This window comes from Triticum urartu, chromosome 7A (assembly GCF_056163025.1).
Source record: "Triticum urartu cultivar PI428250 chromosome 7A, HENAU_Tu73, whole genome shotgun sequence".
NCBI lineage: Eukaryota > Viridiplantae > Streptophyta > Magnoliopsida > Poales > Poaceae > Triticum > Triticum urartu.
In genome coordinates this window covers 76,417,225-76,478,172 of record NC_141879.1, presented here as the reverse complement: position 1 = coordinate 76,478,172, position 60,948 = coordinate 76,417,225, and the positions used below count along the sequence as shown (strand labels likewise).

General features: G+C 44.3%; 1 protein-coding gene across 1 annotated transcript; it reads right to left on the bottom strand.

The window, feature by feature from the left end:
- Positions 1-22,222: 22,222 nt before the first annotated feature.
- Positions 22,223-22,987, bottom strand: LOC147957949 (uncharacterized). Its single transcript, XM_087531897.1, has one exon. The coding sequence runs from the start codon at positions 22,985-22,987 to the stop codon at positions 22,223-22,225; it is 765 nt and encodes a 254-aa protein (XP_087388023.1).
- Positions 22,988-60,948: the final 37,961 nt, after the last annotated feature.

Genomic DNA, 60,948 nt, shown 5'->3' with positions numbered 1-60,948 from the left:
AACACCTTCAAGATCATGTCAAGGTATGTGCTCATTTGAAAGTACCATTAAGCGTTTTGATCTATCCTTACAGATCTTGATGCTCAATGTTCAAGTAGCTTAATCTAGGCTTTCCATTGAAAAATACTTTCCAAATAACCCTATATGCTTTCCAGAAATTCTACATCATTTCTGATCCATAATATGTCAACAACATATACTCATCAGAAATTCTATAGTGCTCCCACTCACCTCTTTGGAAATACAAGTTTCTCATAAACTTTGTGTACACCCAAAATCTTTGATCATCATCAAAGCATACATTCCAACTCCGAGATGCTTACTCCAGTCCTTAGAAGGATGGCTGGAGCTTTGCATACTTATTAGCATCTTTCAGGATTGACAAAACCTTCTGGTTGTATCACATACAACCTTTCCTCAAGAATCGTCGAGGAAACAATGTTTTGATATCCTATCTGCAAGATTTCATAAATAATGCAGTAATCGCTAATATAATTCCAACAGACTCTTAGCATCGCTACGAGTGAGAAAGTCTCATCATAGTCAACTCCTTGAACTTGTCGGAAAACATCTTAACGACAAGTCGAGCTTTCTTAATGGTGACATTTACCATCATTGTCCGTCTTCCTTTTAAAATCCATCTACACTTAATAGCCTTACGACCATCAAGTAGTTCTTCCAAAGTCTATACTTTGTTTTCATACATGGATCCTCTCTCGGATTATATGGCCTCAAGCCATTTATCGGAATCCAGGCCCACCATCGCTTCTCCATAGCTCGTAGGTTCATTGTTGTCTTAGCAACATAACTTCCAAGACAGGATTACGTACCACTCTGAAGTAGTACGCATCCTTGTCATCCCACGAGGTTTGGGAGTGACTTGATCCGAAGTCTCATGATCAATATCATAAGCTTCCACTTCAATTGGTGTAGGTGCCACAGGAACAACTCTTTGTGCCCTGCTATACACTAGTTGAAGTGACGGTTCAATAACCTCATCAAGTCTCCACCATCCTCCCACTCAATTCTTTCAAGAGAAACTTTTCCTCGAGAAAGGACCTGATTCTAGAAACAATCCCTTATTGCTTTCGGATCTGAGACAGGAGGTATACCCAACTGTTTTGGGTGTCCTATGAAGATGCATTTATCCGCTTTGGGTTCGAGCTTATCAGCCTGAAACTTTTTCACATAAGCGTCGCAGCCCCAAACTTTTAAGAAATGACAGCTTAGGTTTCTCTAAACCATAGTTCATACGGTGTCATCTCATCGGAATTACGTGGTGCCCTATTTAAAGTGAATGTAGTTGTCTTTAATGCCTAACCCATAAACTATCGTGGTAATTCGATAAGAGACATCATGGTATGCATCATATCCAATAGGGTGGAGTTATGATGTTCGGACACACCATCACACTATGGTGTTCCAGGCTGTATTAGTTTTGAAACAATTTCCACAATGTCTTAATTCTGTGCCAAACTCGTAATTCAGATATTCATCTCTATGATCATATCATAGATATTTTATCCTCTTGTCACGACGATCTTTCAACTTCACCCTGAAATTACTTGAACCTTTCAATAATTCAGACTCGTGATTCATCAAGTAAATATACTCAACATCTACTCAAATCATCTGTGAAGTAAGAACATAACGATATCCACTACATGCCTCAGCACTCATTGGACTACACACATCAAAAATGTATTACTTCCAACAAGTTGCTTTCTTGTTCCATTTTACTGAAAACGAGGCTTTCAGTCATCTTGCCCATGTGGTATGATTTGCATGTCTCAAGTGATTCAAAATCAAGCGAGTACAAAACGGTCCATTTGCATGGAGTTTCTTCATGCATATATACCAATAGACATGGTTCGCATGTCTCAAACTTTTCAAAAATGAGTGAGCCCAAAGATCCATCAACATGGAGCTTCTTCATGCGTTTTATACCGATATGACTTACGTGGCAGTGCCACAAGTAGGTGGTACTATCATTACTATCTTTTGGCATGAACATGTGTATCACTACGATCGAGATTCAATAAACCATTCATTTTAGGTGTAAGACCATTGAAGGTATTATTCAAATAAACAGAGTAACCATTATTCTCCTTAAATGAATAATCGTATTGTGATAGACATAATCCAATCATGTCCATGCTCAACACAAACACCAATCTCGATGGTAGAAGGGAGCGTACGATATTTGATCATATCCACATTGGAAACATTTCCAACACATATCGTCAGCTCACCTTTAGCTAGTCTCCGTTTATTTCGTAGCTTTTATTTCGAGTTACTAACACTTAGCAACTGAATCGGTATCTAATACCCTGGTGCTACTAGGAGTACTAGTAAAGTACACATCAACACAATGTATATCCAATATACTTCTATCGACCTTGCCAGCCTTCTCATCTACCAAGTATCTAGGGTAATTCTGCTCTAGTGGCTGTTCCCCTTATTACAGAAGCACTCAGTCTCGGGTTTGGGTTCAACCTTGGGTTTCTTCACTAGAGCAGCAGCTGTATTGCCGTTTCATGAAGTATCCCTTTGTTCCCTTGCCCTTCTTGAAACTAGTGGTTTCACTAACCATCAACAATTGATGCTCCTTCTTGATTTCTACTTTTGTGGTGTCAAACATCACGAACATCTCAAGGATCATCATTCATGTCCCCGATATATTATAGTTCATCACGAAGCTCTAGCAGCTTGGTGGTAATGACTTCGGAGAAACATCACAATCTTATCTGGAAGATCAACTCCCACTTGATTCAAATGATTGTTGTACTCAGACAATCCGAGCACAAGCTCAACAATTGAGCTTTTCTCCTTAGTTTGCAGGTTAAGAAATTCGTCGGAGGTCTTATACCTCTTGACTGGGCACGAGCCTGAAATCCCAATTTCAGCCCTCGAAACATCTCATATGTTTCGCGACGTTTCAAAAACGTTTTCGGTGCCTCAATTCTAAACCGTTTAACTGAACTATCACGCAGTTATCAAAATGTGTATGTCAGATGTTCGCAACATCCACAGACGACGTTCGAGGTTCAGCACACTGAGCGGTGCATTAAGGACATAAGCCTTCTATGAAGCAATGAGGACAATCCTCAGTTTACGGACCTAGTCCGCATAATTGCTACTTTCAACTTTCAACTAATTTTTCTCTAGGAACATATCTAAACAGTAGAACTAAAGCGTGAGCTACGACATAATTTGCAAAATCCTTTTGACTATGTTCAGGATAATTAAGTTCATCTTATGAACTCCCACTCAGATAGACATCCCTCTAGTCATCTAAGTGATTACATGATCCGAGTCAACTAGGCCGTGTCCGATCATCACGTGAGACGGACTAGCCAACGTCGGTGAACATCTTCATGTTGATCGTATCTTCTATACGACTCATGCTCGACCTTTCGGTCTTCTGTGTTCCGAGGCCATGTCTATACACATGCTAGGCTCGTCAAGTTAACCCTAAGTGTTTTGCATGTGTAAAACTGTCTTACACCCGTTGTATGTGAACGTAAGGATCCATCACACCCGATCATCACGGCGTGCTTAGAAACGACGAACTGTAGCAACGGTGCACAGTTAGGGGAGAACACTTCTTGAAATTTTAATGAGGGATCATCTTATTTACTACCGTTGTTCTAAGCAAATAAGATGTATAAGCATGATAAACATCACATGCAATCAAATAGTGACATGATATGGCCAATATCACTTTGCTCCTTTTGATCTCCATCTTCGGGGCTCCATGATCATCATCGTCACCGGCATGACACCATGATCTCCATCATCATGATCTCCATCATCGTGTCTTCTTGAAGTTGTCACGTCATCTATTACTTCTACTACTACAGCTAACGGTTAGCAATATAGTAAAGTAATTACATGACGTTTAGGTTGACTCGCAGGTCATAAATAAATTAAGACAACTCCTATGGCTCCTGCCGGTTGTCATACTCATCGACATGCAAGTCGTGATTCCTATTACAAGAACATGATCAATCTCATACATCACATATATCATTCATCACATCCTTTGGGCCATATCACATCACATAGCATACCCTGCAAAAACAAGTTAGACGTCCTCTAATTGTTGTTTGCATGTTTTACGTGGCTGCTATGGGTTTCTAGCAAGAACGTTTCTTACCTACGCAAAGACCACAACGTGATATGCCAATTGCTATTTACCCTTCATAAGGACCCTTTTCATCGAATCCGATCCGACTAAAGTAGGAGAGGCAGACACCCGCTAGCCACCTTATGCAACTAGTGCATGTCAGTCGGTGGAACCTGTCTCATGTAAGAGTACGTGTAAGGTCGGTCCGGGCCGCTTCATCCCACGATGCCGCCGAATCAAGATAAGACTAGTAACGGCAAGCATATTGAACAAAATCAACGCCCACAACTACTTTGTGTTCTACTCGTGCATAGAATCTACGCAATAGACCTAGCTCTGATACCACTGTTGGAGAACGTAGCAGAAATTCAAAATTTTCCTACGTGTCACCAAGATCAATCTATGGAGAGACCAGCAACGAGGGGAAGGAGAGTGCATCTACATACCCTTGTAGATCGCTAAGCGGAAGCGTTCAAGTGAACGGGGTTGATGGAGTCGTACTCGTCGTGATTCAAATCACCGATGACCAAGTGCCGAACGTACGGCACCTCCGCGTTCAACACACGTACAGCCCGGTGACGTCTCCCACGCCTTGATCCAGCAAGGAGAGAGGGAGAGGTTGAGGAAGACTCCATCCAGCAGCAGCACAACGGCGTGGTGGTGATGGGGAAGCGTGGCAATCCTGCAGGGCTTCGCCAAGCACCACAGAAGAGGAGGGAGAGAGAGATGCAGGGCTGCACCAACGAGAGACTTCATCGCCTATTGTGGGCAGCCCAATGCCTCTATTTATATAGGGAAGGGGAGGGGCTGCGCCCCCTCTAGGGTTCCCACCCCTAGGGGGGGGGGCGGCAGCCCTAGATGGGGACAAGGGTGGCGGCCAAGAGGGGAGATGGGAGGGAGGCGCCACTAGATGGGCCCTAAGGCCCATCCCCTTTAGGGTTTGCCCCCTTCCCACTCTTCCATGCGCCTAGGGCCCTTGTGGGGGGCGCACCGGCCCACCTGGGGCTGGTCCCTTCCCACACTTGGCCCATGCAGCCCTCCGGGGCTGGTGGCCCCACTTGGTGGACCCCCGGGACCCTCCCGGTGGTCCCGGTACGTTACCGATAAACCCCGAAACTCTTCCGGTGACCAAAACAGGACTTCCCATATATAAATATTTACCTCCGGACCATTCCGGAACTCCTCGTGACGTCCGGGATCTCATCCGGGACTCCGAACAACATTCGGTAACCACATACAAGCTTCCTTTATAACCCTAGCGTCATCGGAACCTTAAGTGTGTAGACCCTATGGGTTCGGGAGTCATGCAGACACGACCGAGACGTTCTCCGGTCAATAACCAACAGCGGGATCTGGATACCCATGTTGGCTCCCACATGTTCCACGATGATCTCATCGGATGAACCACGATGTCAAGGACTTAATCAATCCCGTATACAATTCCCTTTGTCTAGCGGTATTGTACTTGCCCGAGATTCGATCGTCGGTATCCCGATACCTTGTTCAATCTCGTTACCGGCAAGTCTCTTTTACTCATTCCGTAACACATCATCCCGTGATCAACTCCTTGATCACATTGTGCACATTATGATGATGTCCTACCGAGTGGGCCCAGAGATACCTCTCCGTTTACACGGAGTGACAAATCCCAGTCTCGATTCGTGCCAACCCAACAGACACTTTCGGAGATACCTGTAGTGTACCTTTATAGTCACCCAGTTACGTTGTGACGTTTGGTACACCCAAAGCATTCCTACGGTATCCGGGAGTTGCACAATCTCATGGTCTAAGGAAATGATACTTGACATTAGAAAAGCTTTAGCATACGAACTACATGATCTTGTGCTAGGCTTAGGATTGGGTCTTGTCCATCACATCATTCTCCTAATGATGTGATCCCGTTATCAACGACATCCAATGTCCATGGTCAGGAAACCGTAACCATCTATTGATCAACGAGCTAGTCAACTAGAGGCTTACTAGGGACATGGTGTTGTCTATGTATCCACACATGTATCTGAGTTTCCTATCAATACAATTCTAGCATGGATAATAAACAATTATCATGAACAAGGAAATATAATAATAACCAATTTATTATTGCCTCTAGGGCATATTTCCAACACTGGAAGCACCGCTAAGTGCCAAGCCTGCTGCAGGAGCGACACCAGATGTTATGAACGTCTTGCAGAGCAAAGCTGATGACTACTCGATAGTTCAGTGTGCCATGCTTTACGGCTTAGAACCGGGTCTTCAACGACGTTTTGAACGTCATGGAGCATATGAGATGTTCCAGGAGTTGAAGTTAATATTTCAAGAAAATGCCCGGATTGAGAGATATGAAGTCTCCAATAAGTTCTATAGCTGCAATATGGAGGAGAATAGTTCTGTCAGTGAACATATACTCAAAATATCTGGGTATCATAATCACTTGACTCAACTGGGGGTTAATCTTCCTGTTGATAGTGTCATTGACAGAGTTCTTCAATCACTGCCACCAAGCTACAAAAGCTTCGTGATGAACTATAATATGCAAGGGATGAATAAAACTATTCCTGAGCTCTTCGCGATGCTAAAAGCTGCGGAGGTAGAAATCAAGAAGGAGCATCAAGTGTTGATGGTCAATAAGACCACCAGTTTCAAGAAAAAGGGCAAAGGAAAGAAGAAAGGGAACTTCAAGAAGAACAACAAACAAGTTGCTGCTCAGGAGAAGAAACCCAAGTCTGGACCTAAGCCTGAGACTGAGTGCTTCTACTGCAAGCAGACTGGTCACTAGAAGCGGAACTGCCCCAAGTATTTGGCGGATAAGAAGGATGGCAAAGCGAACAAAGGTATATGTGATATAAATGTTATTGATGTGTACCTTACTAATGCTCGCAGTAGCACCTGGGTATTTGATACTGGTTCTGTTGCTAACATTTGTAACTTGAAACAGGGGTTACGGATTAAGCGAGGATTGACTAAGGACGAGGTGACGATGCGCGTGGGAAATGGTTCCAAAGTCGATGTGATCGCGGTCAGTACGCTACCTCTACATCTACCTTCGGGATTAGTATTAGACCTAAATAATTGTTATTTGGTGCCAGCGTTGAGCATGAACATTATATCTGGATCTTGTTTGATGCGAGACGGTTATTCATTTAAATCAGAGAATAATGGTTGTTCTATTTATATGAGTAATATCTTTTATGGTCATGCACCCTTGAAGAGTGGTCTATTTTTAATGAATCTCGATAGTAGTGATACACATATTCATAATGTTGAAATCAAAAGATGCAGAGTTGATAATGATAGTGCAACTTATTTGTGGCACTGCCGTTTAGGTCATATCGGTGTAAAGAGCATGAAGAAACTCCACACTGATGGACTTTTGGAACTACTTGATTATGAATCACTTGGTACTTGCGAACCGTGCCTCGTGGGTAAGATGACTAAAACGCCGTTCTCCGGTACTATGGAGAGAGCAACGGATTTGTTGGAAATCATACATACAGATGTATGTGGTCCAATGAATGTTGAGGCTCGTGGCGGATATCATTATTTTCTCACCTTCACAGATGATTTAAGCAAATATGGGTATATCTACTTAATGAAACATAAGTCTGAAACATTTGAAAAGTTCCAAGAATTTCAGAGTGAAGTTGAAAATCATCGTAACAAGAAAATAAAGTTTCTATGATCTGATCGTGGAGGAGAATATTTGAGTTATGAGTTTGGTCTACATTTGAAACAATGCGGAATAGTTTCACAACTCACGCCACCCGGAACACCACAGCGTAATGGTGTGTCCGAACGTCGTAATCGTACTTTATTAGATATGGTGCGATCTATGATGCCTCTTACTGATTTACCGTTATCGTTTTGGGGTTATGCTTTAGAGACGGCTGCATTCACGTTAAACAAGACACCATCGAAATCCGTTGAGACGACGCCTTATGAACTGTGGTTTGGCAAGAAACCAAAGTTGTCATTTCTGAAAGTTTGGGGCTGCGATGCTTATGTGAAAAAGCTTCAACCTGATAAGCTCGAACCCAAATCGGAGAAATGTGTCTTCATAGGATACCCAAAGGAGACTGTTGGGTACACCTTCTATCACAGATCCGAAGGCAAAACTTTTGTTGCTAAATTCGGAGTTTTTCTAGAGAAGGAGTTTCTCTCGAAAGAAGTGAGTGGGAGAAAAGTAGAACTTGATGAGGTAACTGTAGCTGCTCACTTATTGGAAAGTAGTACATCAAAGAAACCGGTTTCTGTGACACCTACACCAATTAGTGATGAAGCTAATGATAATGATCATGAAACTTCAGATCAAGTTACTACCGAACCTCGTAGATCAACCAGAGTAAGATCCGCACCAGAGTGGTATGGTAATCCTATTCTGGAAGTCATGCTACTAGATCATGATGAACCTATGAACTATGAAGAAGCGATGGTGAGCCTAGATTCCGCAAAATGGCTAGAAGCCATGAAATCTGAGATGGGATCCATGTATGAGAACAAATTGTGGACTTTGGTTGACTTGCCCGTTGATCGGCAAGCAATTGAGAATAAATGGATCTTCAAGAAGAAGACTGACGCCGACGGTAATGTTACTGTCTACAAAGCTCGTCTTGTTGCAAAAGGTTTTCGACAAGTTCAAGGGATTGACTATGATGATACCTTCTCACCCGTAGCGATGCTTAAGTCTGTCCGAATCATGTTAGCAATTGCCGCATTTTATGATTATGAAATTTGGCAAATGGATGTCAAAATTGCATTCTTGAATGGATTTCTGGAAAAGAGTTGTATATGATGCAACTAGAAGGTTTTGTCGATCCAAAGGGAGCTAACAAAGTGTGCAAGCTCCAGCGATCCATTTATGGACTGGTGCAAGCCTCTCGGAGTTGGAATAAACGCTTTGATAGTGTGATCAAAGCATTTGGTTTTGTACAGACTTTTGGAGAAGCCTGTATTTACAAGAAAGTGAGTGGAAGCTCTGTAGCATTTCTGATATTATATGTGGATGACATATTATTGATTGGAAATGATATAGAATTTCTGGATAGCATAAAGGGATACTTGAATAAGAGTTTTTCAATGAAATACCTCGGTGAAGCTGCTTACATATTGGGCATTAAGATCTATAGAGATAGATCAAAACGCTTAATTGGACTTTCACAAAGCACATACCTTGACAAGGTTTTGAAGAAGTTCAAAATGGATCAAGCAAAGAAAGGGTTCTTGCCTGTGTTACAAGGTGCGAAGTTGAGTAAGACTCAATGTCCGACCACCGCAGAAGATAGAGAGAAAATGAAAGATGTTCCCTATGCTTCAGCCATAGGCTCTATCATGTATGCAATGCTGTGTACCAGACCTGATGTGTGCCTTGCTATAAGTCTAGCAGGGAGGTACCAAAGTAATCCAGGAGTGGATCACTAGACAGCGGTCAAGAACATCCTGAAATACCTAAAAAGGACTAAGGATATGTTTCTCATATATGGAGGTGACAAAGAGCTCATCATAAATGGTTACGTTGATGCAAGCTTTGACACTGATCCGGACGATTCTAAATCGCAAACCGGATACGTGTTTTTACTGAACGGTGGAGCTGTCAGTTGGTGCAGTTCTAAACAAAGCGTCGTGGCGGGATCTACATGTGAAGCGGAGTACATAGCTGCTTCGGAAGCAGCAAATGAAGGAGTCTGGATGAAGGAGTTCATATCCGATCTAGGTGTCATACCTAGTGCATCGGGTCTAATGAAAATCTTTTGTGACAATACTGGTGCAATTGCCTTGGCGAAGGAATCCAGATTTCACAAGAGAACTAAACACATCAAGAGACGCTTCAATTCCATTCGGGATTTAGTCCAAGTGGGAGACATAGAAATTTGTAAGATACATACGGATCTGAATGTTACAGACCCGCTGACTAAGCCTCTTCCACGAGCAAAACATGATCAGCACCAAGGCTCCATGGGTGTTAGAATCATTACTGTGTAATCTAGATTATTGACTCTAGTGCAAGTGGGAGACTGAAGGAAATATGCCCTAGAGGCAATAATAAAGTTATTATTCATTTCCTTATATCATGATAAATGTTTATTATTCATGCTAGAATTGTATTAACCGGAAACATAATACATGTGTGAATACATAGACAAAAACAGAGAGTCACTAGTATGCCTCTACTTGACTAGCTCGTTAATCAAAGATGGTTATGTTTCCTAACCATAGACATGAGTTGTCATTTGATTAACGGGATCACATTATTAGGAGAATAATGTGATTGACTTGACCCATTCCGTTGGCTTAGCACTTGATCGTTTAGTTTGTTGCTATTGCTTTCTTCATAACTTATACATGTTCCTATGACTATGAGATTATGCAACTCCCGTTTACCGGAGAAACACTTTGTGTGCTACCAAACGTCACAACGTAACTGGGTGATTATAAAGGTGCTCTACAGGTGTCTCCGAAGGTACTTGTTGGGTTGGCGTATTTCGAGATTAGGATTTGTCACTCCGATTGTTGGAGAGGTATCTCTGGGCCCTCTCGGTAATGCACATCACTCAAGCCTTGCAAGCATTGCAACTAATAAGTTAGTTGCAGGATGATGTATTACGGAACGAGTAAAGAGACTTGCCGGTAATGAGATTGAACTAGGTATTGAGATACCGACGATCGAATCTTGGGCAAGTAACATACAGATGACAAAGGGAACAACGTATGTTGTTATGCGGTCTGACCGATAAAGATCTTCGTAGAATATGTAGGAGACAATATGAGCATCTAGGTTCCGCTATCAGTTATTGACCGGAGAAGTGTCTCGGTCATGTCTACATAGTTCTCGAACCCGTAGGGTCCGCACGCTTAAAGTTCGGTGACGATCGTAATTAGGGTTTTTGTGTTTTGATGTATAGAAGGTTGTTCGGAGTCCCGGATGTGATCACGGACATGACGAGGTGTCTCGAAATGGTCGAGACATAAAGATTGATATATTGGAAGCCTATATTTGGATATCGGAAACGTTCCGGGTGAAATCGGGATTTTACCAGAGTACCGGGGGGTTACCGGACCCCCCCCAGGGGTTATTGGGCCTACATGGGCCATAAGGGCCAGAGAAGAGGAGGGCCGGCCAGGGCAGGCCACGCGCCCCTCCCCCTAGTACGAATAGGACAAGGAAGGGGGGGCGGCGCCCCCCTTTCCTCTTTCTCCCTTCTTCCTTCCTTTTCCAACAAGGCAAGAGGGGGGAGTCCTACCCCCGGTTGGAGTAGGACTCCTCCAGGCGCACCCATAGGGCCGGCCGCACCTCCCCCTCTCCCTCCTTTATATACTGAGGCAAGGGGGCACCCCATGACACACAAGTTGATCCTCGTGATCGTTCCTTAGCCGTGTGCGGTGCCCCCTTCCACCATATTCCACCTCGGTCATATCGTAGCGGTGCTTAGGCGAAGCCCTGCGTCGGTAGAACATCATCACCGTCATCACGCCGTCGTGCTGACGAAACTCTCCCTCAATGTTTTGCTGGATCCGAACTCGAGGGACGTCACCAAGTTGAACGTGTGCAGAACTCGGAGGTGCCGTACGTTCGGTACTTGGATCGGTCGGATCGGGAAGACGTACGACTACTTCCTCTACGTTGTGTCAACACTTCCGTTGCCGGTCTACGAGGGTACGTAGACAACACTATCCCCTCTCGTTGCGATGCATCACCATGATCTTGCGTGTGCGTAGGAATTTTTTTGAAATTACTACGTTCCCCAACAGCTATTGCTTTCTTCATGACTTATACATGTTCCTATGACTATGAGATTATGCAACTCCCGTTTACCGGAGGAACACTTTGTGTGCTACCAAACATCACAACATAACTGGGTGATTATAAAGGTGCTCTACAGGTGTCTTCGAAGGTACTTGTTGGGTTGGCGTATTTCGAGATTAGGATTTGTCACTCCGATTGTCGGAGAGGTATCTCTGGGCCCACTGGGTAATGCACATCACTATAAGCCTTGCAAGCATTGCAACTAATGAGTTAGTTGCGGGATGATGTATTACGGAATGAGTAGAGAGACTTGCCGGTAACGAGATTGAACTAGGTATTGAGATACCGACGATCGAATCTCGGGCAAGTAACATACCGATGACAAAGGGAATAACGTATGTTGTTATGCGGTCTGACCGATAAAGATCTTCGTAGAATATGTAGGAGCCAATATGGGCATCCAGGTCCCGCTATTCGTTATTGACCAGAGAGGTGTCTCGGTCATGTCTACATAGTTCTCGAACCCGTAGGGTCCACACGCTTAACGTTCATTGACGATATAGTACTATATGAGTTATGTATGTTGATGACCGAATGTTGTTCGGAGTCCGGGATGAGATCACGGACATGACGAGGAACTCCGGAATGGTCCGAAGATAAAGTTTGATATATGGGATAATAGTGTTTGGTCACCGGAAGGGTTTCGGAAATCACCGGAAGGGGTTCGGATGTCTCCCGTAATGTTTGGGTACGAGAACACTTTATTTGGGCCAAAGGGGAAAGCCCACAAGGTTTTTGGAAAGCGCAAAAGGAAGTTTTGCGGCGTCCAGGGGCCAGACGCCAGGGTCCCTGACGTCTGGGTCCAGATGCCAGGAACCCTGGCGTCTGGCCCTGGAGTCCGAGAAGGACTCTTGCCTTTCGGGTGAAACCGACTTTGTGGAGGCTTTTACTCCAAGTTTCGACCCCAAGGCTCAACATATAAATAGAGGGGTAGGGCTAGCACCCAAGACACATCAAGAAACACCAAGCCGTGTGCCGGCAACCCCGTCCCCTCTAGTTTATCCTCCGTCATAGTTTTCGTAGTGCTTAGGCGAAGCCCTATGGAGATTGTTCTTCACCAACACCGTCACCACGCCGTCGTTCTGTCGGAACTCATCTACTACTTCGCCCCTCTTGCTGGATCGAGAAGGCGAGGACGTCACTGAGCCGAACGTGTGCAGAACTCGAAGGTGCCGTGCTTTCGGTGCTTGGATCGGTCGGATCGTGAAGACGTACGACTACATCAACCGTGTTGATATAACACTTCCGCTTACGGTCTACGTGGGTACGTAGACAACACTCTCCCCTCTCGTTGCTATGCATCACCATGATCTTGCGTGTGTGTAGGAATTTTTTTGAAATTACTACGTTCCCCAACAGCGGTAGCGGGTAATAGTATTCTCCTTTGGGATCTATGACCTGGTCGAGCAAAAATCCGCTATTTCCTCTTGAATTGCTTCTATGCGGTCCTCTGGTAGGAGCTGCTCCCGCACCTCTTTGAACTATTAAGAAGGAGATCAATATGCATGTGTGTTAGTTGTGTGACTAGATATCGATAATGGTGTAAAAATTGTGAATAGTGTTCTGACAAACGTGCCCACTCCTGTCTTTGAGATCTGCTCCTTTCGGACGCCATCATGCGAATGTTCTCGCAAACGTAGTATGCACACAGATTATTCCCCGGCGCCTGCTTCAGGGCCTTTACGAGAATGGAATTTGATCAGATAATAATTAATCAAGCATGATAATTAAAGAGATGGCAGCTAGCTAGCTAGTACTACTTAATTACTTACCTTGGGTCGATACCATTTCAGCTTTTTTTCCCATTGGCCTGGAGTGACGCTGATGAACTTTGCCCAAGCCCTGCCCGTCGACAAAGAAAATGAATAAAGGGGTTATTAAATAGTTCATATCAGGAAATGACGAACTAAATAGGCTGAGATATAGTTAATAATGATTGAAATTACCTGTTGACTATCCCAAACAAGATGGTGTAGTCACTTGCTTTTTTAAGTAGTGAGTCCAGTATTTCAACTGTTCCTTCATCAACTTTAATGATTAACAAGATCAAGTGAAATCTGCATGCACACACGTTTGCATGTCTTAATTAAGCGGGCATATGTAAGCAAAAACATGTAGCTAGCTAGTAGGCAAAAACAAAATTTGTAGTACAAGACAGTGTGACTCACTCGAAGTTGTAAGGAAGTAGTATATCTTCATTGGTATTGAGGCGCTTGAAGAACTCTAGCATGCCTTCCTCTAAACTTTTTTCATAATATGGATCTAATTTCCATGTGTATTCATTAATGGTATTTGGGTCAACGAACCCAATGCCATAGCGTCCACCTTTTTTCATTTCATAAATCTTCATCCTGCATAATACCACAGAAAAGAATATAGTGAGGATAATTACAGGTAATGATTGATCAAAATGATCACTACAGCTAGCTTGAGACTTAAATTACAGAAAGAAATCACTTACAGACAATAGCAACTGACTATAGATTTGTCGAGTGCGTCTTGATTGTATAATTGAAATAGTTCTGAATACTCAATGGACACAACTTTCTCATGGTAGTAATGATCCTTCTTGACATTCACCATGAGGGACTCTCGATTGGAAATCTTGGTAATGTCCATGTACCATTGATGCAATTCATACATTCTCGTTGGGAGCTTCTTGACCTTGTCTGGCTCGACCAAAGGTTGGCCCCGGACATATTTCCTTTTTATTTCCTCCTCTCTAATCAGAGACATGGGCTCGATATCGAGGAGTTGTCCAACAGTGATCATGAGCCTTTTAGCCTGCTCAATATGCTCCTCGGTTATTACCACATTGCCTAGCCCGGGAACGTTAACAGTTTGCCACAATAATATTGGGCGCGCGTACTCTCATGTGTTGTTGGCACAACAAGCGGGGGGATTGATTGCGCCGCCTGTTCTCCCAGCTGGGGAACGGTTTTACCGCTCCTTTTGCCAGCTGATTTGCTCGAGCTCGAGCTTGCCTCTTTCTGTAGACGTGCTCGATTTAACTTCCTGAGGTGGCGCTCATAGTCTGTGTCAATAGGCTTGGGAGCTGGTGCTCTAGCCATACGAATGAAGTGGTCAATCTTTTCCTCAGGCACTTTCTCCCTTGGCGGCGGTGGCGGTTTCGGTGCAAAATGGGCTTCCACCTCGGCCTTCGATATGGCTGCGTTTTCCTCCTCGGACTTGTCGTAAGGCCTCTGCGGAAGAGGCGTGAGGCTGCTTGGACCATATTGAGATCGCTTGCCTCTGCCTGTACCTCCAATACTACCTCAACTTGTACCGCTATGCACCATAGCTGAGGCAGCTCTCTTCCGTGATTGCTGAGGCGGCGAAGACGGCTGACGTGGCTGAGTTGGAGGAGGAGGAGTGGCCTGAAGCTGTGCCGGACTTGGAGGAGGAGTGGCCTGAAGTTGTGCCAGACTTGGAGGAGGAGTGGACGTCTGACGCTGTCTCGGACTTGGAGGAGGAGTGGCCTGACACTTTGCCGGACTTGGAGGAGGAGGAGTGGCCTCACGCGTTGGTGGACTTGGAGGAGCGGGAGTCTGCTGACTCGGTGGCGGACTTCGACGAGGAGTCGGGTGACACAGTGTCGGTGGCCTTCGAAAGACGATGCAATCCTTTCTCCATAGGATGATACGATGTATGGCCTCTCCCAATGTGGGCTCGTCGTCACCTCTAGGAATGTCAAGCTGTAGCCCGGAATATGGGTCCACTACCTCATCAACCAAGACACGAGCATAGCCCGCTGGAATCGAGTTGCAATGGAAGGTTGCCTCGAGGGGATTTGTAAAAGCAACAACGTCCACCACCTTTATGGATATGTTCTTCATTTTGAAGTGTAGCTCGCAGTTAGTGTTCTCCATGATGTCATCCATGGGGTATCTATCCAGCATTGCGTCGCCCGGGGCGGAACCCACGCTGCTTCTCGGCATGGATGGGGCGGTGCTATCCAATGCTGGATCATCCGCTAGCTGCTGCAGCTGCTGAGACCCCCTTTGCTGGCTAAGTGAGTCGATCTGCGCCTGCTGCCACTGGAATTTGACTGCCAAGTCCGCGTGCGCTGATTCTAGGCCTTGAAGGCGTTCATAGTCCAGCTTCCTCTACTCCTCCTCCATCTCCCTCTTCTTCTCCTCCACAATCTTCTTTCTCGCATGGGTTCTGTAGTCGGCGTTCCAGTCGAAAACCCCTCATACCACGGAATAGCGCCCTTGCCTCGTGTTCTTCCCGGGTGTTCAGGATTTCCCAGGGCACGCGTAAGCTCGTCGTTCTCTCTGTTGGGCTGGAACACCCCCGATCGAGCCTCTTCTATTGCAACAAGTAGCTTATCTTCGGCTCCGTTCAGACATGCCTTCTTCGAAACTTTGCCTGTCTTCGGGTCCAACCCCCCCCATGCGCATAGAACCAAGTCCCGCACGTGGGGGGCCAGCTCCTAGTAACTGGAGTGACACCTGCATCCTCCATCTCTTTCTCAGACTTATCCCACTTAGGCATTGCCACCGCGTAGCCACCTGGCCCCAGCTTATGGAACCTATCCTTTTTTTGGCATTTTTCTTGTTTATTCTCGACCGTTCCTTAGCTAATTCCGAATCCTTGAATTTCATGAAATCATCCCAATGAGCACTTTGCTTCTCTAGTGTACCCTTGAATACTGGAGTCTTCCTTCCTCCCTTGATGTACTTGTCCCATACATGATTCTTGTGGTTGTTGAATGCAACCGCCATCTTCCTAAGAGTAGCGTCCTTGACTTTCTCCACATCTACATCTGTGAAATGATCTGGTAGGGTGAAATGTTCCATGAGAGTTTCCCAAAGCAGACCTTTTTGTCTGTCGTCGACAAAAGTAACATCTGGACGTGGCTTTGTTGGCTCTCTCCATGCTTGAAGGGAGATCGGGAGTTGGTCCTTCACAAGAACTCCGCACTGACGAATGAACTTATCCGCAATCTTCTTAGGCGCTAATGGCTCTCCATTAGGTTTGATGGCCTCGATATTGTACTTTACGCCCTCCTTCAACTTTTTGTTCGGGCCTCGTTTCCTGTTGCCTGAAGATTTGCTCGATCCGGATGGCTGAAAGAAGAAAGATCGATTCGTTAATATATCTTCAAGTCATTTAAAACATGTGATGATCATCAGATGCCTGCTTATATAAATATATATACCTCGCCGGTCTTTGTTGTTTCAAGATCAACATTTTCTTCGTCAACATCATAATCATAGTTCATGACTTCATCAATTCGGTCGTCGCGATCGAATATCATATCACCCTCCCCGGTGTTGTTTAGAAATTCGGAGCCGTCATAATCTTCTTCATTCTGATCATCATCTGGCCCGCAAGGATGGCGTATGATATCGAACAGGGTCTCTTCTCCCTCTCTGCCGGTATTGTCTGCCATAGCTTTTATTTAACTAATCCAAAAGAAATATAAAACAATTTAGTATTCAAATTACAATGCATGGATGCAATCAATTAATAAGGAAAAACTGAATCAATCATAGTACATAATAAGCATAATCGAATATAATCTCGAATAATAGATATAATCACGAATACATCATCTTGAATAATATATATAATCTCGAATAAATCATCTCGAATATTATATATCGAATACATCACTAGCTAGCTAGCTATCTAGCAGCTAATAAAGATCGAATACTAAAGAGTAATCTAGGCCACTCGCGGTTCCTGAGGCGCGGGCGATGGACAACCAAAGTGAAGGAACCATCACTGGATCATAGCTCGGGTGATCTCCCCAAAGAACCTGCCAGGTATTGGAGAACCTAACGTCCATAGCAGCCATGTAGCGATGGACGTGCTCGTCCTCCTCCCTGACATGGCGATGTACCGCCTCCAGCGGGGCCGGCTCCCTCCGCACCGAAAGTGGCCCACGCGAACGCCACCAAAGGAGATGAGGGTCGACGACGGGACCCGGGGCCGGGTTCCTCACCAAGCGTCGCGCCCCTGAAGGTAGCACCTCCTAGTGCCAGCCCGGCGGAGCCCAGTCCCGGACATGGGTCCTCTGAAGCAGGACGTCGTCGCGAACGGGTCGACGGCGAGGATGCGGGCCGGGCATCGTCGACAACAAATACTATATGCAAATGTAACACCAATTATGCTATCATTGCATATGTCAAAATTCTATATGCTATTTCATACTAATTAAGCATCTAACACTAAAAACAGAAAAAACAACTTCTATCAATCCATTAAAAAACAGAAAAACAACATTATATAAAAAAGTTCCATACTAGTTAAACACTAATTATATCCATCTAACATGCATTCATACATATATACTAGTGAAAAAATAATAATCTAAAAAATCTAAACTAATTAAACATACAAAATACGTATATACTAATCAACTTAAGGAAATGTGTGTGTGTGTGTGTGTGTTCATCATGCTTGTGTGTGTGTATGGGCTCGGGGAGGGGCGGCGCCCATGGTGGCCGCCGGGGGCAAGGGAGAGGGGTTAGAGGGGGAGAGCTCACAGCGGGGCGACGGTGACGGTGAGGCGACGGCCGGGGGCGGCGACGCGGGGATGGCGCGACGGGGACGGGCCCGGGGCGGCGACAGGGACGGGGGCGGCGACGGGGATGAGGGCGGCGACGGGGACGGGGGCGGCGACGGCGTCGATTGATCGGGGCGGGCGGTGCTTCAATGGGGAAACAGAGGAAGAAACAGAGGGAGAATGAAATTTTTCGAAGTGATGTATATATAGAAGGCACCTTTAGTACCGGTTGGAGCCACCAACCGGTACTAAAGGCCTGTTTTGGCCAGGCCAAGCGGCGGGAAGGGCAGGCCTTTAGTACCGGGTGGTGGCTCCAACCGGTACTAAAGACCCCCCCTTTAGTACCGGTTGATGCCACGACCCGGTATTAAAGGGGGTGCGCTGCCAGGCGAGGGGCGCAGAAGTTTAGTCCCACCTCGCTAGCCGAAGGGCGCTCGCACCTGCTTATAAGCCCCGCCGCCGCCGCTGTCTCGAGCTCCTCTCTAAAGCAGGCCTTCTGGGCCTACCTCTGCTACTCTGCCCTATGGGGCCTATTGGGCTTGCGGGCCTGCATCCTGGCCCAACAACAGGTTGGGTTTCTAGTCATATGCAGGCCGCTGTGGCCTGGTAGGTGGGCTTTTTTTCATTTAGTTTTTTCTTTTCTGCTTTATTTATTTTGTTTTATTTATTTTTAGTTGTTTTTTGCTGTATTTAGAGTTTCTTTGTGAATATTTTTGATAGTTTTTAGAAACTTTCAGTTATTGCCGGTAGTTTTTAAATTTGAATAGTTTAAATTTTGAATTATTTGAAATTTGTGTGAATCACTAGTTTGTGAATAACTTAACTTTAAAAATATATTTTTCAGTTATTCTTTTTTATTATGTTTAATATTAATGTGTTTTATCATTATATTCAATTTGGTAATGCTTAGGTTATTTAAAAAATGAAATGCCTTTTTAACTGAAAAAATCAGTAAAGGCATGAAAGAATTTGTTTGCACATAAAATTTCTTCGCGTTTCAAATGCCAAAACACATAACTACCCTAACTATTATAGAGATTCCCTCCTGGGTGTGAAACACAGAAGAAAGTGATGATAGTGAAGCCGATCACATCCCAGATCTTTGGGTATGAAACTTTTCAACCGTGGTATTATAGGAGCATACCACATCACCTTGGCAGGAATCTTCTTCCTGGGGCGCTCGCCCTCGACATCACCAGGGTCATCGCGGCTGATCTTATAGCGCAATGCACCGCATACCGGGCAAGCATTCAAATCCTCGTACTCACCGCGGTAGAGGATGCAATCGTTAGGGCATGCATGTATCTTCTGCACCTCTAACCCTAGAGGGCAGTCAGCCTTCTTTGCTTCGTACGTACTCTTGGGCAATTCGTTGTCCTTTGGAAGCATATTCTTTATCATTACCAGCAACTTTCCAAATTCCTTGTCAGATACACCATTCTCTGCCTTCCATTGCAGCAATTCCAGTGTGGTGCCCAGCTTTTTCTTGTCACCTACACAATTCGGGTACAACAAATTTTTGTGATCCTCTAACATGCGCTGCACCTTCTTCTTCTCCAAATCACTTGCGCAGTTTCTCTTTGCATCAGCAATGGCCCGACCTAGATCATCAACGGGCTCATCTGATGCCTCTTCTTCAGCTTCTTCCCGTATTGCCGGCTCAGCTTCTTCCCGCATTACCGGCTCAGCTTCTTCCCCCATTGTTGTATCATCGTATTCAGGGAACCCATGGCTAGGATAGATGTCGTCGTCCTCTTCTTCTTCATTGTCTTCCATCATAACCCCTCTTTCTCCGTACTTGGTCTAAACATTATAGTGGGGCACGAAACCGGACTCAAACAGGTGGACGTGAATGGTTCTTGACGTAGAGTAATTGTGACCATTCTTATAGCCAGCACATGGACAAGGCATAAAACCATCCGCCCACTTGTTTGCCTCAGCCGCAAGCAGAAAAGTATGCACACCATTAATGAACTCGGGAGAGCATCGGTCATCGTACATCCATTGCCGGCTCATCTTCAATACACAGCATCGAAAACACCAAATTAATACAATACATAAAGTTCATACAACACTTAAATGCAACAAACAAATAACTCTCTAGCTAAAAAATTAAATGCAACAACAAATGCGATCAAGATCGCAACTAAGGTAACAATTGATCCAACATCATAATGATACCAAGCCTCACTATGAATGGCATATTTTCCAATCTTTCTAATCTTCAAGCGCATTTTCTCCATCTTAATCTTGTGATCATCGACGACATCGACAACATGCAACTCCAATTCCATCTTCTCCCCCTCAATTCTTTTCAATTTTTGTTTCAAATCCTTGTTTTCTCTTTCAACTAAATTTAACCTCTCGACAATAGGGTCGGTTGGAATTTCCGGTTCAACTACCTCCTACATACAAATATCTATGTCAGCTTGATGGGATAATTTGTCATAAACACGAAATGCAAAAATAGTTTTAAAAGAGAATATACCACATCCGAATCATAACAAGGACGAGGGCCGACGGGGACGGATATCAAAACCATGACACTATGTATAACAAACAATGTACGGGTAAGATAATTATACAAGTAACTATATGTCAAAATCACACAAACATCAATTTTTTATATAAAATTTCATGAACAAGAGGCTCACCACAAGGTGGTGTCGGCGACGGGACGGTGCGGGCGATCGACGGTGGTTACGACGGAGATTTAGAAGGCACTAAGTAAACCACACCTACATATGCAAACTAAGTGTTATTTTGACCTCAATTTGCATATAAATCAAATACTACCACATATAATTCCTCCCAAATTACTAAAATCCACAATTAATCACTATATAAACCAATGCAAGAGCTAATCTAGCAATGAGAGATGAAAGGACAAAGTTGTTAACCTTTGTGATCATTTGAATGGATGGTGGCCTGCAAATCTTGATAAATTTTGGGCAAAATTTGTGATGAACTCGAGAGGAAGAAGGGAAGAACAGAGGAGAGGGAGAGGGGAAAGGGGGAAGAATAGAGTGCGGGTGGACGAATGGTTTATATAGGACGACCTTTAGTACCGGTTCGTGCCACGAACCGGTACTAAAGGTGCTGGAGGGGCCCCACTCTGACAACATCCTGCCACCACTTTCTTTAGTACCGGTTCGTGGCACGAACCGGTGCTAAAGGTTCGCCATGAACCGGTACTAAAGAGCTCCTCCCGCCTAGCCGTTGGAACCGGCACTAATGGACACATTAGTGCCGGTTCTGTTACAAACCGGGACTAATGTGTCGCACATTTGACCCTTTTTCTACTAGTGGTGGGTGATGCGCCTGAGCTTGTTGAGGTTGTGGGGATGCGGCTGAGCTCGTGTTTAGGCTATGTATTAGGTGAAACATCATATAAGCTATGATGTGTCTAGGTCTCATATACTACATATAAAAAAAATACGAAAATGAGACCAGCTAATTAAGCATGCACATGTATATGTCAATATACAAGGCAAAATCATTCGTGTTTCCAACAAAATGAGTCCAGCTATTGAAACTGCTGGGACATGCAAATAAATACATTAAGTGCAACCAAACACATTGAGCCAAACATTGGTAAACGATATGAACTCGTCAGGATGTAAAATTCAAGATAGAGTTAGAAAAATATACTCTATAAAAAATGCATACAATTTTGGGGTCATTAATTTTGGCAACCAAGGAAAACAACTAAAGATAAATGCGGCCACATGTTGACAATTCAATTAAACTGGATAGGAAAAAAATACATGTTGGCGATTTAATTAAACTGGATAGGAAAAAACCATGACGGAAACCGCTCGCTCTTCCACGACAGCGATGGCATCGACTCACGCAACAAGGTGGTGAACGCCTTGTCTCTAATGCTGTACACGCCAGAGTCACCGAGAGGTGCCTCCGGCTGCTTCCACTGGTAGAGTTTGTTGAGGAAGTAGATACAGTCTCCCTGAACTCCATTGCCGGCGGGCAAAGACTTGGAGCACGGCCTGCTAACAAAGAGCGCCTGGTCTTCTAGGCTGCCGTCCAATTTCTTCCACCGGCGTTCGTTCAGGTCGGCTTCCCAGACCTCGAACCGGAAAGTTCTTCTACCGTCCGCATCCGGAGAGGAGGGCATCCTCATCCATGGGCGGCGGAGCCATCGCTTCACCATCAGCAGCTTGCCACCAGACTCGACCAGATACATCTCGACTAAGGGAAAACCGTGTTGGAAATCTTGGTGGTGGTGGTTTTGCCATGGGTGCTTTATCATGAGTTCGGTGCTGTACTTGAGTTTGAATCCTTTTTGGTGTCCATTGCTGAGGTCAAGGGTCTCGAGGACATGGCCCCTGGAGAGGGCGTAGATTTTCCCTTGAAACAGGGCGATGTCGACGGCGTCGTGACGCAGCGCCCCCAGGAGGAACGAGTTGCTCTCGCCGGCCGGTCGGCAAGTGGACACGATGACATCGCGTCCGATCAGGACGGCGACGACGATGGGCTCGTCGTCCGACGCCGAGGAGGACACCACCACCTTCCGTATAGCTTTCATGGGGGCCTCGGTTTGGTCCTGCTGGGAGCGGAAGATGCGCCTGAGCTCGTTGCGGGGCATGCGCCTGAGGTCGTTGAGGGGATGCGGCTGAGCTCGTTCCGCAGTCGACGATGCCGGACGTTGTAGGTCCGCAGGAGACCGGCTAGCTCGGGTAGATCGGTCCTGGCGCCAGAGAGAGCGTTCAAGAGGGAGCAGCTGCCGTCGCGCTGGTGCACGAGGAACAGCATGTTCTCGCCCGCGCTGTAGCGCCAGCAGTCGTCGGGGAGACGCAGGCGGTGGTGCGGGTGCGGCGCGCTGTCATTGGCCAGCTCGAAGAGCGTGCCGTTGCCGAACACGACCCAGGGAAGCCGCGGTGGGAGCTTGCTGGCGGCGGAGCGCCATGGCCTGCAGACGGCGCCTGCTCGGATGCGGTCTGCGAGGGACGCGAGGCAGCGGAGGACCAGGAGCAGGAGATCATCTGGCAGGTACGCCCAAACTGACTGGCCCTGGTCTTTCGCCATCAGGAAAACCTGGCTTGGTTGATGATTCTGGTAAGAAAATAAAGCGTCCGTGGTTATATGAAGCCTTCTTTTAAACGCCCGGTCGGCCCAGCCATCCGATTTGGTGAATTGTGGCCGTCCGATGCACTTCGTCTTCCTCGCCCCTCGAGCGTACGTAGGATTCCTTCCCCCTCCAACTGGTCAGTAAATTAACCTTGTTCTATAAAAGTACAACACCTATATTCTATTCTTGTGGTCAGCATACAACCTTCCTATCCCGAGGCATTCTGCTTGTACCTTAGAGCATCTACAAGTGGACTTTATAACTCCGACCCCTCAAACGACCGTCCTGAAATCATGTCGTTAACATTCATGTATCTTATATCCGGTCCCTCGTATCCATATTAGCATGCAACATAGAAAAAAAGAACATAAATAATCACACAAACGTAGAATCGAACAGGGTAATGCACATTCAGATCACCAGAAGATCACCAACGGATGTCCAAAAGATCGTCAAAGTTCACATAATTCACATAAACGACGAACAAATTTAAACTACATTACTAAAAATTAGAAACCGAGGACGGAGATGGCGGAGATTCACCACTTCATCGCCGGTCCTTTGCCCTTCCGATCGCCGGCGCAGCTATAGGTGTCGGCAGCTGGTGGCGGGTCATCCGAGTCGTCGTCGGAGGAGCCGTTCGAATCGTCGGAGTCGGAGTTGGAGAGGATGACGAGCCCTTTTAACCGCCGGACCTCCGTGTCCTGCTGTCGCTTTAGCTTCGCGAGCCGAGCCGCCTCCGCCACTGCCTCCGCCGCCTCGCGCTCGGATTGCTCAATGGCAATCTGGAGCGCCTTGGCTTTTTTCTGGTGGAGCCGCCGCGCGTCCGTCTCCGCGGTCGTAAGCGACCGGCGGTAGACCCATTCGAGAAGCCACGTGGCGTCCCCGTCGGGCTCCGCCTGCATCCCTTGGCGGCGGCGCATGGACTGCTCCGCCTCCCTCTTCTCCCTTTCCTACTGCCGCTCGCGGCGGGCGACGCGCACCTCTGATTCCGGCGTGTGCGTCCGGGTTGGCGGGGCGGGCATAAGCACCCACCACTGCCCACGTGGGGGAGCAGCAGCCGGCGGGGGCAAGGGACAACATAGGGGAGGCACGGATCGCGCTGCCGCCTATCAAGCAGCGCCCGGGCCGGGAGAGGCTAGCGCAGGCGTCTGAGCTGCGCCGATGGGAAAGCTGCGGCTGCGGCAAGGCTGCAGATCCGGAGCGGCCCCCAGTCTCCACCTTGGACCGCTCCAAGGCGATGCGGAGGGCAAGCTCATGATGCGTCTCCAACGTCTCCATATTTTTTGATTGTTCCATGCTATTATATTATCCATCTAGAATGTTTTACATGCTATTTTATATGATTTTTGGGGCTAACCTATTAACCTAGACCCCAGTCCTAGTTTCTATTTTTTTCCTTGTTTTTGAGTATCGCAGAAAAGGAATATCAAGCGGAGTCCAATTGGCCTGAAAATTTACGGAGATCATTTTTGAACCAGAAGAAGCCCATGGAGCATCGGAGATAGACCAGAAGAGTCCCGAGGCCACCACGAGGGTGGGGGGGGGGGGCGCCCCACCCCCTGCCTCGTGGCCGCCTCGTGGACCCCCCTGACTTGTTCCTGACGCCAACACCTCTTATATATCCCCAAACTTCCAGAAAATAACCTAGATCGGGAGTTCCGCCGCCGCAAGCCTCCGTAGCCACTGAAAACCAATCTAGACCCGTTCTGGCACCCTGCCAGAGGGGGGAATCCATCACCGGTGGCCATCTTCATCATCCCGACGCTCCCCCATGACGAGGAGGGAGTAGTTCACCCTCGAGGCTGAGGGTATGTACCAGTAGCTATGTGTTTGATCTCTCTCTCTCTCTCTCTCGTGCTCTTGATTCGGCACGATCTTGATGTATCGCGAGCTTTGCTATTATAGTTGGATCTTATGATGTTTCTCCCCCTCTACTCTCTTGTAATGGATTGAGTTTTCCCTTTGAAGTTATCTTATTGGATTGAGTCTTTAAGGATTTGAGAACACTTGATGTATGTCTTGCATGTGCTTATCTGTGGTGACAATGAGATATTGACGTGATCCACTTGATGTATGTTTTGGTGATCAACTTGCGAGTTCCGTGACCTTGTGAACTTATGCATAGGGGTTGGCACACGTTTTCGTCTTGACTCTCCGGTAGAAACTTTGGGTCACTCTTTGAAGTTCTTTGTGTTGGTTGAATAGATGAATCTGAGATTGTGTGATGCTTATCGTATAATCATACCCACGGATACTTGAGGTGACATTGGAGTATCTAGGTGACATTAGAGTTTTTGTTGATTTGTGTCTTAAGGTTATTCTAGTACGAACTCTAAGAGAGATTGAACGGAAAGAATAGCTTTGTGTTATTTTACTACGGACTCTTGAATAGATCGATCAGAAAGGATAACTTTGAAGTGGTTTCGTACCCTACAATAATCTCTTCGTTTGTTCTCTGCTATTAGTGACTTTGGAGTGACTCTTTGTTGCATGTTGAGGAATTGTTATATGATCCAATTATGTTATTATTGTTGAGAGAACTTGCACTAGTGAAAGTATGAATCCTAGGCCTTGTTTCAATGCATTGCAATACCGTTTTCGCTCACTTTTTATCGTTAGTTACCTTGCCTTTTTATACTTTCAGATTACAAAAACCTATATCTACCATCCATATTGCACTTGTATCACCATCTCTTCGCCGAACTAGTGCACCTATACAATTTACCATTGTATTGGTGTGTTGGCGACACAAGAGACTCTTTATTATTTGGTTGCAGGGTTGTTTGAGAGAGACCATCTTCATCTTACGCGTCCCACGGATTGATAAACCTTAGGTCATCCTCTCAAGGGAAATTTGCTACTGTTCTACAAACCTCTGCAGTTGGAGGCCCAACAACGTCTACAAGATGAGGGTTGTGTAGTAGACATCAAGCTCTTTTCTGGCGCCGTTGCCGGGGAGGCGAGTGCTTGAAGTCATATCTTTATATCTTGCAATCGAATCTTTTTGTTTCTTGTTTTATCACTAGTTTAGTCTATAAAAAAACTACAAAAAAATGGAATTGAGGCTGCCTCATATTCTTCATGTTTTTAATATCTTTCATGGAAATAAGGATTCCGATAATTGTGCCAAAGTGTTAGAAGAAGAATGCATTAAAATGTTTGGCACTAAATCTTTGGATGATGAGCATGAGTGCAATGTTGTTAGTATGAATTCTTTGAATATCCATCATGCTAATGATATGCAAAGCCACAAGCTTGGGGATGCTATGTTTAATGAAGATGATATTTTTAGTCCCTCAAGTTTTGATGAGAAAATTTATTATGATGATAGCATGCCTCCTATTTATGATGATTATATTGATGGAAGTGGGTTTGGAAGAGTGTCAACTTTAGGAAGTAATGATCCCACTATTCTGGAGGATGTTGAATCTTATTGTGATAATTATATAAGTGGATTTGGAGAGGTCATGACTTTCTTCAGTAATGATTCCACTATCTTGGAAGAGGTTTCAATTGATTATGATGAGAACAAAGTTGCTACTTATGATGATTATTTTGATGATACTTGTGTTATAAAAAGTAGTGATGATTATATTTACATAACTTGTCATGATTATGATTACCCTTTTCCTAAATGTTACTCTTTTAATGTGGAAACAATTTATAGTATTCGAGTTTCTTATGATACTCCCACTATTCCGAATGAGAAGAATTTCGCTTATGTGGAGAGTAATAAAAAATCTATGCTTGTGGCTCATGAAAAGAATGTTTTATGTGATGGTTATATTGTTGAATTCATTTATGATGCTACTTAAAATTATTATGAGGGAGGAATATATGCTTGTAGGAATTGCAATAATATCAAGTTTCCTCTCTATGTGCTTAGAGTTTTAAAGTTATGCTTGTTTTGCCTTCCTATGCTAGTTGATTATTGTTCCCATAAGTTATGCGCTCACAAAATCCCTATGCATAGAAAGTGGGTTAGACTTAAATGTGCTAGTCATATTCTTCATGATGCTCTCTTTATGTTTCAATTCTTATCTTCTATGTGAGCATCATTGAAATCATCATGCCTAGCTTGAAGGCATTAAAGAGAGGTGCTTTTTGGGAGACAACCCAATATTTATACCTACTATTTTTGTGTGTCCACATGATTAAGCTACTGTAGTAACCATGTTTTATAGCTTTTGTTTCAATAAAGTGCCAAGTAGAACCTTTGGAAAGATTTGGGTGAAAGTTAATGTGATCTTGCTGTAAAAAATAGAAAGTTTGCGCTCATGAAAATAATTTTCATTTTTTTACCAGAGAGAGATAAAATACCAATTCCAACTTAAGTAGATCGATATACAAATTATTTAGGTCTTCCTAATTTTTCAGAATTTTTGAAGTTACAGAAGTATTCGAAACCTCCAAATTGCTACAGATTGTTCTGTTTTTGACAGATTCTGTTTTCTATATGTTGTTTGCTTATTTTGATGAATCTATGAGTAGTATTGGAGGGTATGAACCATAGAGAAGTTGGAATACAGTAGATATTACACCAATATGAATTTAGAATGTGTTCACAACAGTACCTAAGTGGCGATTTATTTTCTTATACTAACGGAGCTCATGAGATTTTCTGTTAAGTTTTATGTTGTGAAGTTTTCAAGTTTTTGGGTAAATATTTGATGGATTTTGGAACAAGGAGTAGAAAGAGCCTAATCTTGGGGATGCCCAAGGGGTAAAATTCAAGGACAACCAAAAGCCTAAGCTTAGGGATGCCTCGGAAGGCATCCCCTCTTTCGTCGTCGTCTATCGATAACTTTGCTTGAGGCAATATTTTTATTCACCACATGATATGTGTTTTGTTTGGAGCGTTTCTACCTCTTGAGCATGTGTTGGTTTTCCCTTGAAAAGGAAAGGGTGATGCAGAAAAGTAGCGTAAGTATTTCCCTCAGTTTTTGAGAACCAAGGTATCAATCCAGTAGGAGACTACACACAAGTCGCGTAGTACCTGCACAAACAAATAAGAACCTTGCAACCAACACGATAAAGGGGTTGTCAATCCCTTCACGTCCACTTGCAAAAGTGAGATCTGATAAAGATAATAAGATAAATATTTTTGGTATTTTTGTTGTATAGATTGAAAAGTAAAGATTGCAAAATAAATAGTAAACTAGAATTGTAGATCGGAAACTTATATGATGTAAAGTAGACCCGGGGGCCATAGGTTTCACCAGTGGCTTCTCTCAAGATAGCATGTATTACGGTGGGTGAACAAATTACTACCGAGCAATTGATAGAAAAGCACATCGTATGGGAATATCAAGGCATGATCATAAACATAGGCATCACGTCCATGTCAAGTAGACCGAAACGATTCTGCATCTACTACTATTACTCCACACATCGACCGCTATCCGGCATGCTTCTAGAGTATTAAGTTCATAAGAACAGAGTAACGCATTAGGCAAGATGACATGATGTAGAGGGATAAACTCAAGAAATATGACATAAACCCCATCTTTATATCCTCGATGGCAACAATACAATACGTGTCGGTTCCCTTTCTGTCACTGGGATCGAGCACCTCAAGACTGAACCCAAAGCTAAGCACTTCTCCCATTGCAAGAAAGATCAAACTAGTAGGCCAAACCAAACTGATATTTCGAAGAGACTCGCAAAGATATCAAATCATGCATATAAGAATTCAGAGAAGAATCAAATATTGTTCATAGATAATCTTGATCATGAACCCACAATTCACCGGATCTCGGCAAACACACCGCAAAAAGTATTAGATCGAATAGATCTCCAAGAACATCGAGGAGAACTTTGTATTGAGATCCAAAGAGATAAAAGAAGCCATCTAGCTAATAACTATGGACCCGAAGGTCTGTGGTAAACTACTCACACATCATTGGAGAGGCTATGGTGTTGATGTAGAAGCCCTCCGTTATCGAATCCCCCTCTGGCAGATCGCTGGAGAAGGCCCCAAGATGGGATCTCACGGGTACAAAAGGTTGCGGCGGTAGAAAAGTGGTTTCGTGGCTCTCCTGGATGTTTTCAGGGTATAAAAGTATATATAGGTGAAAGAAGTAGGTTGGTGGAGCTCCATGGGGCCCACGAGGGTGGGGGGCCCGCCTACCCCCCTGGGCGCGCCGCTCTACCTCGTGGCCGCCTCGTTGCTTTCTTGACCTCCACTCAAAGTGTCCTGGATTGTGTTTGTTCCAAAAAAGATCCTCGCGAAGGTTTCGTTCCGTTTGGATTCCGTTTGATATTCCTTTTCCGCGGAACACTGAAATAGACAAAAAACAACAATTTGCATTGGGCCTTCAGTTAATAGGTTAGTCCCAAAAATAATATAAAAGTGCATAATAAAGCCCATTAAACATCCAAAACAGATAATATAATAGCATGGAACAATAAAAAATTATAGATACGTTCGAGACGTATCAAGCATCCCCAAGCTTAATTTCTGCTCGTCCTCGAATAGGTAAATGATAAAAACAGAATTTTTGATGTAGAATGCTACCTAACATAATTTTCAATGTAATTCTATTTATTTCGGCATGAATGTTTAGATCCAAAAGATTCTAGACAGAAGTTTAATATTGACATAAAAATAATAATACTTACGTCTTATCCAAATAACATAGCCAAAGAAAGCTTATCCCTACAAAATCATATAGTTTGGCCATGCTTCATTTTCGTCACATAAAATGCTGCCATCATGCACAACCCCGATGACAAGCCAAGCAATTGTTTCATACTTAGCCTTTTCAAACTCTTTCAACTTTCACGCAATATATGAGCGCGAGCCATGGACATAGCACTATGGTTGGAATAGAATATGATGATGGAGGTTGTGTGAGATGACAAAAAGGGAGAAAGTCTCACATTGACGCGGCTAATCAACGGGCTATGGAGATGCCCATCAATTGATGTCAATGCAAGGAGTAGGGATTGCCATGCAACGGATGCACTAGAGCTATAAATATATGAAAGCTCAACAAAAGAAACTAAGTGGGTGTGCATCCAAATTGCTTGCTCACGAAGACCTAGGGCATTTTGAGGAAGCCCATCATTGGACTATACAAGCCAAGTTCTATAATGAAAACATCCCACTAGTATATGAAAGTGACAAAATAGGAGACTCTATATCATGAAGATCATGGTGCTACTTTGAAGCACAAGTGTGGGAAAAGGATAGTAACATTGCCCCTTCTCTCTTTTTCTCTCATTTTTTTATTTGGGCCTTTTTTATGGCCTCTTTTTATTTTATTTTATTTTTCGTCCGGAATCTCATCCCGACTTGTGGGGGAATCATAGTCTCCATCATCCTTTCCTCACATGGGACAATGCTCTAATAATGAAAATCATCACACTTTTATTTACTTACAACTCAAGAATTACAAGTCAATACTTAGAACAAAATATGACTATGTGAATGCCTCCGACGGTGTACCGGGACGTGCAATGAATCAAGAGTGACATATATGAAAGAATTATGAAGGTGGTGTTGCCACAAATACGATGTCAACTACATGATCATGCAAAGCAATATGACAATTATGGAGCGTGTCATAATAAACGGAACGGTGGAAAGTTGCATGGCAATATATCTTGGAATGGCTATGGAAATGCCATAATAGGTAGGTATGATGGCTATTTTGAGGAAGATATAAGGAGGCTTATGTGTGATAGAGCGTATCATATCACGGGGTTTGGATGCATCAGTGAAGTTTGCACCAACTCTCGAGGTGAGAAAGGGCAATGCACGGGTACCGAAGAGGCTAGCAATGATGGAAGGGTGAGAGTGCGTACAATCCATGGACTCAACATTAGTCATGAAGAACTCACATACTTATTGCAAAAATCTACAAGTCATCAAAACCAAGCACTACACCCATGCTCCTAGGGGGATAGATTGGTAGGAAAAGACCATCGCTCATCCCCGACCGCCACTCATAAGGAAGGCAATCAAAGAACACCTCATGCTTCAAATTTGTCACACAACGTTTACCATGCGTGCATGCTACGGGACTTGCCAACTTCAACACAAGTATTTATCAATTACACAATTACTCAACTAGCACGACTCTAATATTACCATCTTTATATCTCAAAACAACTATCAAGTATGAAACTTCTCATAGTATTTAATGCACTCTATATGAAAGTTTTTATTATACCCATCCTGGATGCCTATCATATTAGGACTAATTTTATAGCCAAAGCAAATTACCATGCTGCTCTAAAAGACTCTCAAAATAATTTAAGTGAAGCATGAGAGATCAATAATTTCTATAAAATAAAAACCACCACCGTGCTCTAAAAAGATATAAGTGAAGCACTAGAGCAAAATTTATCTAGCTCAAAAGATATAAGTGAAGCACATAGAGTATTCTAATAAATTCTGATTCATGTGTGTCTCTCCAAAAGGTGTGTACAGCAAGGATGATTGTGGTAAACTAAAAAGCAAAGACTCAAATCATAAAAGACGCTCCAAGCAAAACACATATCATGTGGTGAATAAAAATATAGCCTCAAGTAAAGTTACCGATAGATGAAGACGAAAGAGGGGATGCCTTCCGGGGCATCCCCAAGCTTAGGCTTTTGGTTGTCCTTGGATTTTACCTTGGGGTGCCTTGGGCATCCCCAAGATTAGGCTCTTGCCACTCCTTGTTCCAAAATCCATCAGATCTTTACCTAAAAACTTGAAAACTTCACAACACAAAACTCAACAAAAAATCTCATGAGCTCCGTTAGTATAAGAAAACAAATCAACACCTTAAGGTACTGTAATGAGCTCATTCTTTATTTGTATTGGTGTTAAACCTACTTTATTCCAACTTATCTATGGTTCATACCCCCCCCCCCCCCCCCGATACTAGCCATAGATTCATCAAAATAAGCAAACACCACACGAAAAACAGAATCTGTCAAAAACAGAACAGTCTGTAGTAATCTGTAGGTTCCGAATACTTATGTAACTCCAAAAATCCTGAGAAATTAGGAAGTCCTAACTAATTTGTACATTGATCTACTGCAGTTGGAATTGGTATTTTATCGCCCTCTGGTAAAAAATGAAAAGTATTCTCGTGAGCGCATACTTTCTGTTTTTTTCAGCAAGATCAAATAACAATCATCCAAGAAGATCCTAAAGGATTTACTTGGCACAAACACTAATTAAAACATAAAAAACAAAATCATAACAGATGTTAGATAAATTATTTATTACCAAACAGGAACAAAAAGTAAAGAACAAAAATAAAATTTGGTTGCCTCCCAACAAGCGCTATTCTTTAAAGCCCCTAGCTAGGCGAATAGATTTCAATGATGCTCACATGAAAGACAAGAATTGAAGCACAAAGAGAGCATCATAAAACATGTGACAAACACATCTAAGTCTAACATACTTCTTATGCATAGGCATCTTATAGGAAAACAAATTATCAAGGCAAGAAAAAACTAGCATATGCAAGGAAGCGGAAATAAACAATAGCAATCTCAACATAACGAGAGGTAATTTAGTAACATGAAAATTTCTACAACCATATTTTCCTCTCTCATAATAACTACATGTAGGATCATAATCAAATTCAACAATATGGCTATCACAAAACATATTCTTAACAAGATCCACATGTATGCAAAGTTGACACCCTTCCAAAATAGTGGGATTAACATTAACTAAAGTCATGACCTCTCCAAACCCACTTTTATCAAAAACTTCATAAGATTGAACATTCTCCAAATATGTGGGATCTAAAGTTGACACTGTTCCAAACCCACTTTCAATATTATTGCAAACATTATTATCAATCTCATATTCATCATGGGGCTTAAATAATTTTTCAAGATCATAAGAAGAATCACCCAAATCATGATCATTGCAACAAATAGAGGACATAGAAAAACTAGCATAGCCAAGCTTAGGGTTTTGCATATTATTAGCACAATTTACATCAATAGAATTTATAATAAAATCATTGCAATCATGCTTTTTATTCAAAGATCTATCGTGAATTGCTTCATAAGGTAATTCATCACACTTTTTAGATTCATGAATTTCAAGAAAAACCTCATAAAGATAATCTAGTGCACTCAACTCACTAGCAATAGGTTCATCATAATTAGATCTCTTAAAGATATTAGCAAGTGGATGCGGATCCATAAACTTTTAGCAAACGAAGATGCAAGCAAAAAGAAGGTACATGGTAACACAAGATCAAACAGAAGAAGGGCGAAAGAAAAGGGCAACGGTGAAGTGGGGGAGAGGAAAATGAGAGGCAAATGGCAAATAATGTAATGCGAGGGAGAAGAGTTTATGATGGGTACTTGGTATGTCTTGACTTGGCGTAGATCTTCCCGACAAGGGCGCTAGAAATCCGTCTTGCTACCTCTTGAGCATGCGTTGGTTTTCCCTTGAAGAGGAAAGGGTGATGCAGCAAAGTAGCGTAAGTATTTCCCTCCGTTTTTGAGAACCAAGGTATCAATCCAGTAGGAGACTACACGCAAGTCGCCTAGTACCTGCACAAACAAATAAGAACCTTGCAACCAACGTGATAAAGGGGTTGTCAGTCCCTTCACGGCCACTTGCAAAAGTGAGATCTGATAAAGATAACAAGATAAATATTTTTGGTATTGTTGTTGTATAGATTGGAAAGTAAAGATTGCAAAATAAATAGTAAACTAGAATTGTAGATCGGAAACTTATATGATGTAAAGTAGACCCGAGGGCCATAGGTTTCACTAGTGGCTTCTCTCAAGATAGCATGTATTACGGTGGGTGAACAAATTACTGTCGAGCAATTGATAGAAAAGCATATAATTATGAGAATATCTAGGCATGATCATAAACATAGGCATCACGTCTGTGTCAAGTAGACTAAAACGATTCTGCATCTACTACTGTTACTCCACACATCGACCGCTATCCAGCATGCATCTAGAGTATTAAGTTCCTTAGAATAGAGTAACACATTAGTCAAGATGACATGATGTAGAGGGATAAACTCAAGCAATATGATATAAACCCCATCTTTTTATCCTCGATGGCAACAATACAATACGTGTTGGTTCCCTTTCTGTCACTGGGACCAAGCACCGCAAGATTGAACCCAAAGCTAAGCACTTCTTCCGTTGCAAGAAAGTTCAATCTAGTAGGCCAAACCAAACTAATAATTCAAAGAGACTTTCAAAGATATAAAATAATGCATATAAGAATTCAGATAAGAATCAAATATTGTTCATAGATAATCTTTATCATAAACCCACAATTCATCGGATCTCGACAAACACACCGCAAAAAGTATTACATCGAATAGATCTCCAAGAACATCGAGGAGAACTTTGTATTGAGATCCAAAGAGAGAAAAGAAGCCATCTAGCTAATAACTATGGACCCGAAGGTCTATGGTAAACTACTCGCACATCATCAGAGAGGCTATGGTGTTGATGTAGAAGCCTTCCGTGATCGAATGCCCCTCCGGCAGATCGCCGGAGAAGGCCCTGCTACCTCTTGAGCAGGCGTTGGTTTTCCCTTGAAGAGGAAAGGGTGATGCAGCGAAGCAGCGTAAGTATTTCCCTCGGTTTTTGAGAACCAAGGTATCAATCCAGTAGGAGACCACGCGCGAGTCACCTCATACCTACACAAACAAATAAGAATCTCGCAACCAACACGATAAAGGAGTTGTCAATCCCTTCACTGCCACTTGCAAGAGTGAGATCCGAGAGAGATAATAAAAATAAGATAAATATTTTTGGTATTTTTATGATGTAGATTGAAAGTAAAGATTGCAAAATAAAATAGATTGGAAACTTATATGATGGAGAATAGACCCGGGGGACATAGGTTTCACTAGTGGCTTCTCTCAAGATAGCATAAGTATTACGGTGGGTGAACAAATTACTGTCGAGCAATTGCTAGAAAAGCGAATAATTACGAGAATATCTAGGTATGATCATGTATATAGGCATCACGTCCGTGACAAGTAGACCGACTTCTGCCTGCATCTACTACTATTACTCCACACATCAACCACTATCCAGCATGCATCTAGAGTATTAAGTTCATAAGAACGGATTAACGCTTTAACCAAGATGACATGATGTAGAGGGATAAACTCATGCAATATGATATAAACCCCATCTTTTTATCCTCGATGGCAACAATACAATACGTGTCGTTTCCCCTACTGTCACTGGGATCGAGCACCGCAAGATCAATCTAGTAGGCCAAACCAAACTCATAATTCGAAGAGACTTGCAAAGATACCCAATCATACATAAAAGAATTCAGAGAAGATTCAAATATTGTTCATAGATAATCTTGATCATAAACCCACAATTCATCGGATCTCGACAAACACACCGCAAAAGAAGATTACATTGAATAGATCTCCAAGAGAATCGAGGAGAACTTTGTATTGAGATCCAAAGAGAGAGAAGAAGCCATCTAGCTAATAACTATGGATCCGAAGGTCTGAGGTAAACTACTCACACATCATCGGAGGGGCTATGGTGTTGATGTAGAAGCCCTCCTTGATCAATGCCCCCTCCGGCGGAGCGCCGGAAAAGGCCCCAAGATGGGATCTCACGGGTACAGAAGGTTGCGGCGGTGGAATTAGGTTTTCGTGGTGCCCTCTGATGTTTACAGGGTACGTAGCTATATATAGGAGGAAGAAGTAGGTCGATGGAGCCACGGGGGGCCCATGAGGGTGGAGGGCGCGCCCAGGGGGTGTAGGCGCGCCCCCTGCCTCGTGGCCTCCTCGTTGATTGCTTGACGTCCACTCCAAGTCCTCTGGATCTTGTTTGTTCCAAAAATCACGCTTCCGAAGGTTTCATTCCGTTTGGACTCCGTTTGATATTATTTTTCTGCAAAACACTGAAATAGGCAAAAAACAACAATTTGGGATGGGCCTCCGGTTAATAGGTTAGTCCCAAAAATAATATAAAAGTGTATGAATAAGCCCATTAAACATCCAAAACAGTATATATAATAGCATGGAACAATAAAAAATTATAGATACGTTGGAGACGTATCAAGGATCCCCAAGCTTAATTCCTGCTCGTCCTCGAGTAGGTAAATGATAAAAACAAAATTTTTGATGTGGAATGCTTCCTAACATATTTTTCAATGTAATTTTTCTTTATTGTGGCATGAATGTTCAGATCCGAAAGATTGAAGATAAAAGTTTAATATTGACATAAAAATAATAATACTTCAAGCATACTAACTAAGCAATCATGTCTTCTCAAAATAACATGGCCAAAGAAAGTTATCCCTAAAAAATCATATAGTCTGGCTATGCTCTATCTTCATCACACAAAATATTAAATCATGCACAACCCTGATGACAAGCCAAGCAATTGTTTCATACTTTTGATGTTCTCAAACTTTTTCAACTTTCACGCAATACATGAGCGTGAGCCATGGACATAGCACTATGGGTGGAATAGAATGGTGGTTGTGGAGAAGACAAAAAGGAGAAGATAGTCTCACATCAACTAGGCATATCAACGGGCTATGGAGATGCCCATAAGTAGATATCAATGTGAGTGAGTAGGGATTGCCATGCAACGGATGCACTAGAGCTATAAGTGTATGAAAGCTCAACAAAAGAAACTATGTGGGTGTGCATCCAACTTGCTTGCTCACGAAGACCTAGGGCAATTTGAGGAAACCCATCATTGGAATATACAAGCCAAGTTCTATAATGTAAAATTCCCACTAGTTTATGAAAGTGATAACATAGGAGACTCTCTATCATGAAGATCATGGTGCTACTTTGAAGCACAAGTGTGGAAAAAGGATAGTAACATTGTCCCTTATCTATTTTTCTCTCATTTTTTATTTGGGCCTTTTTTCATTGGCCTCTTTTTTTTCGTCCAGAGTCTCATCCCAACTTGTGGGGGAATCATAGTCTCGATCATCCTTTCCTCACTGGGACAATGCTCTAATAATGATGATCATCACACTTCTTTTGACTTACAACTCAAGAATTACAACTAAATACTTAGAACAAAATATGACTCTATGTGAATTCCTCCGGCGGTGTACAGGGATGTGCAATGAATCAAGAGTGACATGTATGAAAATTATGAAAGGTGTCTTTGCCACAAATACGATGTCAACCACATGATTATGCATGGCAATATTGCAATGATGAAGCGTGTCTTAACTCTTAACAAACGAAACGGTGGAAAGTTGCATGGCAATATATCTCGGAATGGCTATGGGAATGCCATAATAGGTAGGTATGGTGGCTGTTTTGAGGAAGGTATATGGTGGGTGTATGATACCGGCGAAAAGTGCACTGTAATATAGAGGCTAGAAAATGTGGAAGGGTGAGGGTGCGTATAATCCATGGACTCAACGTTAGTCATAAAGAACTCACATACTTATTGAAAAAATCTATTAGTTATTGAAACAAAGCCGTACGCACATGTTCCTAGGGGGATAGATTGGTAGGAAAAGACCATCGCTCGTCCCCGACCGCCACTCATAAGGAAGATAATTAGTAAATAAATCATGCTCCGACTTCATCACATAACGGTTCACCATACGTGAATGCTACGGGAATCACAAACTTCAACACAAGTATTTCTCAAATTCACAACTAGTCAACTAGCATGACTCTAATATCACCATCTCCATATCTCAAAACAATTATCAAGTATCAAACTTCTCATAGTATTTAATGCACTTATATGAAAGTTTTTATTATTCCTAAAAGCAAATTACCATGCTGTTCTAAAGGACTCTCAAAATAATATAAGTGAAGCATAAGAGATCAATTATTTCTATAAAATAAAACCACCACCGTTCTCTAAAAGATATAAGTGAAGTACTAGAGCAAAAACTATATGGCTCAAAAGATATAAGTGAAGCACATAGAGTATTCTAATAAATTCCGATTCATGTGTGTCTCTCTCAAAAGGTGTGTACAACAAGGATGATTGTGTTAAATTAAAAAGCAATGACTCAAATCATACAAGACGCTCCAAGCAAAACACATATCATGTGGTGAATAAAAATATAGCTCCAAGTAAAGTTACCGATGAACGAAGACAAAAGAGGGGATGCCTTCCGGGGCATCCCCAAGCTTAGGCTTTTTGGTGTCATTGGATTTACCTTGGGGTGCCTTGGGCATCCCCAAGCTTAGGCTCTTGCCACTCCTTGTTCCATAATCCATCAAATCTTTACCCAAAACATGAAAACTTCACAACACAAAACTTAACAGAAAATCTCGTGAGCTCCGTTAGCGAAAGAAAACAAAACACCACTTCAAGGTACTGTAATGAACTCATCTTTTATTTATATTGGTGTTAAACCTACTGTATTACAACCTTTCTATGATTTATAAACTCCATTACTAGCCATAGATTCATCAAAATAAGCAAACAACACACGAAAAATAGAATCTGTTAAAAACAGAACAGTCTGTAGTAATCTGTAACTAACACAAACTTCTGGAACACCAAAAATTCTAAAATAAATTTCTGGACATGAGGAATTTATCTATTAATCTTATTCAAAAAGAATTAACTAAATATCACTCTCCAATAAAAAATGGCAGCAATTCTCGCAAGCGCTAAAGTTTCTATTTTTTATAGAAAGATCAAAAAGACTTTCCCCAAGTCTTCCCAATGGTTCTACTTGGCACAAACACTAATTAAACACAAAAAACACAAACAAAACATAGGCTAGATAAATTATTTATTACTAAACAGGAAAAAAAATCAAGGAATAAAAATAAAATTGGGTTGCCTCCCAACAAGCGCTATCGTTTAACGCCCCTAGCTAGGCATAAAAGCGAGGATAGATCTAGGTATTGCCATCTTTGGTAGGAAATCCATAAGTTTCTCTCATAATATATTCATATGGTAATTTAATTTTATTTCTAGGGAAGTGTTCCATGCCTTTCCTTAACGGAAATTGGAATCTAATATTCCCTTCCTTCATATCAATAATTGCACCAATCGTTCTAAGGAAAGGTCTACCAAGGATAATAGGACATGAAGGATTGCAATCTATATCAAGCACAATGAAATCTATGGGCACATAATTCCTATTTGCAACAATAAGAACATCATTAATTTTTCCAATAGGTTTCTTAATAGTGGAATCCGCAAGGTGCAAGTTTAAAGAACAACCATCAGATTCACGGAAACCTAGCAAATCACACAAAGTTTTTGGGATCGTGGAAACACTAGCGCCCAAATCACACAAAGCATAGAATTCATGATCTTTAATTTTTATTTTAATAGTAGGCTCCCACTCATCATAAAGTTTTCTAGGGATAGAAACTTCCAACTCAAGTTTTTCTTCATAAGATTGCATCAAAGCATCAACGACATGTTTAGTAAAAGCTTTATTTTGATTATGAGCATGAGGAGAATTTAGCACGGATTGCAACAAGTAAATAAAATCTATAAAAATTAAATTCCTTGAAATCCAAGATAATGGGTTCATTGCTATTTAAAATTTTAACCTCTTGAATCCCACTTTTACCAATTTTTGCATCAAGATCTAAAAACTACAAATTTTTGGGACGCCTTCTAACTAAAGTTGACTCATCTCCAGTCCCATAATTATCAAGATTCATATTGGAAAACAAGGATTTAATAGGGGACACATCAATCACTTTTAGATCTTCATGTTTATTATCATGAAAACTAGAAGAACACGCTTTCACAAAGCAATCTTTCTTAGCACGCATCCTAGCGGTTCTTTCTTTGCACTCATCAATGGAAATTCTCATGGATTTGAGAGACTCATTGACATAATGCTTAGGTGGAGTAGATCTAAGTTTCAAAGAATCAACATCTAGAGAAATTCTATCCATGTTCCTAGCCAATTCATCAATCTTAAGCAATTTTTCTTCAATCAAAGCATTGAAACTCTTTTGCGAACTAATAAATTCTTTAATACTAGATTCAAAATTAGAGGATATATTATTATAATTTCCATATGAATTGTTGTAGGAATTACCATAATTATTAGAGGAATTACTAGGAAACGGCCTAGAATTAAAATTACCTCTATACGCGTTGTTACCAAAATTGTTCCTACCAACAAAATTCACATCCATAGATTCATTATTATTCTCAATCAAAGTAGACAAAGGAATATTATTGGGATCAGTAAGAGCACTCTTATTAGCAAACAATTTAATAAGTTCATCCATCTTTCCACTCAAAACATTAATCTCTTCAATTGCATGCACCTTTTTACTAGTAGGTCTTTCAGTGCGCCATTGAGAATAATTAACCATAATATTATCTAGGAGTTTGGTAGCTTCACGTAAAGTGATTTCCATAAAAGTGCCTCCCGCGGCCGAATCTAAAAGATTTCTAGAAGCAAAATTCAATCCAACATAATTTTTTTTGTATAATCATCCATAAATTCAAACCATGTGTCGGGCAATTACGTATCATCAATTTCATCCTCTACCAAGATTGTGCAACATGATCATGATCAAGTTGCTTAAAATTCATAATATCGTTTCTAAGAGAGATGATCCTAGCGGGAGGAAAAATACTTTGAGATAAAAGCATCCTTGCACTTATTCCATGAATTAATACTATTTTTAGGCAAAGACGAAAACCAAGCTTTAGCACGATCTCTAAGCGAAAACAGAAATAGCTTAAGTTTAACAATATCATTATCCACGTATTTCTTCTTTTGCATATCACACAAATCAATAAAGTTGTTTAGATGGGTAGCGGCATCTTCACTAGGAAGGCCAGAAAACGGATCTTTCATGACAAGATTCAGCAAAGCAGTATTAATTTCACAAGATTCAGCATCGGTAAGAGGAGAAATCGAAGTGCAAATAAAATCATTATTGTTGTTATTGGCAAAGTCACACAATTTAGTATTATCTTGAGCCATCGTGACAAGCAAGCAATACAACACACAAGCAAACAAGTGAAAAGAAGAAAAAGCGAACGGAAGGAGAGGACGAAAGGAAAAGAGGGCGAATGAAACGGCAAGGGGGAAGTGGGGGAGAGGAAAACGAGAGGCAAATGGCAAATAATGTAATGCGAAGGATAAGAGTTGTGATGGGTACTTGGTATGTCTTGACTTTGCGTAGATCTCCCTGGCAACGGCGCCAGAAATCCTTCTTGCTACCTCTTGAGCATGCGTTGGTTTTCCCTTGAAGAGGAAAGGGTGATGCAACAAAGCAGCATAAGTATTTCCCTCAGTTTTTGATAACCAAGGTATCAATCCAGTAGGAGACCACGCGCGAGTCACCTCATACCTACACAAACAAATAAGAACCTCGCAACCAATGTGATAAAGGGGTTTTCAATCCCTTCACGGCCACTTGCAAGAGTGAGATCTGATAGAAATAATAATAATAAGATAAATTGGTATTTTTATGATGTAGATTGAAAGTCAAGATTGCAAAATAAAATATATTGGAAACTTATATGATGGAGAATAGACCCGGGGGCCATAGGTTTCACTAGTGGCTTCTCTCAAGATAGCATAAGTATTACGGTGGGTGAACAAATTACTGTTGATCAATTGATAGAAAAGCGAATAATTATGAGAATATCTAGGTATGATCATGTACATAGGCATCACGTCCGTGACAAGTAGACCGACTCCTGCCTGCATCTAGTACTATTACTCCACACATCGACCGCTATCCAACATGCATCTAGAGTATTAACATCATAAGAACAGAGTAACGCTTTAAGCAAGATGACATGATGTAGAGGGATAAACTCATGCAATATGATATAAACCCCATCTTTTTATCCTCGATGGCAACAATACAATATGTGTCGTTTCCCCTACTGTCACTGGGATCGAGCACCGCAAGATTGAACCCAAAGCTAAGCACTTCTCCCATTGCAAGAAAGATCAATCTGGTAGGCCAAACCAAACCGATAATTCTAAGAGACTTGCAAAGATAACCAATCATACATAAAAGGATTCAAAGAAGATTCAAATATTGTTCATAGATAATCTTGATCATAAACCCACAATTCATCGGATCTCGACAAACACACCGCAAAAGAAGATTACATCGAATAGATCTCCAAGAGAATCGAGGAGAACTTTGTATTGAGATCCAAAGAGAGAGAAGAAGCCATCTAGCTAATAACTATGGACCCGAAGGTCTGAGGTAAACTACTCACACATCATCGGAGGGGCTATGGTGTTGATGTAGAAGCCCTCCGTGATCAATGCCCCCTTCGGCGGAGCACCGGAAAAGGCCCCAAGATGGGATCTCATGGGTACAGAAGGTTGCGGCCCTGGAATTAGGTTTTCGTGGTGCCCTCTGATGTTTTCAGGGTACGTAGGTATATATAGGAGGAAGAAGTAGGTCGGTGGAGCCACGAGGGGCCCACGAGGGTGGAGGGCGCGACCAGGGGGGTAGGCGCGCCCCCTGCCTCGTGGCCTCCTCGTTGATTGCTTGACGTCCACTCCAAGTCCTCTGGATCACGTTTGTTCTAAAAATCACGCTCCCGAAGGTTTCATTCCGTTTAGACTCCGTTTGATATTCTTTTTCTCCAAAACACTAAAATAGGAAAAAAACAACAATTTGGGCTGGGCCTCCGGCTAATAGGTTAGTCCCAAAATTAAAATAAAAGTGTATATATAAACCCATTAAACATCCAGCAACCCAAACAGGAACAATCAAAAATTACATATATGTTGGAGACGTATTAGCCCCAAGATGGGATCTCACGGGTACAAAAGGTTGCGGTGGTGGAAAAGTGGTTTTGTGGCTCTCCTAGATATATTAAGGGTATAAGAGTATATATACGCGAAATAAGTAGGTCGGTGGAGCTCCGGGGGCCCACGAGTGTCGGGGGAAATGACACCTATGGGATCTCGAGGAACCCCTTTTGCTACGGTTGGCGGGCGCGGGGCTGTGGAAAGAGCAGGATTGAGAGATCAACGCTGGGGGATTCTCCAGGTTTGGGCCACAAGTGATGCATAATACCCTATGCATGCTGGTTTGTGTTTATCTGGTGTTCTTGGACTAGCTACAAGGTGTGCAGGGTCCAAAAAAATCCGAATCCTCTCTCAGTACGCCGTGGGCCTCCTTTTATAGTCAAAGGGGCTGCCATAGTGGCACACAGGAGGTGGAAAGCTATACAGTAGTCGAGTCTATCTCCTCACACCATAGGACAAACGCATTTAATGCGTTGCTGACGTGCCCTTCTTGCTTTATCGGGGACGACAAGGAAGCTCGTCCCAGCTGTCGCCGCCTCGCCTGGCTTCGACGCGCATCCGCACTGACAAGGCGTGTAGCGCCACGCTGGCTAGGTGCTGAGTGGGTGCGGTGGCGGCGTCTTCATGATGATCTGCATGCCACCACGAAGGTGCTTGCCGAGTTGGCCTAGAGGACGCACGTAGCCACGCAGGTGCTTGCCTAGCTGGTGGGTTGGTAGCTGCATGGGAACGACGGTGGAGTCTTGGCAGATGTGGGCCTGGCTGCGGCCCCGTGGATGTCTTCGGCAAGAGTCTTGCTGTGGCATCGTGGTCGTCCCCGGCAAGGGTCTTGCCGGGGGTCTAGTGGGTATCCTTGGCAAGGATCTTGCCGAGGATCGTCATCTTCCGGTTATCATCTAGTCTTGTGTGCTTCTGGTCTCCAAAAAGATCTGATGCCACCATGGAGGTGCCTCCCGAGCCTCGATTCCAAAGTGGTTGATGGTGCTGGAACTCTTGGGCTCAAGGGTGGCAGCTCTGCTGGTGTTGGGCAAGTTGCCCCGGCAAGGTTCTTGCCAGGGCTATGGAGGCCGCCCCGGCAAGGGCCTTGCCGAGGGAGTTCACCTCACACCTCTGCTCTTCATGTTTCTGGCTTGGCGTTGGTCTGGTTGTCTTGTGGCTTTGCTTACTTCCTCTGCTCCGCTAGGTGTGGCCGCAGGCGTGGCTTCAATTGCCTGCGCACAAGTAAAGGGGCACAAAATAGGACCCCTCCTTTTGTGCACGATAGGAGCCCCCGGGACTGGGCCATACATAAGCGCGACGCGTTGTTGGGCAAGGCCCATAATGGTGCGCGGGCATGCATGCCGAGTTGTACCGCAGTAACTCCCTTGCCAATTCACTTCCCCACGACCCGCGTTGAATGCGCAATGTGGGGGTCGTGCGTGACGTGGGGGTCATGCGTGGGGCGGTTCCTGCCCTCATGCGTCACATCGTGGTAAATGGTAAAGAGGCGGCCCGCGCCTTCCCCATAAAAAGGAAAAACCACAGGCGTGCTGCTCATTTACCCTCTACACCTCTTCCAATCTCGGAACCGCCGTTCCTCTCTTGTTCCTCAGGCGAAAGATTCGAAGTTCTTGCCTCTGCTTGCTGCCGCTGCGCCCCCATTGCTCTTGATCCCCCAAGCTTCCATGGCGCCCAAAACCAGCAGGGGCAAGGGAGCGGCCAAGGATGTCGGGGAGAAGGAGGTGCCGGAGAGCGAGTCGGCGGCGCGGCGGACGCAGCTTGCCTACTTACTGTCGACGGTCGATGCGGTCCATCTCTAGAACTTCTTCTTGGCCCTATGGGGGAGGAAGATGACGGGCCACCCTGCCACGCGCGTCGTCCCTGCTGTTTTTGCCGAGGATGGCCCAAATCGGTACCCCTTCTTCGTCAATTTCTTCTCTTGCGGGCTCTCCCCCCTTTCTCTGACTTCTTCAACGACGTCATGCACAACTACGACTTCCATATTTTGGACCTCATGCCGAACACAATGGCATGCATGTATCTCTTTGCCCACCTCTGCGAGGGCTTCGCTGGGGTGCTCCCTAGCACGACGCTCTTCCACCACTATTTCTCCCCTCGCCTCCAACCAGGGGGCGCCATCTCTAGGAGAATCGCCTAGATCCCGAGGACCCAAGAGAAAGGCACGTACCCGGAGGGTGCCCAAAAGGAGAGGTGGGTGGATTGGTGGGGCCGGTGGTGCTGGATCGATGAGGAGGATCCGTAGGAGTTTTACCGGGTTCGTCAAAGCCCGCCGACCCACTGCATAGACTGGAGCGACCTCGACGCCAACGACAAGAAGCTCTTGATCGCCACCACCAGGATCCATCGCCTCACCATGGCCGAGCTCACCCTCGAGATGATTGGGGTGGACTTCATCCGTCGCCGAATCGCCCCGATGCACAACAAGGGGAAGCCGGCCTGGGACTTCAGGAATGCGGCCGACGTCATGAGGCTCCGCCCTGGCCTGAAGCAAAACTTCACGGTTATGTGGCATGCCCATTTCTGTCAAAGGCTCTTTCAGCTCGACGTGGGCAATGACGTCAGGGCTTATAGGACCAGCAAGGCCGCGAAGGCTCGCAAGGCCATCAAGAGGGCCCTGTTTGGGTGGCCGGTGGGAGTGGTCCTGCTGACAACAACTCTCGCCAGTCCGCCATCATCGTCATGATGGCGTACTTCAACACACACGGCCTTGACCCGGCCTGGGCCGAGCCGCCAGTGGAGAGGGTGCAGGAGTTCTTCGACACCTTGTCGGATGCTTATGTCCGCGACGAGCCGTTGCTCATCCAGGACACCACCAAGGCGGAGCTGGACTACATCGCCGCCAGGGCGGCAGAGGCGACAATCGCCAATGAGGCTGGCAGCGTTGGTGGCGTGGAGGATGAGGCCGACGCGGCCGCGAAGGAGAGGGAGCTCGCCCAGTGGGCGGAGTCTGCCGGGAAGGCCAGCGGCGTCGGGGATGAGGCTCCCCTCATGGAAGACGTGGGCGACGAGTCGTCCGAAGAGGAGGTCGATTTGAACGACCCCCTATTGACCCACAAGTATAGGGGAACTATCATAGTCCTTTTGATAAGTAAGAGTGTCGCACCCAACGAGGAGCAGAAGGAAATGATAAGCGGTTTTCAGCAAGGTATTCTCTGCAAGCACTGAAATTATAGATAACAGATAGTTTTGTGGTAAGATAATTGGTAACGAGCAACAAGTAACAAAAGTAAATAAAGTGCAGCAAGGTGGCCCAATCCTTTTTGTAGCAAAGGAAAAGCCTGAAAAACTCTTATATAGAGAAAAGCGCTCCCGAGGACACATGGGAATATCGTCAAGCTAGTTTTCATCACGCTCATATGATTCGCATTCGGTACTTTGATAATTTGGTATGTGGGTGGACCGGTGCTTGGGTGCTGTCCTTACTTGGACAAGCATCCCACTTATGATTAACCTCTATTGCAAGCATCCGCAACTACAACAAAAGTATTAAGGTAAACCTAACCATAGCATGAAACATGTGGATCCAAATCAGCCCCTTACGAGCAACACATAAACTAGGCTTTAAGCTTCTGTCACTCTAGCAACCCATTATCTACTTATTACTTCCCAATGCCTTCCTCTAGGCCCAAATAATGGTGAAGTGTCATGTAGTCGACGTTCACATAACACCACTAGAGGAGAGACAACATACATCTCATCAAAATATCGAACGAATACCAAATTCACATGACTACTAATAGAAAGACTTATCCCATGTCCTCAGGAACAAACGTAACTACTCACAAAGCATATTCATGTTCATAATCAGAGGAGTATTAATATGCATATAGGATCTGAACATATGATCTTCCAACAAGTAAACCAACTAGCATCAACTACAAGGAGTAATCAACACTACTAGAAACCCACAGGTACCAATCCCGGACTTAGAGACAAGAATTGGATACAAGAGATGAACTAGGGTGTGAGAGGAGATGGTGCTGGTGAACATGTTGATGGAGATTGCCCCCATCCCGATGAGAGGATCGTTGGTGATGACGATGGTGATGATTCCCCCCCTCCCGGACGGAAGTTTCCCCGGAAGAACAGCTCCGCCAGAGCCCTAGATTGGTTCCGCCTCGTGGTGGCGGAGTCTCGTCTGGAAATATGGCTTATGATTTTTTCCTCATCGAAAGACTCCATATAGCAGAAAATGGGCATCAGAGGGTCACCAGGGGGCCCACGAGGTAGGGGGCGTGCCCAGGGGGTAGGGCGCGCCCCACCCTCGTGGGCAGGGTGTGTCCCCCCTGGTGAACTTCTTGCGCTCAGTATTTTTTATATATTCTGAAAATGACTTCCGTGAAGTTTCAGGACTTTTGGAGCTGTGCAGAATAGGTCTCTAATATTTGCTCCTTTTCCAGCCCAGAATCCCAACTGCCGGCATTCTCCCTCTTTATGTAAACCTTGTAAAATAAGAGAGAATATGCATAAGTATTGTGACATAATGTGTAATAATAGTCCATAATGCAATAAATATCGATATAAAAGTATGATGCAAAATGGACGTATCAACTCCCCAAGCTTAGACCTCGCTTGTCCTCAAGCGAAAGCCGAAATTGAAAAATATGTCCACATGTTTAGAGATAGAGGTGTCGATTAAAATAAAATACGGACATGAGGGCATCATGATCATTCTTAGAACAGCAACTTATATAATTCTTGTCATATGATCTCTTATGCTAGAGTAACAATTTAATCACAATTTCAAGTATGAATCATAAACTTCATTGAAAACTAACAAACTATAATTTCAGTCATTGGAGCAATTGCAATTTATCATAACATAGGAAAGAGTCAATATAAGAGCTTTTCAGCAAGTCCGCATACTCAACTATCATATAGTATTTCACAATTGCTAACACTCACGCAATACTTATGGGTATGGAGTTTTAATTGGACACAGAGAAAGATAGGGGCTTATAGTTTTGCCTCCCAACGTTTTACCTCAAGGGTAATGTCAACATTAATAGTTCATGAAAATTCACATCCAATTAGCAATATATACCAGGATCTTTCCAACATGTTGTGCTTGCCAAAAGATAAAATGTAAAAAGGAAGGGTGAAGATCACCATGACTCTTATGTAAGGTAGGGGATAAAGGTAAAAGATAGGCCCTTCACAGAGGGAAGCAGAGGTTTTCATGCGCTTTTATGGTTGGATGCACAAAATCTTAATGCGAAAGAATGTCACTTTATATTGCCACTTGTGATATGGACCTTTATTATGCAGTCCTTCGCTTTTTTTCTTCCATATAACACGATCGTATAAAGCTTATTTTCTCCCACACAAATAAGTCATACATATTTAGAGAGCAATTTTTATTGCTTGCACCGATGACAACTTACTTGGAGGATCTTACTCAATCCATAGGTAGGTATGTTGGACTCTCATGGCAAAACTGGGTCTAGGGATATTTGGAAGCACAAGTTGTATCTCTACTTGGTGCAAAGAATTGGCTAGCATGAGAGGGAAATGCAAGCTCAACCATGTTGGATGATCCATGACAATATAATTTATCTTAGATGTAAGAAAACATAACCCATTATGTTGTCTTCCTTGTCCAACGTCAACCCTTTAGCATGTCATATTTTAATGAGTGCTCACAATCATAAAAGATGTCCAAGATAGTGTATTTATATGTGAAGACCTCTCTTTCTTTATTACTTCCTATTAATTGCAACAATGACCAAAACTATGTTTGTCAACTCTCAACAACTTTTATTCATCATACTTTTTATATGTGAGTTCATTACTCTCCATAAGATCCATATGATCTCTTTTATTTCCTTTTTATTCTTTTTCTTTTCTTTTATTCACTCAAGATCATGGCAAAATAATCAAGCCCTTGACTCAGCACTAATCTTTATTATATATATATCTTACGGACTCGATTACATAGAAGGATCATAAAGCAAAACTCACAACTAGATCATACTAAAACTTTACGCTACTAGATCAAGATATTACCAAAAGGATCGAACTAAGAAAAACGGTAAAGATAAAAGTGATGGTGATACGATACCGGGGCACTCCCCCAAGCTTGGCAGTTGCCAAGGGGAGTGCCCATACCCATGTGGTTATGTCTCCTTTGTTGGTGAAGAAGATGGTGGTGATGATGGATAGTCGCACATCGAGTGTAGGAGGTCTTCTAACTTGCAGATAATGCCTTTGAGTGTGATGATATGCTCCTTCAACAAAATATTTTCACGTGTGAGATACTTATTTTGTATACGAGCTAACTCAATCATCTTGAAAGCTTCGATTTATGTTGGGGTAAGAAGATTGTGATCCAGTTGAAAGCTTCGATCTCAGTTGGGGTAAGAAGATTTTGATCAAGTGGAACGATGTCTTCTGTTGCCGGAACTTGGTCCTCCATGGTCTTCTTGATCCCTTCATCCTTGTTGATCTCCATGGGTTCTTCTCTCTTCAGATCTATCTTCATTAGCCAAGCATCGTTGCCCTCATTGTTGGAGGAGGAGGGAGACGACATGATGCTTGGCTTTGACAACCCTGGCAGAAAACAGCTTGAAACAAGAACAGGAGATTTTTGCGTGATACGGGAGTCAAAACCTTCGGGAGGTTATATAATGAATTTTTATTGACCAAAATACGTGTCATGTAAGAAAACAAAGTCCGGAGAGCACACGAGGTGCCCACGAGGTAGGGGGGCGCGCCCTCCACCCTCGTGGAGCCCTCGTGTCCTTCCCAGACTGCTTCTTATTTTTCTATTTTTCTAAATATTCCAAAACTGGAGAAAATTGCCATTAAAACTGTTTTGGAGTCGGTTTACTTACCTTGCCACATACCTATTCCTTTTCGGAGTCTGAAACGTTCCGGAAAGTGTCCCTTATGTATTCCTCCGGGGTTACGGTTTCAATAACATTGATTTCAACATTTATAGGATTACCTGAGATATAATGTTTAATTATTTGACCGTTCACCACCTTCGGATTTGTGCCTTCGAAATTGTTGATTTTTATGGCACCGGAATGATAGACCTCCTCGATAACGTAAGGACCTTCCCATTTAGGGAGGAGTTTTCCCGCAAAAAAATCTTAAATGAGAGTTGTATAACAATACATAATCACCTACATTAAACTCACGCTTTTGTATCCTTTTGTCATGCCATCTTTTAACTTTTTCTTTAAATAATTTGGCATTCTCATAGGCTTGGGTTCTCCATTCATCAAGTGAGCTAATGTCAAATAACCTCTTCTCACCGGCAAGTTTGAAATCATAATTGAGTTCTTTAATAGCCCAATAAGCCTTTTGTTCTAGTTTGAGAGGTAAGTGACATGCTTTTCCATAAACCATTTTATACAGAGACATACCCATAGGATTTTTATATGCAGTTCTATAGGCCCATAATGCATCATCAAGTTTCTTGGACCAATTCTTTCTTGATCTATTAACAGTCTTTTGCAAAATTAATTTGAGTTCTCTATTGCTCAATTCTACTTGACCACTAGACTGTGGGTGATAAGGAGATGCAATTCTTTGATTAACATCATATTTAGCAAGCATTTTATGGAAAGCACCATGAATAAAATGTGAACCACCATCAGTCATTAAATATCAAGGGACTCCAAACCTTGGAAAAATAACTTCTTTAATCATTTCAATAGAGGTGTTATGATCAGCACTACTAGTTGGAATAATAGCTTCTACCCACTTAGGCCCTATTTGTTTGGGCTTTTGCTTCTGCTTTTGCAGCTTTTCCACTTTGGCCAAAAAGCTATAAAAGCTCCTAAATAAGTGCTTTTGGAGCTTTTATGGCTTTTTTGGAGCTGAAATGGGTTATATTGATTCATCAAAAGCCAAAAAAGATTCTAAAGCACATATTTAGGAGCTTTTATGGCTTTTTGGCCAAAGTGGAAAAGCTGCAAAAGCAGAAGCAAAAGCCCAAACAAACAGGGCCTTAGTAACGTAATCAACAACAACTAAAATATGTGTATACCCACTAGAGGAAGGAAAAGGTGCCATATAATCAAAGCCCCAAACATCAAATGGTTCAATAATAAGTGAATAATTCATAGGCATTTCTTGATGTCTACTAATATTACCAATTCTTTGACATTCATCACAAGATACAACAAACTTACGGGCATCCTTGAAGAGAGTAGGCCAATAAAAACCGGATTGCAGTACCTTGTGTGCAGTTCTATCTCCAGCATGGTGTCCTCCATAAGCCTCAGAGTGACACTTGCGTAGGATCTGTTCCTGTTCATGCTTAGGTACACAACGTCTAATAACACCATCTACTCCTTCTTTATAAAGATGTGTGAGGGAGTCCTAGATTAGAGGGTGTTTGGGTAGCCGGACTATACCTTCAGCCGGACTCCAGGACTATGAAGATACGAGATTGAAGACTTCGTCCCATGTCCGGATGGGACTTTCCTTGGCGTGGAAGGCAAGCTTGGCGATGTGGATATTCAGGATCTCCTACCATTGTAACCGACTCTGTGTAACCCTAACCCTATCCGGTGTCTATATAAACCGGAGGGTTGTAGTCCGTAGGACATCGACTCCATATACAACAATCATACCATAGGCTAGCTTCTAGGGTTTAGCCTCCTTGATCTCGTGGTAGATCTACTCTTGTACTACCCATATCATCAATATTAATCAAGCAGGAGTAGGGTATTACCTCCATCGAGAGGGCCCGAACCTGGGTAAAAACATCGTGTCCCTTGTCTCCTGTTAGCATCCGGCCTTGACGCACAGTTCGGGACCCCCTACCCGAGATCCGCCGGTTTTGACACCGACATTGGTGCTTTCATTGAGAGTTCCTCTATGTCGTCGCCTTTAGGCCCGATGGCTCCTTTGATCATCAACAACGATGCGGTCCAGGGTGAGACTTTTCTCCCCGGACAGATCTTCGTCTTCGGCGGCTTCGCACTGCGGGCCAATTCGCTTGGCCACCTGGAGCAGATCGAAAGCTACGCCCCTGGCCATCTAGTCAGGTTTGGAAGCCTAAATTACATGGCAGACATCCGCGGAGATTTGATCTTCGACGGATTCGAGCCACAACCAAGCGCGCCGCACTGTCTCGCGGGGCATGATCTAGCTCTGTCACCGAACAGTATCCCGGAGGCCGCAAACGCACCAGCTCTGACCCTTAATTCGGAGCCAGTTGTGTCAATCGAGGATGAGCGGTTGCATGTCACCTCGGGGGCTGCGATCTCAAAGGTGATCGAGCCGAACGCCGGCCCCACACTCCGCGTGACTCACGACTTCGAGGATCCGGACTCCTCTCCGGACTCCGAACCCCCCGCGCCCCTGCCGATCGAATCCGATTGGGCGCCAGTAATGGAGTTCACCGCCGCGGACATCTTTCAGCACTCGCCTTTTGGCGATATCCTGAATTCTCTCAAGTCTCTCTCTTTATCAGGAGAGCCCTAGCCGAACTGCGGTAAACGAGGATGGGATACGGACGATGAAGAAATTCAAAGCCCACCCACCACCCACTTGGTAGCCACTGTCGACAATTTAAACGACGTGCTCAACTTCAACTCCGGAGACATCGACAGCATGGACGACGACGCAGGAGATACCGATGAACCAACGCCCATAGGGCATTGGACAGCCACCTCATCTCACGATGTGTACATGGTGGATACCCCTAAAGGAAGCGACAACGAGGAAAAAGGGGATGGAACGGGAGATCGACCCCCCGAAAAGCAATCAAAGCATCGGCGTAAACGCCGAACCAAGCCCTGCCTCGATAAAAACCCAGCCATAGAGCAGGACAAGCCGGTAGATGACGAGCAGGCCTTAGGGCAACCGTCCGAACAGGGCAACACGGATAGAGAAACCGAACTTCCCTCCTCCGGCAAAAACGGCATTCCGGACGACCACACGCCGGATAAACCCATGGAGCAGAAGAATCTCCACGAGAGGCTTGTTGCAACTGCACGCAGCCTGAAAAAGCAGAAGCAGAAGCTAAAAACAGCGGAAGATGCACTCCGGATTAGATGGAGCAAAGTAATCAATACCGCAGATAAATACGGCGACGGTCGCCGCACTAAAAGCTATCCGAAAAGAAAGCTACTGCCTGAATTCGACGAAGAGGCCCTAGAGCCCCCGCATTTAAAAAATAAGAAAGCCACACGGTCGGATAGACAACCCCACAAAGCGGCAAGCGGCGCCGCACTTAAATTGGCATGCGACCCACCTAAGGATTCGCATCATGGCCCAGTTAGGTCCATTTATGGGCCAAGAAAGCAAGCTCTCGTAAGCAATGCAATAAAGCCATCATCAGAATCCGGCACACCCAAATACAGGGGCGCCGCACACCCCCTATGTTTCATCGATGAGGTCCTGGACTATGAATTTCCAAAGGGATTCAAACCCGTAAACATAGAGGCATATGATGGAACAACAGACCCTGGAGTCTGGATCGAGGATTATATCCTCCACATACACATGGCTAGAGGAGATGATCTCCACGCCATAAAATATTTACCCCTTAAGCTTAAAGGGCCAGCCCGGCATTGGCTTAAAAGCCTTCCTGAAAACACAATTGGAAGTTGGGAAGAGCTCGAGGATGCTTTACGAGCAAATTTTCAAGGGACCTATGTCCCCCCTCCGGATGCAGACGATCTTAGTCACATAACTCAACAACCCGGAGAATCAGCTTGGCAGTTCTGGAATAGATTCCTCACTAAAAAGAATCAGATAGTCGACTGTCCGGACGCCGAAGCCTTAGCAACTTTCAGGCATAACGTCCGAGACGAATGGCTCGCCAGACACCTCGGCCAAGAAAAGCCAAGAACAATGGCCGCACTAACAAGCCTCATGACCCGCTTTTGTGCAGGAGAGGACAGCTGGTTGGCAAGGTGCAGCCCCAGCGACCCAAGTACATCCGAAACTGGGGATGGAAACGGAAAACCGCGACGCAACAAGGACCTTCGCCGGACTAAGGAAAAAAGTCCGAAGAGCATGGCAGTCAATGCCGGATTCAAAGGTTCACGACAAAATCAGACAAAACCACCCCTCTAGGATAACAGGGACGGTCCATCCAACTTAAATAAAATCCTGGATAGGATATGTTAGATACAGAATACTCCCGGGAAGCCTGCTAACCATACCCACAGAGATTGTTGGGTTTTAAAATAATCCGGCAGACTCAATGCCGAACACAAGGGGCTCGACACACCAAGAGAAGACGAGGACGAACCCCAAAAGCAGAGCACCAGGAAACAAAAGAACTTCCCACAAGAAGTAAAAACAGTGAACTTACTTCACATAACAAAACGTGCGGCACCCATAAAGGTACGCACCACACGACCTATCCCCAAAGGGTCCCGCCACTGGTCGTCAAAACCAATCATCTTCGATCAGCTAGATTATTCTAGAAATATCAAGAATGCAGGCTGGACTGCCTTGATACTCGATCCAATAATTGGCGGACTCCGGTTTTCAAATGTCCTTATGGACGGCGGCAGTGGACTAAACCTGATATATCAGGATACAATCCATCACATGGGGATAAACCCAGCAAGAATCCGCCGCAGCAAAACCTCCTTTCAAGGGGTAACACCTGGTCCGGACACCCATTTTATGGGTTTTCTCCGGCTCAAAGTTATATTCGGCTCTGCTGATAACTTCCGCCGCGAAAAGCTGACCTTCCATATCGTCCCGTTCTCAAGTCGCTATCAAGCACTACTGGGACACGAAGCTTTCGCCCGCTTTAACGCAATACTGCATTATGCATCTCTCACGCTTAAGTTGCCTGGTCCACGAGGCATCATCTCTTTGAAGGGGAAGCACTAAAGTGCGCCTCCCCAAGCGGAGGACTGTGCGGCCGCTTTGACAGCCCCACAGTAAAATGGCCTCACCGGCCAAAAAACTTCGAAATAGGTCATTAAAGACCACGAACGTGGATAGACGAGTTCGGGACAAAATCATCATTGATGCAGGCTTAGCGGCCATATACCCCCACTAGGGGCTCCATGCATATACAATAAGAGACAATAAAGCTCAATTTTATATATTTTATACTTTGTTTATTTAAAACTTTTGTTCGGCACGACCCGTTTTCAACTCAGTTCCTCTCTTTTACAGATGAACGTCGTGCGGCGCCCGTCTAGGATACGGCACAACGGAGACACAGGCGCAGACGTGCAGTAGGGACCCGTCCTAAAGGATTCTTTTTAGATTAAGACCCCGCGTAAACCTTTTTTACTGTCTCTTGTTGCTACACATCCCTGGTTTTTTCTGATATAACCAAAGGAGGAGGCTGGCGTCTTGGCATGTGGCCACGTCAGAATTTTTGCACGTACCTGGACACTAGGGGCTTTTTTAATAAAGAGTGTTGTTTCGCTCGCACTCATAATGACCGAACACCTTAGGGAGTGTTCGGCGTCGCGAGTTTTGGCATTATATGCATCAGCTCCGAATCATGTCTTTGGTCAAATGTTGGGTTGCCCGGCTCCTGAGTTCGGCTACCTTACGTTCCGCTCTATCGGCTAAGGTAGCACCAGGAGAACTACCGCGATTGTGCCCCGGTTCGGCCGGGCGAGCACCTCAGTAGAGAAAGCCAAAAACTGATTGTCATTATGTAGCGTGAGACTGGTCAGCCACTCGATGAACTATCAGAATCTATCGGATTCCTCCGATTTAACGAAGGGCTGCTTCCCGGTCAGGCACATACGCGCCCCGAACTTGGGCGAGCGCAGTTGTCACCAAGGGGCTACCTAAATAGTCTCACTGTCAAGCTCCTATGGCTAAGTGAAAGTGTTAAAGCATTATAGTCCGGTTGCCTGGCCCGCTGCACTATCACCTCCTTTGTAGGACCAAGACGTTGGGTTAAGTGTGAAAATGCGTCTTCTGCGAGCACCCCCGCACTATGTGCGTGGGGGCTGAAGCCAATGACTGCCATCTTTCAGATTTTGTATATATATATATATATATATATCTTACAACGGCCGCACAGGAGGTGTTCCCAATACTTGAAGGCACAAGTATAAAAAGGCCACTACAGTTTATCAAAATATTACTTTATAATTACATACGCTATCATAACATAGCATGTTTCGAGCACTGCGTCTCTATTACACGAGCGCCTTCAAGGACTTCCTGAAAATAGTGCTGGGAGGGTACTCGTCTTTTGTCCGAATCTCGGGACGCAACAACGGTGGTCTCCATCTCTGCCTAGTATGTCTTGACACGGGCAAGAGCCATCCTTGCGCCCTCTATGCATGCTGACCTCTTCATTGCATTAATATGCGGCACCGCGTCAAGGAATTGCTGCACCAAGCTGAAATAACTCTTCGGCTCCGATCTCCCCGGCCACAGATGACCCATGACGTACTTCATGGCGAGTCCGGACAACCTATTCAGTTCGGCCCATTGAGCCAAACAATCGTCCACTGCTAGTGGACGCTCTGGATTGTGAAACTGCGACCAGAAAAGCTTTTCCACTTCGCGATCTCTCTGATCTCAAAAGTGTTCAGTCGCATCAGCAGCACTCACTGCCAAATCCAGATAGGTATCCTCCACACTCCACATCCGGTCCAACGGAGCAAACTTCGGATCGCAAAATTTCCTTCGCAGCATAAAGGGCTTTCCAGCCGCAATCTGTTCGGCCTGACGCAGCTCCTCCTTCGCAGCTCTCATCGCAGAGCGCGCGTCCTTGGCATTGGCAACGGCCTTCTCTAAGTCCGTCTGTTTCGCCTGGTCTTCCTTCTCAAGAAGTCTGCAACGGTCTGCAGCACTCTTTAACTTTTCGGCCATCTCGGCCATCTCTTCCTTGCTTCGGCAATGAACAGCCTGTTCGGCTCTCAGCTCTTCAAGGGCTTTCTTGGCAGCCGCATCACTTTCTCTGGCTTGTTCTTTAGCTCGGGCAAGTTCTGCCCTAAGACTCTCCACGGCGGTCGCACCATCTGCGTCAAGCACACACATCGTAAGACACTGGCATAAAACTCTTCTTACCTGATGCCGCCCGAGGAATTACATACCTTGAGCCTCATCAAGCCGCTTGTTGACAAGCGCGATGTCGGCATCTGCCACGTCCAGTTGCCGCTTTAGTTCGGCAAAATCATCAGTTCGGCTCGATTTCGAACACCCTGCCGCCTACATTCAACGGCGACATCTTAGACCTGGGATTATGATCCTCCGCGTGCCGTCATTTCTTGACGACGTGCAGAGTCTCAGTGGCTACTATCTACACAGGGCGCATCTTATTCATGCGCAACTGACAGAAGTGTACATTATCTAATGTACCTCAAAACCCGTCAGTAAACTTTTGACGGCCTCATGCAATCCGCTCTCTACGGATGAGATCCTTTCAATCACCGTGCCCATCAATGCACGGTGCTCCTCCGAGATAGAAGCTCGCCCCAGCAGAATCTTTAGCTCCTCCGGCCGAGCACCAGACGGTGCCGGACTTGTCCCACGACCTCTTTCGAAGGCCGGACGCGGAGAACCTCGGGGGGCCACATAGATATCTTCCGCCCCTGCTGGATTCGGAGAAACCCTCCGCGACGACACCTCAGGGTCGCCTGCCTCGCTAGGCGGCACGGCAGGGGGAGGCGTCCCGCTCTCTATCATCTCCGGAAGGAGATTCCCCGAAGACGAGCTCTGCTGAGAAGGGCCGAGGTCCGAGCTACAAGGTAAAAATTCGGTTAATCTTCTCAGATATAAATCAAGGATTTCCCTCATCCCTCAAAAGGAAAATCTTTCTCTACTTACGGCTCGCTAGAGGGCTGATCCCCTTGAGGGCGTAGTCCGGCCGAGGAACTCCCCGGCGTCGGACCCTCTGACGAGGATTTTTCCCCCCGCTTCGAGGCCATGGTTTCCGGGTCGTCAGAGGCGGCTCTCTTCTTCCCGTTAGGAGAGGAATTATCGGTTCCTCCCTTCGGAGCAGCCTCCTTCGAGGAGGCCATAGTTTCCTTGTCCTCCCCCTTCCTTCCCTCCAAAGGCATTATCTCCAGCATCCTGACCAGCACGGGATCCGGCCTAGTTTCGGGAAGGGGAGCCGGACACCTGATCAGCTTTGCCTTCGCTATCCACTCCTGTTTAAAAGGACGGCTCTTTTAGGGGAAAGTTTATGACAATTATACGGATAGAAGGTCCGGGCACAAGGTTGCTTACTTGAGTATCCGGGCGATTGCAGCTTAGGCATGCGTCCTCGGTTAAATCCGGACACATCTCTTGTGATCTGAAGAACAGTTTATACATCTCCACGGGCGTTGCGCCCATGAAATTCTGGAGAGCTCGCGGTCCCTCTGGATTAAACTCTCACAGGCGAAGGGAGCGGCGTTTGCCGGGCAATATTCGGCGAATCAGCATGACCTGCGTCACCTTGACCAAGCTAAGGTCTCCTTCTAAGAGATCCTTAATGCGGCCATGTAACAGGGGCACGTCTTTGGGTAAACCCCAATCTAACCCTCTGTTGACCCATGATGCTAGCCGTGGTGGGGGACCCGAGCGAAAGGCAGGAGGCGCTACCCACTTGGTGCTCCGGGGAGCGGTGATATAAAACCACTCTCGTCGCCACAAGCCTAGATCCTCTTGAAAAGAGCCCTCGGGCCCTGGAGCATCAGCATTTTTTGCTTATAACAGCTCCTCCGCACTCTGCGTACCGTCCCTTGATCATCTTCGGCTCCACTTTGAAGGTCTTGAGCCATAATCCGAAGTGAGAGGTAACACGGAGGAACGCTTCACACACGACAATAAACGAGGAGATATGGAGGATGGACTCCGGAGCTAAGTCATGGAATTCCAACCCGTAATAAAATAGCAGTCCCCTCACAAAGGGATCCATTGGGAAGCCCAACCCCCGAAGGAAGTGAGACATGAACACCACGCTCTCACCGGGCTGGGGACTAGGAATGACCTGCCCTTGAGCAGGCAACCTATGCGAAATTTCACCGGTCAGGAACTTAGCCTCCCTCAACTTTCGTACGTCTTCCTCCGTGATGGAGGAGGGCGTCCATCGGCCTTGAAGGTCAGAACTGGACATCGTCGAAGGTCCGAAGCGCCTGGAATCTGGAGCCTAGGGTGTTGGAAATCGAGGCGACGGGCGAACTCGCTTGAGATTGAAAAAAGGAGTAAGGCCTTGGTCTCTTTATAAGAGGTTGAATACCAAGAGCCCTCCCCGTAACCGTTCGGGACTCGTCTTTAATCGAGGAAACGTGCTAACGGGCACGGTTGGGTTACCCACGTCCGTATTGATGAGACTCCCGTAAAAGGGGTACATGATCTCTCCTTTGACAAGACGTGCCAAGGAAACCGCCTCGCAAAACGTGCTGAGGTGGAAAAGTAAAAACGATTCAAGTAAAGGACTTGGCCGTAGTGTGATGACGCAGTGCGGAATACGTCAGCGGATTTGATTTGTGTTAATATTATTCTCTCTATGGCAATATGTGGAAACTTATTTTGCAGAGCCGGACACTACTCTTGGTGTGTACAATCTTCTATGAAGGACTTGGAGGAGGAACCCGCCTTGCAATGCCGAAGACAATCTGCATGCCGGACTCGTCATCATTGAAGCCTGGTTCAGGGGCTACTGAGGGAGTCCTGGATTAGGGGGTGTTCGGGTAGCCGGACTATACCTTCAGCCGGACTCCAGGACTATGAAGATACGAGATTGAAGACTTCGTCCCGTGTCCTAATGGGACTTTCCTTGGCGTGGAAGGCAAGCTTGGCGATGTGGATATTCAGGATCTCCTACCATTGTAACCGACTCTGTGTAACCCTAACCCTATCCGGTGTCTATATAAACCGGAGGGTTGTAATCCGTAGGACATCGACTCCATATACAACAATCATACCATAGGCTAGCTTCTAGGGTTTAGCCTCCTTGATCTCGTGGTAGCTACTCTTGTACTACCCATATCATCAGTATTAATCAAGCAGGAGTAGGGTATTACCTCCATCGAGAGGGCCCGAACCTGGGTAAAAACATCGTGTCCCTTGTCTCCTGTTAGCATCCGGCCTTGACACACAGTTCGGGACCCCCTACCCGAGATCCGCCGGTTTTGACACCGACAATGTGGGTCATCCCAAAAGTAATGTCTCAAATCATAGAAGAACTTTTTTCTTTTGCTGGTATGTGAAACTAGGTGGTATAAATATAGCAACAATGTAATTAGCATAATCAGCATACCATGGAGCAGTATGAGAAGCATTTATGACATTTAATTGTTCATCAAGAAAGCTATCATCAATAGGTAGTGGGTCATCAAGAACATTCTCTAGCTTAGACAAGTTGTCTGCAACGGGGTTCTCACCTCCCTTTCTATCAATAATATGCAAATCAAATTCTTGTAGCAAGAGAACCCATCTAATAAGTCTAGGTTTAGCATCTTTCTTTTCCATAAGGTATTTAATAGCAGCATGATCCGTGTGAATAGTTACTTTAGAATCAACAACATATGGTCTAAACTTATCACAAGCAAATACAACTGCTAGGAATTCCTTTTCAGTAGTAGCATAATTTCTCTGAGAATTGTCTAGAGTTTTACTAGCATATTGAATAACATTTAAGTTCTTATCAACTCTTTGCCCTAGAACATCACCTACAACACAATCACTAGCATCAAACATAATTTCAAAGGGTAAATTCCAATCAGGTGGCTGCACAATCGGTGCAGAGATCAATGCTTTCTTATGTATTTCAAATGCTTCTACACAATCATCATCTATGACAAATGGTATATCTTTTTGTAATAAATTAGTC

Coding starts and splice junctions, on each gene's coding strand:
- LOC147957949 (XM_087531897.1), bottom strand. CDS start 22,987: ATGAAAGCTATACGGAAGGTGGTGGTGTCCTCCTCGGCGTCGGACGAC.